Below are 68891 nucleotides of genomic sequence, written 5' to 3' on the forward strand. Positions count from 1 at the left end.
GACTTGTATGAACCACGAAGTTAATCCATGAGGGCTTTCCTAGATACTATGTCAACATGTTGGGTATTAGTATTCAAGGAAAGAGCCTTAATATAGACCCAGGAGTGTTTAAGTTGAGAACAAACCCCAGGGGTGGTGGGTTTGCCATAGACTCCGGTGCTCAATACACTTCTGGTTCAATCTGCATATCAAATTTTGAAACAAGAAATGGTGAAGTATATTCTCCAGCGTTACTGAAAGAGTCCTGTGTTTGACCTCTGCTATGTATCTAGAGATTTGAGATATAAAACACTGCCAGCATTGACATACCACTTTGAAGGAGCTGACCTGCTGCTCTATCCTAAATCTGTTTGGGAAACTATTGGCCGTACTATCTGCATTTCTGTGTTTCCTACTAGTCAGACAGGAATAAAAATCCTTGGAGCATTTCAGCAGGCAAATCATCGAGTCTTGTTTGATGTTAAACAATCTACAGTTTCATTTGCACCAGAGACATGACAATAAGTTTGCAACAGTTCAAGTTACTAAAGAAAACACTCGGAAGTTTATGTGATATCTAAGGTTTCTATGTGTTAAGAAATTTTAACAGTTAAAAAATCATGATAATCAAATTTCGTAAGCTCTTCAAAGAGATCAAATGAACCCTTTGGAATCAGTGTCTAATGGCTTTTTTGCTAGTAGTGTGAGGGTTGGATTTCAAGTGATATCTTTACTTTCCCAGGCACTAGCTAACAAAACCTCTATGAACTTCAGGGTAGCATTTGGTTGTGGCATTGACAACCAGAATATCAGTTTTGGTCAGGGACCTAGGAATCCAATAGCTGGCATATTTGGGTTACGTATGGGGCAGCGGTCAATCCTAAAGCAACTAGCTAAAGAGACCAATGGACGCTTCTCTTACCGTCTGCCATCATCAACAACACCAAGGGAAACTCATACAACATTAAGATTCGGTAAGGATGAGAAAATAAGTGGAAGTACACAGAAAACAGAGATTTTGACAGCAGTAAACATGCAGGCATATAGTGTCAATGTTTTAGGTATAAGCATTATTGCAGAAAAGCGCCTTCACATATATCCAGAACTTTTCAAGCTGAAATTTGGCCCTTTTGGTGGATTTTTCATAGACACAGGTACTCCTTACACTATGCTTGTTAAAGGCAATTTTGAGAGAAGAGATGGTGAAGTATGTTATGCAGCATTGTGGACAGCCTCCAACAAAGCAAGGTACTTTTGACATCTGTTATGGATCGTTAGGAGGGGGAAATAAGACTTTGCCATCAATGACATTCCCCTTTAAAGGAGCAAACCTTGTGCTGGATTATAAGGCGCGCTGTGTTTGAACGTTTCAATTCTAATTTCTGCATGGCTATATTCCCTACTAGTGATTTAGGAATCTATATCCTAGGGGCATTTCAGCAGACAAATCATCGGTTCTTGTTTCGATCTCTTTTTGGTAGAAAACGTTCAGTGTCATTTGCACCAGAGATATGCCAACAAGTTTCAAAAGCTAATGTAACCATTACTTCTCTTATGGCACATGCACAACTTGCGGATACATACATTTTCATACAGAAATCAAAATGAAAATCGGAATTTTACCCAGGAAAAGTTCCTGTTTAGGGATTAAAAATTTAAAAGAATGAAAACAAAAATTTTGACTCGAAAAATGCGGTATTGGGTATAGTAACATTATTGCAGATCCAATACACCTACATATCTTAAGTTCAGAAAATATTACCTCCATGGATAAATACAGCTTTCAAAGCAAACAAACAATTGCAGATTTCACTATCAAACTGCAATGATTCATGGCAAAACTTGCTTCTTGCATGTCCTTATTGATTGAGACTTGAGAGGTTTATCTTTCTTTGGAGCAAAAAAGAAAGAATAAGAGAATGTCGGATGGAGATTAGGGTTTAACAATTACTGTGGTTCACTATTTATATTTTATTATGCTCTAGTATTTTGTGTCCTTTTTTCTCTTTGTACAACTTTTATGGCCAAAAATATAAATATAAAAGTTCAAGACTTCAAATCCATATAAAGCGCTTGACTTTCCAAAATGCAAAGCAAATTAGAGCTTTTATGGCTTCAACTCGCAACCATTTAGTCTTTCCTGGTCTCCCATCTCCTTCTTCTTCATGCGTTGTCTCTTCCTTCTTCTCCATCGCTTTGTGCCCAATACACCCTTCAAGCTCAGCCCCTCATCTTCCTTCTCAGCCTATGCTTCTTCTTCTTCAATCAAATTTCCCAACTTCAACCAATCCCAACCTAAAGGTCAAAACTTTTTGTCACTCTTGCAACGATTTTCGAAAAATCTCATCTGGGTCAACTCCATTCATGCCCAGATCATCACCAATGCGCTATTCACAGACCAAAGTTTGGTCTCAAAGCTTGTTAGAGTGTACTGCGACTTGGGTAGTTTGGTTTATGCACGCCACGTGTTTGATGAATGTCCTCACCCAAAAACCTTTCTTTACAATTCTATGATTTATGGGTATTTGAGAAATGAGAGGTACAATGAGGCCCTTGAGTTGTTTAGATTTATGGGTTCTTGTAATGTGGAGGTGGATAGTTATACATGTAACTATGCGCTCAAGGCGTGCATGGGGCTTTCGGATTATGATACGGGTGTGGAGGTTATGAAGAAAGCTGTGGATAAAGGGGTTGAAAGCAATGGGTTCTTGGGGAGTTCAATGATAAATTTTTTGATGAAATTCGGTAATGTTGATGAGGCGCAGAGGTGTTTTGATAAGATGCCGGAAAGAGATGTTGTTTGTTGGAATTCGATGATTGGTGGCTATGTGCAAGCTGGTCAGTTCGGCAAGGCATTTGATTTGTTTCATGAAATGTGTGATTGCGGCATTAGGCCTAGTTCAGTGACTATGCTGAGCATGATTCAAGTATGCATTAAAACTGCGGATTTCAAGCTTGCGAAATGTGTTCATGGTAGCATAGTTGGACTGGGAATGAGCAATGAGGTTTCGGTGCTTACCTCGTTGGTTGATATGTATAGTAATATTGGTGACGTGCTTAGTGCATGTTGGGTTTTTGAGACTATGCCCAAAAGAAATTTGGTTTCGTGGAATGTCATGATCTCAGGATGTGTTCAAAATGGTATGGTGCATGAATCGTTTGCCTTCTTTGGTAGATTAGTTGCAAATGGTGTTAGGTTTGATTCAGGGACCATGGTGAGCCTAATTCAGGGTTGTTCCCAAACACCTGATTTGAAAGGTGGAAAAATCCTACACTGTTGTTCATTAAGGAGGGGTTTTGACTTAAATCCCATTTTGTCCACTGCCACTGTTGATCTTTACTCTAAATGTGGTGCAGTAAAGCAGGCAACTTTTGTCTTTGACAGAATGGAAGAGAGGAATGTTATTACATGGACCGCTATGCTTGTGGGACTAACACAAAATGGGCATGCAGAAGAAGCCTTGAAGCTATTCTGTCAGATGCAAAAAGAGGGAGTTGCTGCCAATTCAGTGACACTGGTTAGTTTAGTCCATTCTTGTGCCCATTTGGGCTCTCTGAAGAAAGGAAAGAGTGTTCATGCTCACATAATCCGGCAGGGCCATTCATTTGACATAGTTAACATGACATCCTTAATTGATATGTATGCCAAGTGTGGAACAATAAAGTATGCTGAGAGGATATTTAGCAATGGCTCCATCTGTAGAGATGTTATCGTATGGAACTCTATGATAACAAGCTATGGTATTCATGGTCATGGACAGCAAGCTCTTGGTATGTATAGAAAAATGAAGGAGGAGGGATTTGAGCCAAACGAAACCTCCTTTCTTTCTCTTCTAACTGCTTGTAGTCACTCAGGACTTCTTGAAGAGGGCATCAAGTTTTTCCACAGCATGGAGAGAAACCATAACATTAGGCTGACAGAAAAACACTATGCAAGTTTTGTGGATCTTCTAAGCAGAGCAGGCAGATTTGAAGAAGCTGAGGCATTGATTGAACAAATGCCTTTTAAACCAGGAAGCTCTGTTTTTGAAGCATTGCTCAGTGGATGTCAAGCTCACAAGAACATTGAACTGGGTCTAAAGACGGCAGATAGATTACTTTGTATTGATTCCATGAATCCTAGTGTTTATGTCGTTGTTTCAAATATTTATGCTCAAGCAAGGAGATGGGATGATGTGAACTACATTCGAAACCTCATGAGGACAAGAGGATTAAGGAAAACACCCGGGTGTAGCTTGATTGAAGTGGGAAACCAGGTCCACACATTCTTCGCTGGAGACAATTCACATCCTAATTGGGCAGAGATTTATCAGCATTTAGAGAACATAAGAGTAGAAGTGGAGGCTTCTGGTTATATCCCCAATACAAGCAGTGTTCTTCGCAATGTGGATGAGCCAATGAAGATAAGGCTGCTATGGGGGCACAGCGAGAGATTAGCCATTGCATTTGGGCTCTTAAGTACACCAGCTGGGAGCTTGATTAGAATCACAAAGAATCTAAGAGTGTGTGTTGATTGTCACAATGTGACTAAACTTATATCAAAGATGATGAGGAGGGAGCTTATTGTGAGAGATGCCAATCGTTTTCATCACTTTGTGAATGGGAAGTGCTCTTGTAATGATTACTGGTGATGAGCTTTTTTCTCCTTGTCACAAATTGCCAAACTAAAATCTCATCTGCTATTAAACTGAAATGTGCCCAAGAATTACTTGCTTGACTGACTTTGAGATACAGAGTACGAATAATAACATTTGCCAGTGGAGAAAAACGAGGTTATGTTGTATTCTATTTAATCAGATGATGTTGTATTGTTTGCTGTTTTTTTTTTTTGATTGGATTGATCATTGATGTTTGTTTTTTGAAGAAGGAAAAAGATAAACAAGCATTGAATATTTGAATGTTATGACAGAGCTCAAATTGTTATACCAGCACAGTACAACCATTAACCTACAGGCCCTCTGCTCCTTCCGTCAGCAGATGACTGAAAGTAGAAAGAGAACCTTAGACACTAAGTATTTATTAAAAGAAGATGCCATGCAAGTGGATTTTACTTTACTTTTGCTACTTTAATTTACTTTTGCTACTTTACTAAACTGCTATATCTTTCTTCTTCCTTGCTACAATTTTTCTCCGACTATTCATATCTCAACCTCGGAACATTGGACTAGGCCACGAAGGTGAATTCGCGGTTTGCTTTTAGTTATTGTTTTTTGATGGTTGTGAGCTAATTTAATGTTTTGGATTCGTGGTGTCAATTGGGTCTTTGTGATTATTATCTTTCATCTTGGTATTAATTTTATCTGCCTTAAATGTGGTTTCGGATGTTGTTAATGGAGAGCAGCCCCCTTCTTATTCTTTCTGAGCTTATGTAGTTCTTTGTGTAGTTTGAGATTGAATCATGGGTCTGACATCTGAGAGAGGTGGGTTTAATATTGATTAATGAGTTTACTTCAAACTACATAAGCTTTATTTAGTTGCTGAAAATGAATGTTGTTGAGTTGATCAATTGTATATTGTGCTTAGGTCCTTAGTCTATCCGGTTGAAAGTGAATAACGAAGATAGTTGAGCACCGTACGTCAGAATTTTCTTCCCTAGTAAGCTAAGTAAACAAGACTTTCATGTATGTAAGCTTATGTAGTAAAGACGGAATAATAAGCTTATAGATTGTGTTGATTAATTTGAAGGAATAATTAACAGGTAAAGGGATGTTCATAAGCTAGTACTTTGTAGCTGTTCCATTGATCATTGATGTTAGTTAGCTTCATGAGAAAATGTGATAAATCGTTCATTACTTGTTTGAGAAGATTCGAAATCCAGATTGATTTGATCATCAAGATCAACGAAAGTAGGAGAGTAGTTAGCTAGCTGCTTCATATTGTTTTGCAAAGATGCAAATTGGAATTTGATAGTTGAATTGCAGAAATGAGAGGGGGGTTTTTATTGATATATATTTACCTTCTTTTGTTCTTGCTCTGCTATGCGGTTGCAGGTCTAATCAGAGCTTCGTCATAAGGAAAGACATCAAATTACAAAATAATAATAATAATAACAACAAATATATAACATTACTGTCAGATGTTGCATTGACTTTTTTTTAAAATAAATTATCTCTATTATATATATCATGATACAACCTTGAAAGAATTAAAACATCAGAAGTGGGACTCTGGGATTTACTGCTTTAAAAAGGAGTTGAATTTGGTAATATGTCATGCTATGGGGTAAATTTTTGTTCTTTCAGTTTTATTTTGCTTACCTTTTCCTGGCATTTTCTTGTAAAGTTAAACTGAAAATATCCCCTGTCATCAGATTGAAAGCTTTCTCTACATCTTACAGAACAGCTTTTTCAATTATTGTATTCGTTATATGTATGCAGACATGTATAAGAACCGATTGCAAGAGGAGGCTCAGAAAAGAAGTTTAAATTTTCCCTCGTATTCATCCACCCGGGAAAGACCGGATCATGCCCCACGATTCAAAGCAACCGTCAACTTCGATGGAAAAACTTATGAAAGTCCTGACTTTTACCGTACTCTTCGGGAGGCAGAGAATGCTGCTGCAGAAGTAGCATTGAACAAAGGTAAAAAAGGAGGGCATAAGGCCGCAGTACTGGTGAGTAGCAAAAACCGTAGTGCATACATGTTTAAGAACCGATTGCAAGAGAAGGCTCAGAAAAGTCGTTTAAAATTTCCCTCGTATTCACACACCCGGAAAGGACCGGATCATGACCCACTATTCAAAGCAACCGTCAACTTCGATGGAAAAACTTTTGAAAGTCCTACCTTTTCCCCTACTCTTAGAGAGGCAGAGAATGCTGCAGCAGAAGTAGCATTGAACACAGTTGAAAAAAGAGGGCATAAACTAGCATTGGCCGCAGTACTGGTAAGTAGCAAAAACCGTAGTGCTTTCCTTTTCTAACTTTGGAGGTCATGTTTCTACATGTAATCACAATTAGGAGTAAACAATTAATGACCATATACACATGTCTATTGACATTTATATGTATTGACCAGAAAAAACCATTGAGTGTAGATTCCCGGCTTCCAACAACACAATATTAATCTTTTAAGGGTAAACTTTTTTGAGACTTCACTCTTCCTTGCAATTCGGATGAGAGTGAAGAAGAATCTAGTTTGACAGGTGAAAATACAAGAAACCCTTCAAATCGACTATTATATATTCTCTCCCATCTTGTTATGCTGGACTCCGCATGCTATTTCAAAAGAATGTAGTTCAACACCAAACCAAGGGAAATTTGAGGACTCTCCCTTTTTAATTATCGTTTTTCTTTCCATCCTAATCTAATGCAAACTTCCATAGATAAAAGATCATCAATATAACTAGTCTTTTGCTTCTTTGCTGGTCGGTAACTAGTACTGTGCTTCTAATGCAGGCTGTCCTATTCATATTTCTACATGCATGGCTGTATCCCGAGTCCACGAGAGAACCCTGAAACGGGAGCAAACCGCCCTTCCACCTTTCTCGAGTGCTGCAGGAGTAAACGTCTTTGGAGCTTCTCAACAGGAAAATCATCGATTTTGTTGTTCAGTGTTATAGAATCTACCGTGTCGTTTGCATCAGAGATAAATAAGTTTGTTAAACTTGTTCAATGTTATACAATCTACCGTGTCCGTTTGCACCAGAGATAAATAAGTTTGTTAAACTTGTTCAATGTTATACAATCTACGTACCGCGTCGTTTGCACTAGAGATAAATAAGTTTGTTAAACGAAATGATCATTTACCCAATTTCAACAACAAAATTGCCCACTTGCTCCGCTAACAGTTTTTTAACCTCATTTACTCAAAACACTCTAAGAGATTATTTCCCTACTACCCAATTAATTTTTTTTTTTATTCTTTTTATTTATTTTTGGTACTTTTTTGCCCTCTCCTTCTTTCTCACTTAGAGAGAGAAGTCATCCTCCACCTTGCTATGCTCCGGTGACCAGTGGCCAGCAGCAGTCTCCGTAATCCGGCGTCCAGTGACCTGAATCCGACAACCAGTCGCTGGAATCCAAAATCCGACAACCAGTCATCGGAATCCGAAATCCGACTGTCGGACTGGTGACCGGATTCCGGCGTCTGATTTTATTACCCCCCAATAATCATATTATTGCTCCCCAATACACTTGTTATTGGGGATCAATAATTAGTGAAAAATGAAGTTATTTTGAATTTTGAAAGCTTTCGAAGGTTTATTCAAATCAGTAATCATATTATTGCCCCCCAATAAACATATTATTGCCCCTCAATGAACATATTATTGCCTCCAGTAACAAGTTTATTAGGGATCAATAATTAATAAACAATGAAGATGTTTATAATTTTGAAGGTTTTGTAGGTTTATTTAAATAAATAATCTTATTATTGCCTCCCAATAAATATATTACTGCCCTCTAATAATCATATCATTGCCTCCTCATAATCATATTATTGCCCCCAATAATCATATTATTACCCTCTAATAATCATATTATTGCCCTCAAGAGAATTGCATAAACACCCAAAACCAAAAGGAACACACTACAGACACAATTTATATGTTCAATTGCACAATTTATATGTTCAAAGTATGCCAAAAAAAAAATCACAAAAAAAATCATCTATATTTTTCTCCGGCCACCCACGCTTCCCTTGTGGACACCCACGCTCCTCCAGCCCGATTCTGGCACGATTCCGGCCGGACCGCCTTCATCTTCTCCACGTCATGCACCCCATGCCTTCTTCTTCTTCTTCCTCCTACTCCTTTTCTTTCTTCACTATCCAATCCGTCACAAAATTAAAAGGACATGGCTGGGCTCCGATCTCTGAGAGGAAGAAAGAGAAATGGAATTTATCAAAGGATGAGAGACGAGCAGCGTCAGAGAAACGGATTGCAGCGGTCTGATTCGCCGATGACCTGAGTTGTAGATCTGAGTCAAAGGAGTGAGCAAATCGGTTGTGGGCTTCTTCGAGGCACTTGCAGTCGCAGAGAGCGTGGATGACGCTGCTGAGGTTGAGCGGGTTAGGGCGGTAGCCACAGAGGCGGAGGTGGTCGAGGGATTGGTCGACATTGCGGTGGCAGGCGCAGAAGAAGAAGATTGCAAGGACCTGATCGGCTGTGGGAGAAGAAAAAGAAGGATCTGAGCGATCAGGTTTGTCGACGGAGTCGGAGAAGAGTAGTTAGACGAGGCGTCATCGTAGTCGGTGGTGAGAGAGAGAAGAGAGAGATCGAGGTGAGAGTGAGAGGAGGGAGGGCCGGCGAGATCCAGGTGAGAGAGTGAGTCTGAGAGAGAGAGATGAATGAAATTTATTAATTAAAATGAGGGTAATACTGTCAATAAATGTTAAATCGGGTAAATGAAGTTAAAAAACTGTTAGTGGAGTAAGTGGACATTTTTTAGTCTAAAATTGTGTAAGTGGTCATTACCCCGTCACTTGGGAATAATCTAAGAATGATGCTAGTTAAATCGTTCTTCATTTTAACAAAAGAAAGGATGATATGAGATTTACCATCAATGTACAAGATATACAATCGTATTGTGAATATGATATGACAAATCTTAATATAGGGAACTGCTGCGAGTTCACTGTCATAGCCTCTAGCAACTCTTTCAATTTATGGTGGATGAGTTTTGGTTAGTGTTTGTAGGAAGAAGAAGGTTGATTTTTGTGATATGACCATAATTTAATATTGAAAAGAAACACATTTGGGATTGAATTTCACCGCATAAGAAATTGATATATAGTGGTCTGATATGCACAGAAAAATTTATAGAAAATTACAAAGAAGTGTCACTTTGAGACTTATATGACTCATAAGGCCACCTAAATTGTTTTGTACACATAAGGCCACTTTAGGGCCCAAAACCATCAGCCTTTTTTTATGTTATACCTATTTTACCCTCATCTGTCTATTTTTTTAAATTTGTGTTTCAGTTACTCTCGTTCTCTCTTTCTGTACAGAGTTTCATCGTCTTCTCTCTAGCAAACCGTGAAGCGCTCTCTCTCTAGCTCGCTCAGTCAGGAAGACGAAGCTCTCTCTCTCTCTAGATCGCTCAGGAACTCTTTCTCTCTCTAGCAAACCGTGAATCTCTCTCTCTCTAGCTCGCTCAGGAACTCTTTCTCTCTCTCTATAGCTCGCTGAGGAAGACGAAGCTCTCTCTTTCTCTCTCTAGCTCGCAAACGAAGATGAAGCTCTCCGTCTAGTTCGCAACAGTCTCTAATCAATCATTGAGGTTTAATTTCATATCTCTGCACTGTGTTTAGCTTGATTTTTACTTCGATTTTCATCACTGTAATTTCATTTTTGTTTCGATTCGATCTCAGCCTTCACTCTGTGCAATCTGTTTAGCTTGATTCGTATTTCAAATTTCATCAACGTGATTTCAGTTTTGTTTTGCTAAACCTAAATCATGCGTAGCTTATAGTTGTTGTGATTTCATCACTGTACCATTCATGTGTTTTTGTTGAAAGTTGATTGTACAATGAAACTGTTGTGCAAGTTGATTGTTTATAAATGCAGGTTTTAGCTGATTTGTACAGTCAAAGTTACTAATGTAGTTTGTAAATGCTACTGATACAGTTCATAAAAGCAACTAACAGAATGAAAGAATTCTACATTTGCTGTTTTGTTATATATTCTTTGTTATTTCCTCTTGCCTTTTAATTCATATCAAAACTAGAAGCTGATTGATAGACTGATAGGTTCGCGGTGCAGCGGCACGCTGCTGTCTTCATTTTTCATTATAATTCCAATCTTTGTCATGTCTTTGTTTTTCCTTTTTGATTACATATAGTAGCTATGTATAACTGTTATAGTGTCTTTATCTTACTGTGGTAGTAGCTTTCGTTTCCTCTGCTAGTATTCTTTCAATCTGATTCCAGTAGCTTTTCCGTTTGCTATTGCCAATAGAAGTTAATTATTCTTCCTCTAATGTGTAATTGCAGTAACTTAGCCATGGATGCAGAACCTTATGCGAGGTGCACGTATATGTTTGAGACGATCATGTTCATTCTTGATATGAAGCATACGTTTAATGATATTGTGAGGGAGGTCTCTATCGGTTTTAATCATTTGAATCTTGGTTCATTCAACTTGAGGTACTCTTTCCCTGGATATAAAAGCTGTGTGTTATCAAGTGATATGGATGTAAAACTGATGTTTAGGTGTATGTTTGATTTCAAATTGAATTCTGTTGATATTTTGGTGAGGGATTCTAATGGGAGCACCATTTTGGTGCCTTATTGTGGTGGGAGTAGTAGTTCTACTTCTGCAACAACATCTTTGGATGATGTTTCATGTGCTTCTTCATGTTTGTCAGTGGGTTCAAGCAATATGATTGATGCTAGTGAATACTTGGGGTGTTATAGGCCAGAGGCTCCAAAGAGTTATCTTACTCATGAGTGGCAGGGCTTTATAAGGCATAAGGATCAAAAGTTCGAAGGGGGGGTGATAGAATTTAGAGAAAAGTTGACCAAGTTTGCTATTGAAACTGGTTTTCTTTTTAAGTACACACGGAATACCTCAAGTCGTGTTATTGCAGAGTGTGCTAAGAGATATTCTGATGGTTGTCAATGGTCTATTCGCGCTTTGAAGAACAAGGTGAATGGCTTTTTCTACATAAAGAAGTTGGATAATGTTCACACATGCAAAGGAGTTCTTAGGCAGCAAAAGAGTAAGCTTTTGGGGTCTCATGTTGTGAAATCGGAGATTGCTAATGAGTTGAAGTCCAATCCTCAACTCAAGCCTAAAGAGATTGTGTCTCGTTTCAAGCATTCTTTTGGTTTAGATGTGTCTTATAGGACTGCTTGGTATGGGAAGGAGTTGGCTAGAAAAGCTGTCCATGGTCATGATGGTGACTCATATTCTCAGCTGCTTTGGTATCGTGATGCTATTTTATCTAGTAATCCGGGCTCTTATTGCATATTGGAAACTGATCCTTTAAGTAATCGTTTTGAACGTTTCTTCATTTGTTTTTCTGGTTGCATTGAGGGCTTTAAGTCATGCATTCCGCTTCTGTTTGTGGATGCTGCTCATTTGAAGAGCAAGTATAAGGGATACATGCTCTGTGCTACTGGAAAGAATGGAAACCAAGGTATGTTTTATTTTGTGCTCTCTGCTCTGTGCTCAGTATCTTGGACGGTAGCTTTATATACCTGTGATAGTATCCATCTATGCCTGTCATAGTATCTTTCTGTACCTATATCAGTAGCTTTTAAAGGGTCAGTAGCTTTTGTTTCAGTTTCCATTTTCAAATACTGATTATTTGTTTTATCTTTTTTTTTTTTTTTTCAGAGTTCTTCCCCTTTGCATTTGCAGTTGTAGATTCTGAAAATCATGCGAATTGGGATTGGTTTTTTGATCATCTATATAACATCTTGTCTCCGCAAGGTAGAAATGTGACTTTTGTTACTGATCGACACAGCGGACTGTTGAATGTTGTTGTCAGGGTATTTCCAGATTCTCCTCATTCATAATGCTACTATCACCTTAAGGAGAATGTTAGAGGTTTGTACCGAAAGCAATCTGGAAATTATTTTGTTGACAAGATTGTGGAGGAATTTATGAAGGTTGCTTATTCACCTACCTTAGCAAGCTATAACTTCAACTTGCACAACTTGAAGAAAGAAGGTGGTCCGCCTATTGAAGAGTTTCTGCGATCTTTGCCGTTGGAAAAGTGGTGCAATGCATTTTTCAAAGGAAACAGGTATGGTGAAATGGCAAATAGTATTGCCGAGTCATTTAACAATTGGACTAGAGATTTGCGTGAGCTTCCTATATTTGAGATGTTTGAAGGCTTAAGGGTTAAGGTTATGGAGAATATGTCTGAGAGGAAGGTTGCATCCAAGAGGTGGACCACTATTTTGTGTCCTCCAATGGAGGCTTTGTTGAAGAAATCAATGGATATTGGGCGGCATTGGGCTGTTAGTATGTCTAGTGAGACTGTTTTTGAAGTTCATTCAGATAAATCAGTGGCGGTTGATCTTGGGAACAGCACTTGCTCTTGCCGTCAATGGCAAATTAATTCATTCCCATGTTCACATGCTCTTGCTGCAATCCAAAAGGTTGGAGTGGAACCTGTGTATAGTTACATTGAGCCGTTCTACACCTGTCAAAGCTACAGGGATTCCTACGCACATGGTATTCATCCTATACCAAATATGGAGAAGTTTTATGAAGATGCAGCTAGTTCAACTTCTGTTGTTAAGCTTCCATTGGTTAGGAGGCCATCCGGCCGGCCAAAATCTGTTCGAATGAAGTCTGCAGCAGAAGGAGGCACAAGGAGGCGTATCAAATGTGGCCGGTGTGGTGAGTTGGGGCGCCACAACAAGCTAACGTGTACTGCACCAATTTGAAAGCTGGCAGTAGTACTTGAACAGATGGAGTATCTTTTTACAACATTAACAGTAGTTTTTTATAACAATCTGAGTATCTTTTTATACCATTCGGTGTAGCTGTTACTATACTGTTATTCTTTTACAGAGCACAGCTTTTACTTGTGTTGGCAACTGTAAATGAACATAGTATCTTTATTCAACATTAACAGTATCTTTTGATCACCTTTGCAGTATCTGTTCATATGATTGGGAGTGGCTTTTGAGATTGATGTTTAACTTATGAGTGTCAATCCATGGAAACTTACAAAACTTTGTCATTACATTTGTACAATTTTGACATGAAACTTCAAACAAACCTGGAAATGGACATGGAAACTTTGTCATTACATTTGTAAAATTTTGACATGAAACTTCAAACAAACCTGGAAATGGACATTAAAGAAGAAAACTAATGCTGAACGTAGCAAAATAGACATCAATTTCCATCCAATATTAAAGCTGAAAATTAAACATAAGGCTACTGTTAACAGTTCGTAAAGCCACTGTCAGTACTTCAAAATACTACTGTCAGCCCGACATCATTTTCCATCAAATACCAAGGCTGGAAATTAAACAACATAAAGGTACTGTGCACACATGAAAAATCTACATTCATAGCCTCAAAAACCTACTGTCAGCACTACACAAAGCTACTATTTCCGATTATCCTCTAATGCCTCTTGCCACTCCTTGTTCTTTTAGTGGTATACATGAACTCCTTGTCTTCAGTAGCCTTCCTTTTTTTGTTCTTGATTCGATCCACCATTGAATTTCTCTTTACAGCTTGCTTCTTCCCTTTCTTCATCTTTTTAATGGGTTCTTTTTCAGGTTCTTCTTCATCAGCAGCTTCTTCTTCAGCAGCAGCTTTTTTCACCCTTTCCCTTCTCCTTGATTGTTTCTTTGCTTCCTGTTTCTGAGAAGACCTGCCTTCTTTATCTTTTCTTATTGATGTGTGCTTCGTTCTGGTTGTTCTCACTTCAGGTTCTTCATCATCGTCTCCACCATCTTCACCATTAACTCCTTCTCCACCCTCTTCCTCACCATCTTCACCATCAGCCCCTTCTTCACCTTCCTCACCATCTTCACCATCAGCTCCTTCTCCACCCTCTTCCTCACCATCTTCACCATCAGCTCCTTCTCCACCCTCTTCCTCACCATCCTCACCATCACTGTTACTGTTTTCTATATCATCTTTCCGTAAATCCTCTTGAGAATCCAACATATCTTTCTCCAGTAGCTTTCTTTCCATTTCCAGTAATTCATTTTCCAGATTGTGTATAATTTCTCTCTGCTGCTCAATGACGTCCTCCAAGTTCTTTTTTTCCTTCTCAATGGTTGTAAAAACTTTCCACTTCTTCAACAATTTGTTCTGCAAGATATGTATCTTCCTTGTTGCTATATTGTCTTCCTCAAAGGCTTTGTCCAACATCTCCCAATATCTATCATTCTGCCTTGCTAGCTTTTCATTCTCTTCCGTCAACTTCTTCAACAAGTCTTGAGTTTTCTGGTTTTCTTCTTGTGAGAGACTCATCTGAGTTGTTGCTTCTTCCAACGAGCCTATTAAGTCCTTCATTCGCTTCTGACTTTCTGCTTCTTCTTTTCGCCGTTCTTGGTTGGTTTTCTGGTGCTGTATCAAAAAATAAAAATAAAAAATCACATTAAAAAGCTACTGAGGTGGTTATAAAAACCTACTAACATAGCTATACAAAGATACAAACCTGCTCAGAATTGATTAAATGAAACTGAAAGTTTGTTAGCTACTGAGTTGAATACAAAAAGCTACTCAAATGATTAAAGAAATCTACTAACATAATCATACGAATCTACTAACTCGTCCATGAAACTGAAAGATTCTGAAATTTTTAAAAATCTACTGATGAGCTTAAAAGAAGCTACTCAAACAGTTACAGAAAACTACTAAAATTTTCAAAGAAAATTACTTGGTTATAGATCACATAGGCAGAGAAGGCTACTAACCTAGGCAGAGAAAGCTAGTAACCTAGGCACAGAAAGCTACTGAAAATCAACACAGAAAGATACTTACCCACTCTCCAAAAGTTGGAGTTACAAAGTCTTCCTCCCTCAGCTCTTCGTTTGATTCTTCTGATGCTACTCCTCTGTTTCTTCCTCTGATGTCATGCATTGCCACTTCCAAGTCTTCCTCTGTCAGCTTTCGGTCAAACATTTCCTATTTTTCATCAAACAAAGTACACATAATGTTAAAGACTAGAACAATATATTTCTAAACTGATTTCTTATTGCAAATTTATTCTTTGTTTTTCTTTCTTTACCTCTATCTGCTCATTGGTTAGTTTCTCCATTTCTTTGTGCAGCTCAATGAGTGACCATCTTATGAAATTTGGCGACCCTAATTCATTTCTCTTGATTGCTCCTCCCATCTTTGTCTTCTCAGCTAACCAATACTGTTACACAACATTGAGAAAAACATTAATTTTGAGGGCTAAATCTACTGATATGTTAATGAAACTAACAGTACGTAGTGGTTACTTACCATGATTAGCGGCAAACAACCTGACAAATTGACATCTTTGTCTTCCTGCTTCTTACTTAGACCATTGTGCAGATGGTCTAATACCAAGGTTGCCCATGAATATCGTCGCCAAGAATTCCATTCGGTTCCAATTTCTACCAACTTCCATGACAATGTAGAACCTGAGGTGCAGAACAAGAAGGATACGAACAGATTCATGACGATTAGCGATGCCACCTCACTTGGGACTTGATTCTTTGGGTCTTTCAAAGATTCGGCAAGTGCACTATCGATCATCGCTTTTGTCACTTTCTTTGCACCTCCAAAATACTTGTCGATCATCCGATTCTTTGTTGGCTTTTGGTGGTGCTTGTTTAGCTCGAATGTGACTCCTTCCAATCGCATTCCAAGGCAGATAGCTACATCTTCACGAGTTATTTTGTGTATCCTTTCCCCAAGCAGAAACCCTTTCTGACTGACGTCGTATGTCTTGACCATTCTATGAATGTCCTCATCTACTTTTCTGCATTCATTGTCTTTTAAAAGTCCGTGATAGAAGACAAATATGATCTCCCAGAATGGTGTCCTATTCAACCTCAACATTACATCTGGACTGATCATCCCTTTGTAGGTTTTCATCTTCTCATTGAATGACTGTAGACTTGCTCTATACTGTGGTGTTCGGTCTCTATGTTCAGCCATTTTTCCTTCTGCAAGTAGATACAAATAAAGCTACTGAGGCTACAAAAGATTCTCTTTCAGTCTACATTCAATCTACATACAAACAAAGATACGAAATCTCAACAAAAGAAAATAGTTACTGACAAAGCTACTGACATTATCTTGAAAAGATACTAACATAGGCATACAAAACTACTATTACTGTGATGAAAGCCACAATCTCAACAAAGCTACTGACATTATCTTGAAAAGATACTAACATAGGCATACAAAACTACTATTACTGTGATGAAAGCCACAATCTCAACAAAGCTACTGACATTATCTTGAAAAGATACTAACATAGGCATACAAAACTACTATTACTGTTATAGCTATCTACTGACTTGAAACCAATCGAAATAGAAACAAGAATCAAGGCAGCAACATCTCGTACACAAGCAACTTATAGGTGCAATGAACCGTATAGCAACCAACAAAGCTACTAAGGCTACAGAGAGAAAAAAGCTAAGAAATGTTACTACCAGAGAGAAAGCAACTGCGACAGAGAGAAAGCACCGACGGAAAAGCTACTGAGAGAGAGGCGCCGCCGACGGAGAGGAAGAGCTACTGAGAGAGAGAGAGCGCGCCGCCGACGGAAAGGCTACTGAGAGAGCGCGCCGCCGACGGAAAGGCTACTGAGAGAGAGGCGCCGCCAACGGAGAGGAAGAGCTACTGAGAGAGAGAGCGCGCCGCCGACGGAAAGGCTACTGAGAGAGAGCGCCGCTCCGTCGAGATCGAGATCGGGATCGAGAGAGAGAGCGCGCCGCCGACGGAAAGGCTACTGAGAGAGAGCGCCGCCGACGGAAAGGCTACTGAGAGAGAGCGCCGCTCCGTCGAGATCGAGATCGGGATCGAGAGAGAGAGAGAGAGAGATAGAGAGGGAGAGAGGCGGTTTCTGAGATTGGGATCGGTATCAAATGACTTACTGAAATTGGGTCGTTTAGATAGCAGTGGCAGACCTGTAATTTCTGTTATTTTTAATGTTTAATATTTAACCCCATTTTTAACCTAATGGCCTTATGAGAACAAAAAATACTTAGTGGCCTTAAAGCTAAAAAAACATCTTAATATGCACTTACATGTAATTTTCTCAAAAATTTAAAACATTTTTTACTTCTTTTAAGATTACACACGTGGTGAGACGTAATTAGACGATCAAAAAAACTTAATGATCCGACTGCTTTACTGAATATCACTTCCAATATGTACATAAACACATAATGCGGCTTCCCTCATCATCTCCTCAAATCCGATAAATATGAAAACTGAGCTAAAATACAAAGTGTGTGAAACCCCAAGATTAATCAATGAACTCATATGTTTAGATGTAAAAAAAGAAAAGAAAAAAAATACAACAAAATTTACCCAAAAGACAAGAAAGAATCAACCAACCAAAACTACCAAAGATACAAAAAAGTCAGGTTAACCAAAACGACAGCCCATAAAAGACTGCTTCCCTTAGCTCTCCGATGTATAAATTGGCAGAGTTCCAAATTTGCTATACAAGTATGTAGTAGAGTACTCATTGGTCTATTCTCTAACTGTGAAAGTAGAAACACAAGTATATATAGAAGGGCCTGAAAAAGAGAATCAATACCAAAAAAGCCCCACACTTTACTAGTACACTGCTCTGTCTCTCTTATCGTTCTTGCAGCTTTTTCTTTCTTTCTCCGGCTCTGGAAAATTGGTATCTCAGCCTCTGGAAATTGAGCTACCCCCAGGAAGGTGAATGCCTCTCTCACTCTTTTGGTTAATACCCAGATCGTTTTTTTTGCATTTAATTGCTTAAAGTTGAAGTCTTTGATGATTGTGAGACAATTTGGTGTTTTCAATTGGTGGTGTCAATTGGGTTTTTGTGATCGTTTTCTTTGAGTTTGGCAGTGATTGTATCTGTATTGATGTGGGTTTGGATGTTGGTAATGGAAAGTAGCTTTCTTTTGAGCATTTGTGAGCTGCTGTAGTTCATTGTGTGATTTGAGATTCTGGGTTTTGGTTGGTATTGATTGAAGAGTTGGTTGAAACTTGAAAATTTCCAGTGGTTGCTGAGAATGATCGGTGTTAGAGTTAATCAGTTGCATATTCTGCTTTTATTTGGTTATGATCGAGATGATTCTTATGCGTTTGTTTTGCATTGAGGACTATAACTCTATTGGGTTGTTAGGAAAGTAAGGAACATAGTAAACATTGTGCCTTAGAATTTGGTCATATTAAGCTAAGAAAACAAGAAACTGCAGTGGACACATGAATTATTCATAAGCTTATGCATTGTGTTGGGTTAGTTTGTTGTAGCTAATAGGGAATAGGTGGTTCATTAGCGGGTAGTTTCTAGCTGTTTCCCTTATCAATGATATGGGGGTGTAATTTCATTCGTTTCACGATGACAGAAATGTTTTTTTTTTTTTTCTGCTGAAAAAATGTGTTAAGTCTTTGGTTATGTAACTTGTTTGAGAAGATTTGAGAATCCTCACTGATTTGACAATTAAAATCAATGAAAATGGAAAGTTGTTAGCTTGTTTCTTCATTTTGTATTTCAAAGATGCAAATTGCAGCTTGATAGTAGAATTACACAATTGGCTTCTTAATATTTTGGCACCTTTACAGAAATTTGAAATATGTTGGAAATGAGAGTTCTCGAAGTCCCACCAAACAACAGGCTATTTAACTTGAGTTTGCATGAAAGGTGGCTGTTTGATATATGTGTACTTTTTGCATGTTCATGCTCTACTATGAGGTTGCAGGTGCAATGAGAGCTTGGTAATAACAAAGCATATTAAAATACTTTAAATTTTATGATGTTGTTAGATCTTGCATCCAGTTCTTTCTCTTTGTACTTGCACAAAACATCACAAAGTGTGCTATCGTATACACTTCTTCAAAAGGAATTTAATCCGCAGTTTTTTTTTTTTGAAGTTTCGTGTAGCTTACTTTTTCCCAGCATTGGGTGTAAGGTTATCCTTGTAACTTTGTTAAGAGCGCTCTCTAGTTCTTTGAAACAGAACACATTTTCTAATGTATGTTATCTGGATACAGGCATGTATAAGAACCAATTGCAAGAGTTGGCTCAGAGAAGTTGTTTCAATTTGCCCTCTTATGCGTGCATCCGGGAAGGTCCAGATCATGCCCCTCGATTCAAAGCAACTGTCAACTTCAATGGAGATACTTTTGAAAGTCCTACATTTTGCACTACCCTTAGACAGGCAGAACATGCTGCAGCAGAGGTAGCATTGAACACACTTGCAAGAAGAGGACCTTCCAGAGCATTGGCTGCAAGAGTATTGGTGAGTAGCAAAAGTCACTGTGACTTCCTTATTTAACTTTGGGGGTCCATGTTTCCAGATGTATTCACTATATGGGAGTAAACAATGAATGACCATATCCATATATCGAATAGTTTACCTATGACCAAGCAATCCCAATAACTGTAGATATCCCCCCACTCCTAACAAACTTAAACTTTTAAAGGGAAAACTGTTTCAAGACTTCATTCTGCTTTGCAAAATAATGGTACTTTGGGATGAAAGTGAAGTAGAATCTGGTTTGATAAAAAATTCCGTCTTGTTGTGGTGAACTTCTGTTATTTGGGGTACATGAGGTTCCAAAAGAATTTAGTTCAATGCCAGGTGAGGTCACCTGTTCAAGCTAACTAATATGTCAGGTCCCATCTTATTTTGGTGGATTCTACCATTTTAATTGGCCTTTGGTTTTCTTTCCTAATTTAATGGAAACTGCAGTAGATCATAGCTGATCAATAACTGTACTTCTTGCTGCACAGGATGAAACTGGAGTTTACAAAAACTTGCTTCAGGAGACTGCTCACAGAGCTGGTTTGAACCTTCCTGTTTATACTACTGTTCGATCTGGACCAGGCCACGTTCCTGTTTTCTCATGTACTGTTGAGCTAGGAGGAATGAATTTTATTGGGGATCCAGCTAGGACAAAGAAACAAGCTCAGAAGAATGCTGCCATAGCTGCTTGGACATCCCTGAAAAGACGTATGCACTATCTCATTATTATTACTTTTACGTCTTCCTCTAAGTAGGTTTGTTAGAACTTCAGATTAAACAAGCATATATGGTTTTTGCCTTGAAAAATTTGCATGCATTATTTCCTGCATTTGGCTGCCTACAATTCAATTAAGAAACTTGCCTAAGAAACAAAATACAGTGAAACACCTATATATATAATATTTAAAATTACTCTTATGTTACTTATGCAGTGGCTCAACGTGATTCATCTTCTCCCTCAATGGAGTCCCAAGGCATTGAAGAACAGGAACAAGTCATTATTTCTCGTATTCTTGGACATTTGCGCCCATCTGATCCTAAGAACCCTCGAAATGATCGCAGACATGGACAACATGGATACACTCCCATCTGCAGCAATTCTACCCTGCCAACGCCAAGCCTATATCCGATGCAATTCCATGACTGGGCTTATTCTAATTATTCCCCTGAACTAGCCATGTATCAATTGTGGCAGCAAGAGCCATTACTACAGCAACAAAACCGATTGTTGGCGCTTCCTGTTTTACCAGCTGTTCCATCCATTCCTCAAATATATCCATTTATGCAATCCATGCTTCACCCAGATCACCATCTCTACTTTCCATCAAGAGGGGAAGAGTCAACCTCTGTTGGACCGAAATTTACAATCTCTACCTCTGGCCCATCATTCTGCTTCTCAAACCATTTGGTTCCTAATCCGATCAGGGGCAAGTCCACAGTGACTATTCAAGAGATACAGGAAGAAAAATCAGAAGAATCAGCTGAGTACTCTCCATCTGTAGTGCCAGTTCCGTTTGGTCTTGGAAACAGTACAACTGAACTAAGAGTCCAGGAACAAGTGCGGGATGACAAACAAAAGCTTGTCGAGTTGGGAAGCAGAATTGAAAACCTTCAGCTGGAAGGGAACCAAACTGGGCAATCTGAATGGGGTAACCCAGGTAACCCAGGGACCATGGATTCTAGTTTCAAGCCGGTGGATTTTGGGTTACAAAATCCTCCAAGAATGAGTCCTCCTAGAAGTCTTAGACCACCATCTGCTGCAGATCCTGTACTGATCAGAACTGTAAGACCGACTTCCTCACTAGGATCTAGACCGTCTAGACCACAGAATTTGCCAACCAGGTTTCCTGCTCCACCAAGAATGAGAGCTGGAATCCCTTCATATTCAGCCACACCCACGCTTCAAAGAATGGAATTTGGCAGACCAAGACCTAGCTTCATGGCACCAGCTGTTCGAATTAGGTCAGTTGTACCAGTTTGTTCAGCTCCACCAGCAAGAAGCATGCAAAGTTCCAGCCAGGAGACTGTGATACCCAACATGGAGAAGAAAGATACCAGTGACATGTCAAAATCAAGTTAAGAGCTTCATTTTCTTCATATATGAACCAAGTATAGGTAATACAGAAAGTCCTTTTGAATTTGGATAGTTTCTGGTGTGAGCAATAGGGTGGTTCAGGAGAAGCAATTGGTGCTTCTACAAAACTAAATACTTCAATAAATGAGTAGCTTTTTTGGGAGTACCTGTATAAAACTATAAATTTGACATTGGTTTGGTTAGCTTAATCAGGGTTGAGACATTCATTCTGATCTCTTATACATATGATACCAATTTAAAGAGGTCTGATCAGAGGCCCGGCTAGACAAATTGCTTTGCACAATCTGTCCAGAAGTCAATGTTGATAACTTTCTTACTTCATATTTCATACAATGTCATGAGGTTGGCCCCATTATGCAGCAGAAAATTTTTGGTTAAACAAACCTTCATCAATTATAGTTTACAGATTTCAGGTCATAAGTTCATCCGAAAGGTTATAGATACTTCTAAATTCTACTACGGTTTTTTTTTCTTTTTTCTCTTTTGAACCAAAAATTCTAGGGGAAATGATCATTTACCCAATTTTAGCTTAAAAATTGTCTACTTGCTCCATTAAGAGTTTTTTTAACCCCATTTACCCAAAACACTCTAAGGGATTATTTCCCTATTACCCAATTAATTCTTTTTATTTATTTTTGGGACTTTTTTGCCCTCTCCTTCTTTCTCACTTAGAGGGAGAAGTCATCCTCCACCTTGCAAGACTTCGGTGACCAGTGGCCGGCCGCCTACTCCAGTGATGGGAATCCGGCGACCGGTGACCGGAATCCAGCGACCGATGACCGGAATCCGGGGAACGGTCACCGGAATCCGGCTACCGGACTGGTGTTGGGATTCCAGTGTCTGAATTTATTGCCCCCTAATAATACCCAATAACCATATTATTGCCCCCCAGTAATCATATTATTGCCCCCCAATACTCATATTATTGCCTCCCAAAAATCATATTATTGGCTCCAATAATCATATTATTTATGTCCAGTGAATTGTATAAACTCCCAAAACCAAAATGAATACACTACAGGCACAATTGATCATATTATTGCCCCCCAGTAATCATATTATTGCATTCCAATAATCATATTATTGCCCCAATAATAATATTATTACCCTCCAATAATCATATTATTGCCCTCAAGTGAACCAAAATGAATACATTACAGATACAAATTTTTTTTAAAAAAATGTCAGTGTACCAAAAAAAAAAAAAACTCTGGGCACCAGATCGGATCGACCGGAGCTGCTTCACCTATACTTTTCTAGAGCCAAGCAAATTTCCAGCACGACGTTCATTCCCTTGGCCGCCACACCGGTCTTCCAATCAAACTCAATGGTCAACGTCGTCGGGGGCTTGTGATCGGGCTCCCAGAAATACGCCATGTAGTCTCCGGCCTCCACCGCCTGAAAAGCAAACTGACCTGATTCCACAAGCTCTTAGTAGTGATCTAGAGGAGGGAGCGCCGATTGGGTCTAGAGGAGGGAGGGCGGAGCGCCAGAGAGAGCAGACGCTGCGGAATCGGAGAATATCGACGCATGTTTCGAGGAATTTTCCGATCTCAATCACCGAAGGTTCTTACCTTTCTCACCATGCCGGCGCCGGGCACCAAGATCTCAGTTCGCGACTCGCCGCGCAGACCTCTGGTGTTGTTGCCGCACTTTCCAATCTAGGTTCGCGACTCCCCAGGCAGTCAGCTGGTGCCGGAGAATTGGCTTGCGATAGAGAGATAGAGACAGAGAGAAGCCGGAGGTGGTGGCCCGAAGCCGTCGGAGCAGCCATGGCACAGAGAGAGAGAGAGAGAGAGAGAGAGAGAGAGAGAAGCCGGAGGTGGGGTGCGGCACAGAGAGAGATAGAGAGTGAGAGAGAGAGTCTGAGAGGATATAGTTTAATAGGGGGCAAAACTGTCACTATAGGTTAGATTGGGTAATTAGGGTTAAAAAAACTCTTGGTGGAGTAAGTGGGTAGTGTTCATGCTGAAATTGGATAAGTGGTCGCGGCCCCAAAATTCTAATTTGTTTTGGAACTCAGAATTTTATTTTTGGTACATAGAGAACTCAAAATTTTGAGTTCACGTAAGAGATGCCAAAGAAAAAAAAAAGTGGTTGGATTAGAGACGAAATGAGAATTTTTAAAGCGAGAAAGATCATCGGGAAAGGTTCGACCTATATGTTTACAAACATGAATCTCATTTTATTACGGGGAGGCCTTTGCGGCATAATAATTGATCGGCATATGTGTGTTCAATTTTTTAAGCATGCTCTTTCACAAACGATTTTTTAGTGTAAAAATGTTGTGTTCGCAGCCAAGAAAGCAGTGTGGAGTATATTTTGCAGGCAAATCATTTGTTAGAAAAGTTGTGTCTCATTTTATAGTTTTCATCTAACTGGTGGTTATTGGTCAATATCCTTTAAATTTAACGAAAAATAAATAGAGATTCCCACATGAACCCTAATTAAATCACGGATGAGTGGATGACCAGTATGTTGGACCAATAAAAGCAAAAAAAATAAAGTCTAGTGTCCGGTGAAAACCCCACCAAAACCCTAATATTATCACCTGTTATGTTACCCACGGCAGCATTGGTTCACCCGTCTTCTATGCTCGCCACGTAACAAGCCACAGTAATTATTGGACAAAAAACCCAAACTAAATTTGGCATAATCCCCAACGTACCCTAATTAGTGACACGTGTCGTTCAGTACCCCTATATAAATTTCGCATCTTTTCTGAAGGGTTCCTTTAAACCCTAGACCCTCCTCCCTTCTCCCTCCCTCTCTCCAACGCAGCCAAAACCTCCATCGCAGCCAAATTAAGAGGTAAGCTTCACATGGGTTCTTCTGGGTTTGTCTCCTTTTGATGCTCTGTTGCTAAAGTTTGGACCTTTAGTGTTGTAAGTCTGATCATTTTAGTTGGGGCTTTTATGTGTTTTTGAGGGGTTTATGGGTATGAAGGTAAGAGCTTTCAGTGATTGGTTTGAGGGACTTATTTGGGTGTTGTATTGTGTAGGGTTTGTGTTGAGGAGCTGCGAAAATGCTTCTGTTGTTTGAAAACCCTGGAGGGTTTATGCTCTTCAAAGTTTTGAAAGATGATGGCAAGTTCACAAAAGCTGAGGTAATGACAGTCTCAGGACTCTTATATATGTATTCTGTGTTTGATTTTGTATTTTGGTTTTGCAAAGTAATGGAATATATGTGTGAGCTACTTCTAAAGTTTAAAGAAAGAAAAAGAAAAGGTGCTAGCAGTTTGGTAGTTTGATTAGTCTGTGTTGAAGTTGCTGGAATTCAAGTGGGGAGTTATATATAGATATAGATTGTAGATGTCTGTCATTACAAATATATGAAATAACTGATCTTTCTCAGCTTTTGAGCTTTGGGTGTAATTTTCTTTCCTCGTAAATTGTATTGCAGGCGCAGGACATAGCGAAGGAATTTGCAACTGGAGAGTCAGCAAGAAAGGTAATTTCTCGTTGTGTCTCTGTTTTTTATTATTTTGTGTGTGTATGAGAATGTGTTTTATATGTCATCCAAAACCTTATTTTGGGAGTTGCTGATTGCATCATGTACTATTTGTGTTTTCTTTGCTTGATTTAAGTATTTTAAGTCATAAATCTAATTTGCATATGGTACGGATATGTAGGTTGTAAAACTGAAAGCTTTCTCCAAGTTTGAGAATATGTCAGAAGCTTTGGAGGCAGCAACGATGTTGATTGAGAGTAAAACCACAAAAGATCTGCGCAAGTTCTTGAAAAAGCACTGCGAGGGTGAAATTCTTGGTGTTGCAGATTCAAAGCTAGGAAATATCATTAAGGAGAAACTGGTAAGGAAGCTAGATGTTTGCGATTGGTGTAAAGCAATGATTAAATAGAGCAGTCTGTTGTAATCTAATGTTTCATGGTTATTTCACATTATGTTGATGCATTTGATATTTTGCAGAAAATCGAATGTGTTCATGACAATGCTGTTATGGAGTTGATGAGAGGTGTTAGAAGTCAGTTGACTGAACTCATAACGGGTTTACAAGTTCAAGATATGGCACCAATGAGCCTGGGTTTATCTCATAGTTTATCTCGATACAAGCTCAAGTTCAGTGCCGATAAGGTGTGGTATCGTGTAGTCTTACCATCCAACTCTTGAATAATTTATTATTAGAAGATCATTTTCCTCTTAATAAAAGGAAGGATTGTGAGGAATAGAGTAAATTCATTGTTGCATAGGGTTGTGCATTTGTATGCCCCAAGATTGATAATTCATGTTTGTCACAGTATATAATGGTGTTAGGTGGTGGTTTCTTGTCATCTGGTTTGGTTATTTACGTTCTTTGAGTGTTTTGCATATTGCTTGGTGGATTTTGGATGATTTTGCCATTGAAATCTAAACTACTTTTTTTTTTTAAATTATTATTTTATGTTCTATGTTTGTCATTCTTTTCTCTTTCTAGCTAAAATAAAAGGAAGACACAGAGTACATGTGTAGTTCTGTTTTGTGTATTCTTTTGTTGTTTTAGTTTTACATGGTGTGTTGTGAACACAACCGACTGCATGCACGTGAAAACTAATAATTTAATGATATTTATTTCATGGTTTGCTTATTTAGTGTAATTTACACTTTGTGGCTCATTATTATGTAAAGGATTGAGTTTTGTGAGTGTGTGTACATGATATATATCACTCTGTTTCAGGTTGATACAATGGTTATCCAAGCCATTGGTTTACTTGATGATCTTGATAAAGAGCTAAATACATATGCAATGAGAGTTCGAGAATGGTACGGTTGGCATTTCCCAGAACTCGCTAAGATCGTACAGGACAATATTGCTTATGCCAAGGTAGTAAAGCTGATGGGCTTTCGTGTTGATGCTGCCAAGCTTGATTTCTCAGAGGTAATAATCGGTTATCTATTTTGCTTCTGTAATCATTATACTGTCTCCTTTGGGTGTCCAGTCCAGTGATTATATTTTTGAAATTGAATATTCTTATTGCTCTAGATGAATTCTCTTTACGGACAAATATGGTCTTATTTGCATGTCATCATTATATTTTTTTGAACCCAAATCTTCTTGTCATATGTTTATTTGTCATCATTGTAGTTGCCATGTCAATTATGAGGTGAAGGTTTTGAATCATTTTTTTGGTCAATATATTTCAGATATTATCAGACGAGGTTGAGACTGAATTGAAGGAAGCAGCTGTTATATCTATGGGAACTGAAATCAGTGACCTTGATTTGATTAACATCAAAGAACTCTGTGAACAAGTCCTTTCTCTAGCCGAGTATAGAGCCCAGCTATTTGATTATCTAAAAACAAGGATGAACACCATTGCACCAAATTTGACTGCTTTGGTTGGGGAGCTTGTTGGTGCTCGCCTCATTGCTCATGGTGGTAGCTTGGTGAACCTTGCAAAGCAGCCTGGGAGCACAATTCAGATTCTTGGAGCTGAAAAGGCTCTCTTTAGGGCACTCAAGACTAAGCATGCAACTCCAAAATATGGGCTTATCTACCATGCATCCTTGGTTGGTCAGGCAGCACCAAAGCTTAAGGGTAAAATCTCTCGGACACTTGCTAGCAAAGCTGTGCTTTCAATAAGAATTGATGCTCTTAGGGAGGGAGATAGCCTAGATAACTCAGTGGGAGTGGAAAGTCGAGGCAAAGTGGAAGCACGGATAAGGAGTCTTGAAGGCAAAGCGTTGAGCCAGTCTGCTGGATCGGCTAAAGGAAAACCATTGATAGAAGCCTATGACAAGGATCGCAAGAAGGGGGCTGGAGGATTGATAACTGCTGCCAAGGTCTGACATTTATTCTTTAGTTCTACTTGAATTTAGTCAGTTAATTATGTTGATTATCACATCTGTTTCTGTTCCTTGTAGGCATATAATCCTGCAGCAGATTCAGTTCTTGGGCAAACGACTCCTGCGGGAAAGACTGCTGAAACAATGGAAGAGGCTCCAGGAGATAAGAAAGAGAAGAAGAAAAGGAAGAAGGATGATGACGAGGACATGCCTCAGACAAATGACAATGTGGAACCAGAAAGTGAAGAGCCTGTGAAGAAGGAAAAGAAGAAAAAGAAGAAATCTTCAGCTGAGGATGTTGAGGTACAGAATGGCGAGGGAGAGAAGAAGAAAAGGAAAAGAAAACACGCTGAAGAAGAGGAAGAATCTGAAGCTCCAAGCAAGAAGAAAGAGAAGAAGAAAAAGAAGAAGACTGAGGATTGAGGAACTTTGGCAACTCGACAATTTTGGTCAACTTAGGCACTCAGTCGGCTTTTCGATATATAGAATCTGGTTTCTGTTGTTTTATCCCTTTACTAGTGTGGACATTTTAAGCTACTTCTGCAGTTATGTAACCTCTCTAATTTATTTTCTTATGGACAACTGTTGCATGAAGTTGGTCAATGGAGTCCTATTCAAGTGTCATCCATTTTATTTGTTCTTCCGACTCCAGTTGGACCGTTTCCGAATTTTAATTTGCCGGCGGCTGTAAATCATAACTTTTCTTACCGTATTGATGGGTACCTTTTCGTTTCTTATACTGATTTGGTTTGCTATACAGAACAAACCCTCTTTTTCAAACCCTTTTTGCCCTCTCCTGATTCCATTTCAGCACTTGGACGCTTTGCATTTTGTAAGGGCAGCACGGCACTATATATGAGGTCATTGTGCTGTGGATGGTGTTTTATATTTGACAAATTGACATGTGCCTTTTGGTAATGTTAAAATTAAATTGTCTTCTGCGAGTACAAGAACCAAATCCTGACAAATCTGTTAGTACGACATATGTGACCAGAACACTAAATACAGATGCTCTCTGATTTTCACATTTATACGGAATCATTGATGATCACAATGCACCAATACTTTGTATCTCTACGTTGCAATTTTGGAGGTATTTAGCTGTTCTTATTACCCTCTTGCATATCTTTATGCTTCATTAACTTTCGCTATTGCATATATAGTGGAAATTTGATAATGCAAAGAAGTCTCGGATTCTCATCCCATTTAAAAGAAAAAAAAAAGTTTGCGTAAAATGAAAACTTCAATATTCCTAGATCAAATTTTTTACTTTAAACTCACTTTAAGTTAGCTCTTGGGTTGCATCAACTATTGAAAATGAAATATTGAAAATGAACTCTTCAGAGAATTTATAATGTAAATCACAAGTAACAAGTGGGATGAGTAAACAAGAGGTGAAGAAGTGAGCCAAAGCATTGTCTTGTAAAAGCATCTTTTATAGTAGATTTATATGAGAGCAACTCTAGCGGCTCTGTCAAATGCCTGCTGGAGCTCTTAATGACAAGTTTTTACTGATGACATTGTCTCCAGCTTAGACGTTAAATTTATCGTAGATGGTAGATTTCATTTTATCCGCCAAATTGACAGCCGTTAAAGTCATCCGCTTTCTTTTATTCATTGTTTTACTCTCTTTCTCCCTCTTTTCCTCTCGTCTCTCTTTCTTCCTATTCAGACCTAACCCAAACCTCCATGAGGTCTTTAAAATCAATAATATGTATGGCCTCAAATTAAGGAAAAAGATAAATAAACTTACCTAAAGAAAGAAGGGGAAATAATTTCTATGTTTCATAAATTTATTAATATATTAGATTAGACCAAGAAAATAGTAATATTAAATATATTCCTCATTTTAGAGAGAGGGATAGAGATTAGAGAGAGTTGTCGGGTTTGACTTGTAAAAATTGGGAGATCTGCTCATTCGTCCCTCTTGTCCGAGAGAGAGAGCCAAAGAGGACATCAAAGCACCACACCAAACCAAAACAAAACACTAACAAATCTTACCAATCCAACCAACACAGATTCAATCACAGTAAGTTTAACTCTACCCTTCTCTCTTTATTTATATAAATCCACTCTCTTTTTCATATCTCTCTGTCTCTCTGTCTCTCTGTCTCCCTGTCACTTTCTTTGGAAATTCATTCTTTCACTCAACTCCCCCAATACCCAGATCAGATTTTTGACTTGTGAGTGAATCTTGAACAGAACCCAGTTCTTATCTAACTAAATTTTCAACCTTTGTGCTATGCTTTGTGTTAGTTTGGTGATTTTGATTATTGGGTTGTTTTTTTAATCACATGCATTTATGTACTTGTTTTGGTGAACAGGTTGATCCATGGGAGTTGTTGGACTCAGTTTGTGATGATTTTTTAGTTGAATCACTGGTTCTTGGGGTTTGTGAGTTGTAGATTTGAAAAGGGTATTTACTATTTAGCCAAATCGGTAGTGATTAGTTTGGGAGGAGAAAAGGAAGAGTCTTTGTATGTAAAATGTTGAGAGATGAGGCTTAGATTCAGGAATGGGGTGTGTAATTAGCAGAGAAACGTCCTCGGGAGTAGAGTCTGAGTCTAAGGGTGTGAAGAAGGATTTGAGTGTGGAATCCAATAGGAAGGTAGATGATGTTGCGGTGGCCAAGGTAGATAGTGAGGCTGAAGTCGGGGGTGAGGTTGCTGTTGGTGGGGGTGAGGCTCAGAAGGTGGAGAATGGTCATGAAAGTCAGCGGCCTCCAAAGGGGGAGAGAAGGCGGTCCAAGCCAAACCCGAGGAGTAGTCTGCCACATAAAGCCCGTGGTGAGCAGGTAGCTGCTGGGTGGCCTCCTTGGCTCACGGCTGTGTGTGGGGAGGCGCTCAATGGGTGGATTCCACGAAAGGCAGACACCTTTGAGAAAATTGATAAGGTGTGTTCTCTTTTTCCACTTTCTATTTCTGGAGAAAGATTATTGTGATTCTGAATGGTTGAATTCGTAGTTTAATAACAATGGTTTATGGAATTAGTGATGTTGTTATTGTTGTGCATTGAAGGGAAACTTTATAGGTCAGGTCATTTTAGATGCATTGTTCAATAACTCCTTATTTGGAAAGTCTGTCATAAATGTGTTGCCATAACAACATAGCGATTACTTTTTGTTCATATGCAAGTAAACTTGATGGGTCACATCATTTTTAATGGATCTGTGTATAGCTTGCAATTACTTCCTATACTTTTGATTGTGCATGATTCTATTAATTCTTTCCTAAACTTTGATTTCTTTTTCTCTGACGTCAGATTGGGTCAGGAACATACAGTAATGTGTACAAAGCTAAAGATATGTTGACGGGGAAAATTGTTGCTCTAAAGAAAGTTAGATTTGACAATTTGGAACCTGAGAGTGTGAAGTTTATGGCTAGAGAAATCCTAATTTTGCGGAGATTAGATCATACTAATGTTGTGAAGTTGGAGGGTCTGGTCACTTCAAGGATGTCATGTAGTTTGTACCTGGTGCTTGAATATATGGAACATGACCTAGCTGGACTTGCTGCAAGCCCAGAAATTAAGTTTACAGAAGCACAGGTTAGCCAGTATTTTCCTAACCTTTGGCATCCAATTTAACACTTTTGAATACATATTTGGTTTTTTGCTCCTGTGATATTCTTGCAAATTGATGCACTTCACATTTCAGGTCAAATGTTATATGCACCAACTATTATCTGGACTTGAGCACTGTCACAACCGTGGTGTGCTTCATCGTGACATAAAGGGATCCAATCTACTGATTGACAACGGAGGAGTACTTAAGATTGCTGACTTTGGCTTGGCTTCTTTCTACGATCCAAAGCACAAGCATCCCATGACTAGTCGGGTGGTTACTCTATGGTATCGACCTCCTGAGCTTCTTCTAGGGGCTACTGATTATAGTGTGGGTGTGGACCTTTGGAGTGCCGGTTGCATTTTAGCAGAGTTACTAGCTGGGAAGCCTATCATGCCTGGTCGTACTGAGGTAACTTGTTAAATTTTGTTTTTCCATGCTTAGTCCACTCGCCCCCTGGTTTTTATTAGTAGTCCTTTGCTTTTACAGTCATTATAATGGGGACTCGTTTTGACATGCCAATCCTTGTCAACACTCAGCACCCTTTTTTTATTTTTTTATTATTGAATTGAGACTGATCTCTGTCAATATCTTGCTAGTTGAATTCATTCCCTCCTGTTCAGTTGGTAAAAAGAGATGTTGGAAAATGATTGTTCTTTTTGTCCCCAACTTCCATTCTTCTTGTTAGTGGTTTAAGTTTAAGATGCTGTTATCATACCATATTATTGAACATAAATAATATTGCTGCAATTCTGATACCATAATACTGCATTCTTGTGATAAATGTGTGACCTACGTATTTGTGAGTGTGTCTAATATGTTTGTTGCTTATAGGTAGAACAACTCCACAAGATATACAAACTATGCGGCTCACCTACAGATGAGTACTGGAAAAAAGCAAAGTTACCGAATGCAACTTTATTTAAGCCCCGAGAGCCTTACAAAAGAAGCATAAGAGAGACTTTCAAAGATTTCCCCCCATCAGCACTGCCTCTAATCGAAAGTTTACTTGCGATTGATCCCGCAGAGCGTCAGACAGCCTCAGCTGCATTGAGTAGTGAGGCAAGTTCTAATACTATGACCATTTTTTGTTCTAATTAAGTGCTTCTGCAATTTTTCTCAATGTTTTCTTGATGTCAAGGCTTCTTTGTATATATTCTATCTCTTTTAACGAACTCAATCAACCAGAATGCATCTTGATTTCATGACAAACTGGATTGGATTCGAGACTCAAAAAGAAAAAAAATTGTGATGTGTTATCATATTCAGCTTTTCATGTCAGGTTTTTGAAATATCTGACCTAGTATATGGTCTTATCAAGGAAAAAAACCATGTGCACAATGGATTGTGTGACAACTCAAGTGCCATTTAACTTGTATAAGGAATTTTTGTATTAGTATCTCTGCGTCCAATTTCCTTAATTTATGGTTGGCCCTTCTGGTTTAAATGAAACTAGCGGTCCAATCCTTTTGACTACTACCTAGTCTTACCTGGTAGAGTGGTCATAATTCAATATTTTTATGATAATTGATGCTGTTCTATCCATGACTTTTGTTGATTACAATTGTGGATATGGGTTACGTTAGCTAATATGGTTCCTTCGGATAAATATGCTTAGTCTCTGTTTTGCCTTTTTTTTTTATGTGCAGTTTTTCATGACAGAGCCTTATGCTTGTGAACCTTCTAGCCTCCCAAAGTATCCCCCAACCAAAGAAATTGATGCTAAACGTCGAGACGATGAAGCTCGTAGGTATGGATCTTGTATAATATGCATGCATCATTGAGATTGAGTATAATAAATTGTGTGATTTTATTCTATTATAAGTGATTCTACTATTTTAGCTGTTTCGTTCATGTTGCTCCGGATTAGATGGCAGATGCCATGGTGACATCTTAAAATTTCCTGGAAATCTCTCCCTCTCTGTAACACTGAACGACATGTATCATGCTGTCATGTTGCGATACTAGTTGAAAAGAGGGAAAAAAAATTAGCATTTCTTACTGCTATTCTGGTATTATTGTGGCAAAAGAAGAAAAATGAAACTCTTGGTATATCATGCATATTCATATCCTGAAGGCATATTTATGCAGATTATTTGAAGCTATATATTGCAACTTTTAGCCACCACATGTAAAATTAGTTCTATTAACTTGCTTATCTTCAATGATGTGTGATATGTGATACGTGCTGAGTAAATTTTTGTCCGCTGCAGGATAAGAGCTGCTGGTAGAGCCCAGGCTGATGGTGCAAAGAAAACACGTACACGTGAACGTGGTCCTAGGACTATGGCAGCTCCAGAAGCCAATGCGGAGATTCAATCTAATATCGATGTATGTCTAATACGTCACCCCTACTAATATTGTCTTCTTTTAACTTGATAGTCTGTTACACATGCATGCTTTTATGGTATACTTTACTAAAAGATAATCAAAATAAATGGCTTGCACCATATAAAGAATACTGTAAGCTACCTGTGACGCTTTACATTTAGCTTTAGCATTGTGGTTGGCCACTGCAACATGCTGATATTGCAGCCTCAGCATATCTATTTGCCACACATAAATGAGTTTTGTTTAGTGTACTCCAAATCACTACGTGGTTACAGATAACTTGTCCTTATGACCAAACTTTAGTATAGTTATTTGATCCAGGTTTTAACTTGTATATTAACCTGTTGTTTTAATCTGAAACAGAGAAGGAGACTAATTACACATAATGCAAAGAGTAAAAGCGAAAAGTTTCCTCCACCGCACCAAGATGGGGCAGTTGGTTACCCATTAGGGGCTTCGCATCATATTGATCCTGCACTTGTTCCTCCTGATGTCCCATTCAGTACAACCTCATTTGGTTATCCTAAAGAACCAATACAAACATGGTCAGGTCCTTTGGTTGACTCCACTGGTCCAAGAAGGAAGAAACATACCGATGCACGAGAACCTTCAAAGTCCTTTGTAGGAACTCATAAAGATAAACATCATGATGTGCGAGTTAGAGGAAAGAAAAGTGCAGCTTAAATTCAAGTTCACATCATGGAGACATGGAGAACGTAATTGTTAACTGTTGGGTGCTTCTTCCAATTCTATACAATGGAAGACTTATTGCTGCTAAGCAAAAGTAAACTTATCGGCCCGGCTTCTTCTCACACAATACCATTATTTCATTAGAGGTGTAGGGGGGAAATCTTCTTCTATCTTTTTTTGTGTTATAATCTTATTTACATTTTCCCCCATCTTTTACAAGATAGTGATTTTTTTTGTTCATGTTCAATTTGTTGCATGGTGAATTGGTGGGAGGATATGTATATGTTCATCCTGATTCTTTTTTCTCAAGTTTGTGGTATTGAAAACTTACTGCTTAGAAATAGTAAAGTGATTTAATAAATCATCAAGAGCCCTATTTGTCTGTCTTATGTTTATGTTTCACCAAATGCAAAGGCGTGCACTCTCAACTTCTTATATTCATACTATATGCACAAAATGTATGCAATTTAGGGCTTTGGAAACGGGGCAACTGATTCTTTGCCCAAAAATTTCAAAACCAAGGACATTTCATTGAGAACTTTGAGGTCAAATTTCGTTGTATTGCCTTATGTTCTCTATAGTCTATCTCGACAAAGAAGATATGAGTTCCTCGTGACTCTATTTTTAATGTGAACGGATCTCATGTGCACAATTACGAGCAAAAACAATCTTACAGTTTAAAAGGTAGTTTTGTTAAGTTACATTTAACAAATATTGAACATAGAGGGTAACATTTGTTTTCTGTTACATCATAAGACATAATTATGACAATATCGAGAAAATTGAAAAGTCGTTGATTACTAATTATAAAGAGATATTGCACATCTTAATTAGTTCACATGCTAGAGACAATGAGACATTATCTATCTACCATTAAAAACAACTTTCAAGATATTTCGTTTCTTATTTGCCGCTGTTTTAATTTTCACTCCATAATAACAGTTATTTAACTACCATGCATCCATGCGCGGTAATATTTCGAAAATGTCCAACCTCTTCTTCACTATTTGACCTCTTCTCCCATTCAAACATTTCACTCCTCTTCTTTCATGCATTTCATCATGCGTGGATAAGTGGATTAACTCTGTAGTAAAGAGCAAGAAAAACCAAAATCTTTAATATTAATTGCTCCTCCTTTTTTTTTTTTTTAATAATAAACAAAAAGAGAATAAACAAGGCAAGAGTAAAGGTGGCATGTTAAAACTTCTCAAAAACGTTCTTATTAAACCGCCACTAAACTCCAGAGCACTACTCTCTTCTCCTTTCTCTTCTCTCAAAAACCCTCAACAATTCTCACACTCTCTCTCTCTCTCTGAAACCCTAAAAGGTTGAAGCTTTGGAAAGGTTGAAGCTCTGGAAAGATTGAATCTTTGGGAAAGATTGAATCTTTGGGAAAGATTGAATCTTTGGGAAAGATTGAAGCTTTGCAATGGAGGCGAGCAACAATAGCAGCAGCAACCTAGCTGGCAGCGTTGCCCAAGCCATTGCCGTCTCTCTCGACTGGAGCTCCACGCCCGACGCTCGCAAAGCCGCCGTGGCTTTTCTTGAATCGGTAATCTCTCTTTTCTCTATATAAAGGCATTGTATTGTGTTGCTTGATCAGAAGTGCGTGTTTTTTGGCCTCTGAATTGTATCTGTTGGGTTTTTGTGATTGTGGGGTTTAATTTTGAGAATTGGAGTATGATTTCAATAGTTTATGTATGTGAATTTTCGGGTTTAGGGTGATCAACTATTTGGTTGGAGTTTAAGAGCAGTGATAGTGTTTATCAGGTGGATTTGTGAGAAATTTGATCGGTGTAATCGGTGTTTCTGTAACCTGGCACGGATTTTAGCACTACATTTGTTGCAAAATATAGGGTACATTGGAGATTTTGTGGAATCTGTTGTCTGTCTTCCCTTTTTCTTTTCTAAGATCTTGTTGAAACCAAATGATATTTCAGCGTTCTTGAAAGACTGTGTGATGAATGTGAAGTATATGAAATGATTGGATGAATTTTGCTTCCTTGAATTGAATAATCTCTCTGAAGTTGTATTGGCATGCAATGTAGTACTTGGTTTAAGCAGCTGATTGTACCTATTATTATAACCCAATTTTGATCCATTTCTTTTGTTTAAATTGTCCAGATTAAAACTGGAGATGTGCGTGTTTTGGCAAATACAGCGTTCCTTCTAGTGAAAAAGGATTGGTCTTCTGAAATTCGGTTGCATGCATTTAAAATGTTGCAGGTTTGTGCTCATGTGCTTTGCTCTTTTTACAGTTTTTTATTTTCTTAATAAGTATCTTAATGCTAGGTTCAAATGATTAGCAATTTAGAGTCTATTACTCGTGTGTCTGCGTGTTCTATTGATTTTTATTTTTTCCCAAGTGATATTTGAGATTTTATCACATCATCTTACTATTTCAGTGGTCCTGTTGGACTGCTTGAGATGAAATTTGGTTATGATCAAGTTGTCTTCCGTTGTGTTGCTGTCTTGGAACTAAGTTACTTTGACAGCCAACTGCTTCCGCCAATTAAATAAGCTGAACCTTTTTTCAATATTGCTCCCATCTGTTTGGGAGGCTAGCAGAGGAATAATGGAAATAATCCTGTATATGCCTAGTGTTCAAAAGAAAGCCAAGGTTACCAAAAAGGTTGAAGCTTTAGAATGAGAGTTATGGAAATCAATTCCCTGCCAAAGTCACTATTTTCTGTTGAAAAGGGTGATACTCAGATTGATGTTAATGTGTTAGATACAGAGTTTTTAAAATACTTTTTCAGTTTCCCTTGTCCCCTTTTCATGTTAGATAGTGCAATCACGCTTTTATACATATACTTAAACTTCTAAGGTAATTAAGTGGTCTGACCAGAATCCACTTTGTTTGTGCAGCATTTGGTCCGGTTGCGGTGGGAGGAACTAAACCCTACAGAACATAGAAACTTTGCTAATGTCACTGTTGATCTAATGTCTGAAATTGCAAATCCTAATGAAGAGTGGGCTTTGAAAAGTCAGACAGCAGCACTTGTTGCTGAGGTTTGCACAGCATTTGTCTCAACTCTGCTTAGTTAGCCAATGCTCATATTTCTGTTGTAATATTTATTTTTGTGTCTGTCCCAGATAGTTAGAAGTGAAGGAGTAGATCTCTGGCAGGAACTGCTTCCAACTCTGGTTTCCTTATCTGCAAAGGGTCCTATACAAGTAAGTTTCTTTCCAGTAGTTTCAAGTTGTTCTTGTAATCCATGCATAGTTATCACCTTCTTCTTATTCATCTTTATAGGCTGAGTTGGTCTCCATGATGCTGAGGTGGCTTCCTGAAGACATTACTGTTCACAATGAAGATTTGGAAGGTATTCCCCAATGTGTTATGAGCACTTTCGCTTCCTGTAAATAGGAAATTGAGTGTTTGTGTGCATGAGTCATGAGTGTGTTGCTTTTTCTCTGGATTTATACTGCTTTGTCTTACCCTGGTTCTGAATGGTAAATGCAGCTGATCGGAGAAGGCTATTGTTGCGTGGGCTGACCCTATCCTTACCTGAAATTTTACCTCTATTATACAACGTATGCATGACTCCTTAACCTTACTTGAAGTTGCATATGATGACATTATCATAATGATTTAATCATGTCACGCAGTTGCTAGAGAGGCATTTTGGAGCTGCCATGAGTGAAGCAGGGAAACAACAAGTGGACCTTGCAAAACAACATGCATCTGCGGTAACAGCTACTTTAAATGCTGTTAATGCATATTCTGAATGGGCTCCATTGCCTGATCTTGCTAAATATGGTATAATTCATGGGTATGGTATCCTTCTTTGAAGTTTTGCTGAATCTGATTTGAAACCAATGCATGTCTCTGTTTCTTATGCTCTCTCTCTCTCTCTCTCTCTCTCTCTCTCTCTCTCTCTGTACAGGTGTGGTTTCTTACTTTCTTCACCTGACTTCCGTCTTCATGCTTGTGAGTTTTTCAAACTTGTTTCCCCAAGGTAGGCAATGTATTCTTTCAATAGCTTGTTCAATGTTATATATTGTTATAAAATATGCTTTTGCCTCTTGTTAGTACATTTCATTGACAGTTGTGTTACTCTGAATGATGACTTGCAGAAAGAGACATGTTGATACATCGACTCCTGAATTTGATTCTGCAATGAGTACTGTCTTTCATATTTTAATGAATGCCTCCAAAGAATTTTTGTACAGCTCTGGCGTCAATGCTGGGGTGATTGATGAAAGCAATATTGAATTTGCGGAATATTTATGTGAAAGTATGGTGTCTTTGGGTTCAACAAACTTGCAATGTATCGTGGGTGATAGCACCACATTACCTCTTTATTTACAACAGGTAAGTGGAATTATTAGCATATGTGTATATTTTATGCGTGGGACACTGGGATTATATGTTTTGGTGGGCTTTTGAAATATATTGTGAACTCCACAGAATGAAGCATTATTGTATGACTTATTTTGCAGTCATATGATATTATGACAAGGTATTAAGAGAAAAAAATTCATTTCGCTAATGCATGTGCTGAAATTGGGTTAAGGCTATAAGGCATAAGGCTCTCTACAGGCTATACTGGAGCCTGCTTAACGATATCTCTGTTTGTTAATTATTTTTCACTCATGAGGCAGATATCTGTCTGAACTTACTCATCATGCGAAAATGTTGTAATATAAGTATAGATGGTTATCAGGATGTGAATCGGTATGCATGTTACCTGTCTTCATAACGCATATAGCCTCACCTTAACTCGGGGCACTTTTGCATATTCACCAACAATTTCCAAAATCTAGGTTTAATCAGTTTATACGTGATTTGTAGACATACATCTGAGACGTAACTTTTTTATTCGAGCAACTATTACTTGTTATTTGATTATTGAATTCAGCTCAACTGTTGTTTTCTTCTTCAGATGCTCGGGTTTTTTCAACATCATAAGAATATTACTTGTTAATAATCGATTATTGAAATGCAACTCAACTTCTTCTTCTTCTTTTTTTCTCAGATGCTCGGGTTTTTTCAACATCATAAGCTAGTTCTTCATTTTCAATCTCTCAATTTTTGGCTGGTATGGATACAATTTCCAGTTGTTTTTATAGTGTGTCAATAATAAGATATATGCCACACATTGCCGTCTTTGATCATCTTTCATGTTCAGGCACTTATGAGAGACTTAATGTCTAAGCCACCTAAGTCAAAGGTGGCTGCACACTCATCAGCTGATGGTTCTGACCAGGCTGATAAGGAAAAGCAGAAGATTTTGAGTTTTGTGAACGATGACATATGTAGTGCACTTCTGGATGTATCTTTCCAACGATTGCTCAAGAGAGAAAAGATTCTTCATGGAACATCAATCTCTTTGGGGTCATTGGAGTTATGGAGTGATGATGTTGACAGCAAAGGAACTTTCGGCCAGTATCGCTCAAAGCTGGTAAGTATTTATTAGATATGAACTCAGATATGTTTGCTTTTTCTATCTTAGCTCAGGTTTCTTTCAACTGAGAAAGCATCAAAGTTCATTCAACATGTTTGATTTCTAGTAGGCTTTATTGATGGATAGGTCCATTCTTTTAACTCATCTCTGTCATGTTTTCTGTTGTCTTGCACTATATCTAGATTGATTTCTTTGTTCAGGTTTGTTTATTGTTGGTCAGTTAAAGTGGGATGAGATTATTTTATTCATCTTTCTAGTTGTGGCTATAAGAGTAGTTCAGTTGGCCTTCCTTGACCTGCATTGTTTAAAATGTTTGTCCACTGATGTATGATCCTTTTGCAGTTGGAACTGATCAAGTTTGTTACCTCATACAAGCCTGTTATAGCTGGTGCTAAGGTTTCTGAAAGAATTGATACAATCATTAAAAGCCTCTTGCTTTCTCCAATGCCTGCTCAGGTTTCATGACAAGCATTTTCTCAATTCCATTTTCCATCTTCGGACCTGTCAGCTTTTCATTATCTCTTGTATTGATGGTCTTAAATAAAATTGCAGGACTTAGCTGTGATGGAAAGCATGCAGTCGGCTCTTGAAAATGTTGTAAGCACTATTTTTGATAGATCAAATGAAATTGGTGGGGGCCATTCTGAAGTTCAACTAGGACTATGCAGAATATTCGAAGGTTTGGAAACTTCTTTATATCTTGCTGGAGCTTTAGATTTCATATCTTGGGATTTCTTAACAAGCCTAGTTACTGGTCTTGTAGGTTTGCTTCAGCAACTTCTCTCTTTGAAGTGGACTGAGCCAGTCCTTGTGGAAGTACTTGGTCACTACTTGGATGCAATGGGTCCATTTTTGAACTATTTCCCAGATGCAGCAGGCAGCGTCATCAATAAACTATTTGAGCTCCTAAACTCACTCCCTTTTGCTGTTAAGGTAAATTTCAGTTGTTTTTTTTACAATTTGCTATTCAATGTATTTTAGTGAATCTTAGACAGCAAGTTATGTTTGGCAGGATCCCTCTACAAGTAGTGCACGATATGCAAGGTTGCAAATTTGTACATCGTTTATTCGTATAGCAAAAACTGCTGACAAAAGTATTCTTCCTCACATGAAGGTAACTTCCGTTTGTTGGATGCCTATGTTAGTATGGTACTTCCTGTGTACAAGTGTTGTCATACATTATATATTATGCTTTGTAGTATAGAAGACAAAATTTTAGTTTAAACACATGAGGTGACTGGTTTATTGGATGCGTATAAACCTGTACTTCCTGCGTACAAGAATGGTTATACATAAGACCTTATCATATACTAGTAGTATAAAAAGACAAAATTCTTAAGTTTAGACAATATGCTTAAGTGGCTTAGAATGTCGTAAACTATATTTCAAATAGTGTAACTCTGCCAGATCAACATAACAATTGCTAGAATTGACTTATTATGCACATCCTCGGCGTTATTATGTTGTGTTGAGGAGAATAACTGGGGATGCAAGTTGACAAATTACTTTTGACCAAGAATTGATACTTTTATATGCTACCCTTCTAAAGCTGAAGACATTATGCATTTTGACAAATTACTCGTCCAAACAATGATACTTTAAAGGTGTAAACATCCAAGGTTATGAGGAAAAACAAAAATTAGTCTGTAAATACATATCCGCACTGAAGCCCGTTTTATAGAACCCACAAGCTTAGTTCTTGGATTATCATTCAGTCGTTCACCTTGTTGGATGGTGTTTTATGCAGGGTATAGCTGATACCATGGCATATTTGCAAAAGGAAGGTCGTTTACTTCGTGGTGAACATAATCTTCTAGGCGAAGCATTTCTTGTCATGGCTTCTGCTGCTGGGTAATGATTCTCTTCTATGGCTTATATGGGTTCGTCCTGTATTTTTGTTGACAACTGAGTTGATAATTGAACACTTAAACATCTTTGGTGCAGATTTCAACAGCAGCAAGAAGTTTTGGCCTGGTTACTAGAACCCTTGAGCCAGCAATGGGTACAGATAGAGTGGCAAAATAATTATTTATCTGAACCACTAGGTCTTGTTCGTTTGTGCATGGAGACCCCAACTATGTGGTCAGTTTTCCACTGTATCACATTCTTTGAGAAGGCACTTAAGAGAAGTGGAACCCGGAAAACACATTTGAGTTCACAAAACAACTCAGCCGCAAGTTCTACTCCCTTGCATCCTATGGCTTCTCATCTATCATGGATGCTGCCACCTCTTCCCAAAGTATGCGTTTTGCTTCTGAAAATTAGTCATTTAAAATTCTTGATTCCTATTTCTTCTGAATATGATACAGTTATGCCAATTTTCTTATGTTAACATGTGTTCACATATATATAATTTATCTATGTTGTTGATCTGCAGCTTCTTCGTGCCATACATTCCCTTTGGTCTCCATCTGTATCTCAAACTCTACCTGGAGAAATGAAAGCTGCAATGACCATGAGCGATGTTGAGCAATACAGTCTTCTTGGTGAAGGAAACCCTAAATTGTCAAAGGGTACATTAACCTCTGGTCCTGGATCTCTTGTCACCATGAGTAAGGAAGGATATACAGAGCCAAATGAATCGGATATACGAAATTGGATGAAAGGGATCAGAGACAGTGGGTACGTCATCCTGCATTTGAGTTGGTTGTGAACTTTTTTCTTTAATATGCATCCTGGTAATGTTTCTAATAGAAAATGGAGGGGAGGGAAATGCTTTCAAATGAGGAATGCTCCTTTCTGTAGTGCATGGACATTAACCCCAAATAGCATTACGTGATAATAACAAACTGTTTCCTAACCGAAGATAGGATTATCTTTTTCATATTAACTCAGAGGAATTAAGCTGTACAGTGTCAAGCTTTCTTTTGTTTAAACAAAAGGTAAAATATTTTTGTAGCTGTTCAGAGTTAAACATTCATTGGTTGTCATGTAGACAGTGGGTATCCACTCCGGACAGCATGTTATTTTTGCTAGAAATTTTTTTTATGGAATAAAGTTCGCTCTCAGATTGAACAAGTTTTATATAACACTGTAGAATTTGTTATCTATTACTGTCAGGATAATTATATTGAAAATGTTCATTGATTAGTCTAGATTCCAGAAGGTAGTATAGAATACATCCTTTGAAAAAGTTTGTCTATGTTGATTAATCATCCATGTGGAGTTTTTCTTGTTTAGTGCTAACATGTTTGTAACTTTAGGTACAATGTATTGGGCCTGGCAACCACTGTTGGGGACACATTCTACAAATGTTTGGACAGTCATTCTGTTGCTCTAGCTTTGGTTGAGAATATACAGTCAATGGAATTCAGGCATATAAGACCGCTTGTTCATTCAGTTTTGATTCCTTTGGTTAAAAATTGCCCTGTGGATTTGTGGGAGGTATGGCTGGAAAAGCTCTTGCACCCATTATTTCTACACTCCCATCAGGCTCTTTGTTGCTCCTGGTCCAGTCTTCTACAAGAAGGTAGAGCAAAGGTTCCGGATGTCCATGCCATTCTTGCTGGGACAGACTTAAAAGTGGAAGTAATGGAAGAAAAGCTACTAAGAGATCTTACTCGAGAGATTTGTTCACTCCTCTCTGCCATTGCTTTGCCACAGCTAAATACTGGCCTTCCATCCTTGGAGCACTCTGGGCAAATCAGCCGAGTCGATCTATCTTCACTCAAGTCTTTAGATTCTTTTGCATCGAGCTCTATGGTTAGGTATGTTTGACATTGTCTCTTGATAGTGTTTTTTTGGTCGAGGTAGTACTTGAACATTCTGAGCTTTATTTTTTTTTCAATAACTTCTTGTTTTGAAATGGTGCTCCATTTGCAGTTTCATTTTGAAGCACCAAGGTCTTGCCCTTCCAGCACTGCAGATATGTTTAGAAGCTTTTACATGGACAGATGGTGATGCCATGACAAAAGTTTCTTCCTTTTGTGGTGCTTTGGTTGTTCTAGCTATATTCACAAATAGTGTGGAACTCCAACAGTTTGTTTGTAAGGATCTCTTTTCTGCAATTATTCAAGGTTTAGCCCTTGAATCAAATGCTTTCATCAGTGCTGATTTGGTTGGTCATTGCCGTGACATTTACATATATCTTTGTGATAGACATCCCGCTCCGAGGCAGGTTAGTTAAGATCTGTTGTACCTAATCAAATTCTTGGGTTACAAGTAGTTTATACTCTAATTGATATTTTTCTAAATTCAATGTGCTTGCCTCTTGTGTTTACCCAGATTCTGCTCTCACTTCCCTGCATCAAACAGCATGATTTGCTTGCTTTTGAAGAAGCTTTGACGAAGACAGCTAGTCCTAAAGAGCAAAAACAATATATGAAAAGCCTGCTATTATTAGCTACCGGAAACAAGTTAAAAGCACTTGTTGCTCAGAAAACTGTAAATGTTATAACAAATGTATCAGGTAAGCACCTCTGACTTGACTGACAATTATGTGATGCACTCTGTTTCCTTTGACTATGACTATACAAGCATGCTTTAATCTTAATTTCAGCAAAGCCTCGCAACACAGTCAACGTTGCAGAAACCAGAGTTGATGAGGGGGAAGTTATTGGACTGGCAGCCCTATCATGATGTAAATGTGTGATTTCTTGTACAAAAGTGAGATCAACTAAAAGAAGGAAATCTGTATTGAGGAATATGACAAGGTAAAAAGCCCTTTTGGGCCAGAGTTCTACAGTATTTTTACATCGGTTCTCTGACAATTTACATCTCATAGAAGATTTATCATTTAGAAAAAGTTCCTTGACAATATTGTATCCTGCTTGTATCGCCATGGAAACTGGTTTTGAAACTGATACATTTCTTTGTATAGCGCTTATCAAAAGAAAGAAAAAGATTGTCTAGCTAGCTGTTTCTTTCTTGTTGCCAGATTAAACTCGGAGCGGTTTGCTCTATGTGAATTATCGTCATGAATTGGGGGCAGATATACCAAGGGTCCAGATATTTTTGGGTCTTTTCTGTTTCAATTTAGTCTTCACGCCCTTCTTTCAGTTTGAAATTCTCTACAGTAGCGGTGTTAATGCCAGCAAAACTTGGATGTTCATATCATAAATCAATCTTGTAAAAGACTAAAAGTTAACGTGATTTTGCTTATAAAGTAAGAATAGCCAATCACATTTGGAGTTTTGGTCAAGGGTTTAATTTTCTTTGAAATTATCAAAATTTTTATAGTTTTATTTAAACGATACTAGCCTCTTGGCATGCACTCCGTGCTTGCCAATTTGCTTTTATATATACTAGTCTGCAATTACATGCTCTACATGTGCAAGAATTTTTTTTTTCACTAAAAAATTAATATTTGTAAATAGTGTTAGATATCTGCACATAGTGGGTAGGGGAAGTAAGGGTAATGCAGATAGTGGGAAGGGGTAGTTATCTGCAGAAGAAATTTTTTGTTTTTTGTTTTTTTTTTTCACTTTTCTGTTATTTAGTTAATTACATTTGTATCCCTAATTTATTAAATATTAATTTAATATAACTTATGGTGTGAGGGTATTTGAGTATTTTCACTTCCACTATGGCTAACAAACTCTCTTCTCTTAATAATAGTATAGATATAAAAAAAAGTTTTAAATTAAACAAAAAGAAAAAAATTTTGAAGGCAGCAAAATACCACTGACAGTTACGAATGTGGGTTTTTTTTTTCCCCTTATTTTTTGTTTGCAATTTCTTGAAAGAAAAAACTGATTTTGTTTATTTACTATTTTAGCCTTGTAATATCATTTTTATTTTTTAAACAATTCAATCAATAAAGGGCATAATAGGAGTTTTAAAAATTTAACCATCATTCCCAACAATTTGCTTTATATAATAGATTTAAAATATTTTTCAAACTAGTTTTTGAATATCAATATTAACTTATATATATATATATATATATATATCTATACTATTATTAAGATAAGAGAGTTTGTCAGCCAAAACAGAAAATTTTTACCAAAATATCCCTCAAATATTAAAAAACATTTGAACTGAAATATTTGAGAAAGACAAAATGGTCAATTCACAAATAAAAGAAAAACAAAAGAAATTTAACAAAAAAAAAATCAAAAACAAAATATATGTAACAGTTTTCTCCACATTCTATGGAATAATTTCCCATGTAATTATCCACACCCATTGGGTGTGTTTGGAGTCTAGTATATATTAACTATTGTCATTCTCCAAATAAGTTATTGTCCTTAGTGTTTCAGCATTTATTTTCCATTCGAGGAAGTGCCGTTAGCAACTAACATGTTTCAGTATATGAAAATCATTCAACATCTATTTTCCAAAATATTTCGAGCAAGCACTGTTAGTCGACGAGTAGGTCGTTAACATAAGTCATTCAACATTTATTTTTGTTTATTGAATTTTTCTATTTATTAATTTTTCATTTAAGGAAGCGCGTTTAATAGTGAAAACCTCGTTGGCATGAATCATCCGACATTTATCTTTGTTTAATTTTCATTTGAGAAAGTGCTTTTAATTACAAATTAAATTGTACCCCAGGTCAACTTGTTTTCATTTATTTTTCATTGGAGGAAGCACCTTTAGGTACAAATAACACTCGGTGGCATAAGTCATTCAACGTATTTTCCATTTTATGCAAATATAAAGATAACCGATATCGAGAAGTTGGTTATCTTGTGTACAAATCGAGCAAAGGAGACTCATTACAAACAAATCCAAAACATAATAAGCGTTGCAGAAAGAAATCTTCACTTGTGTGTGTATATATATATATATATATATATATATATATATATATATATATATATGTATTGGATCCCTGCATGACTAGCTGGTATTCTGACTGGGGCTGGTGGCAATCTCTTGGCACGGAATTAGCTTAACCTACTACTTCTTCTCTACTCTATCATGGAATTATACGTGAGCCATACTAGTGATTATCAGAAAATTTCGATATAGTAGTACAACTACTCTTATAATGTCATCATGTACTCCATGGCAAATAGGTGGCAGGCCCTCATTAGTTTGGCACCATCAACATCATCAACACCTCCTTGATCCCTTCAATAAAGAAACTAACAGTCCTAGTCATTGTTTTAGGCTTTTAGCCACTTTCTAGTTTCCACGTACAGCTTTGAATTGTAGCTGGAGAAGGAATGGTAAGTTTGAAAGTGTTGGTTCAAAAAGAAAAGAAAGTGAAGGTGTTAAAGCTATATAGGGATATATGCTCCGGTGTGGAAAACTAGCTAGTTTTTGTAATCTTAAAATGTAAGAGTTGGACTTACAGTTTTGCTTCTAGGCTAAACAATTCTAGAGACTTGTATAAGTTTCCAGTACATTCATACAGCAAGCTGTATATATAGAGTCTTTGGTCATGTTATTGGTGTGGTGGTTGTGGTTGTGGTGAGGCTGCTGGTTTTGGAGAAGGCGCTTCTGGAAAGCAACTAACGACGACAATGAGACCTGGAGGACCTGGAGGGCCTGGAGGGCCGCCTGGCCCTGGAGGTCCGCCTGGTTGGGGCCCTGCTCCGCCGCCTGGTCCGCCTGGCCCTATCGGTCCGCCTGGACCTGGACTACCCGGTTTCTTTGGTGGCTTCTGTGATGCTATAGGTGCTTGGTATGCAACTATATTCACTATAACTACTTTGCTTTTGTGCGTTTTTAATTATGAATTAATTGTTTTTCCTTGATGGAAGATTTAATTGAATCTAGTTCATCTCCTTCTATTCAATTTCCCTCACAAGAGATGGAATAGTTTTTTTTTTGTGGTCTGGAAGAGATGGGATAGTTACTATTGTAACTAGTTTCCTCTGGTCATTAAAATCACTGTTATACTCCTGTAGTGTACTGCTGGATCAGCTAGATTAGTAAGGTCTGCAATGCATGTGCCTATAATATGACAATGCATGTGGCGTAATTTGAAAGAAATACCTATAGTATGATTCATAAGTACGTGGGCAAAGAAAAATTCATCAGGGAATCATTTTGAAGTACCCTTGTCTTTCATTCCTGGCTATTTTGAACTTCGTTTGTATTGGTCATTTTCGCCAATGAGAACCTTGCTGCATGATTTTTATCACTAGTACTTTTTTAAGTACTAGTTTATGTATTAATGTATATATCTTTAATCTTTTCCTTTCAGGTCTGCTAATCTGTGTCTCTCTAGTTGATTGGTTGATTATTTGTATTTGCTAATTCTATACTTTTTAAGAATTTCTGCATTTTGAGCAGTTATATATTATGGTTAGGAACTTGGGATACAATCATATGAAGCAAACATGTCTGGACTGATCTGTTTTTTGTTGATCGGATTCTTTTGCAGTTTGAGTTTCTTCTGTTGCTGCTGGTTGCTGGGGGACTGCTTTGGTGGCCCAGGAGGGCCTCCTGGCCCCCCCTTAGGCCCACCTGGACCGCCACGTCCATAGATTGCCGGGCAGTTTGGTGACTAATATATTTGGACGACTTGCTCCTGTTATTATCAATTCTTACCTATGTATTTACTATGTTAAAAGAACTGTGCTAGCTCGTCAACTATTATATAAGATATTTCAAGTTCACTGCTAGCTCGTAAACTGTTAAAAGAACGTACTGTTGATTATTTCCATTGTTTACTTTAATATACTTATCTGCTAAGCATTTTTGAGCTTCACAAGCTATAGAAAGTAGCACTTAGACTTCCGAAAAGAAATGATTCTAAGTACCATAGGGATAAGACTGAACAGAAATACTGAATAGTATTTGTGCATATAGACCAACTTTTTTCAAAAGAAAAATAACAGTGATGGAGTTAATTTTCCTTGATGATCGAAACAAGAAGTGAGAAAATATGAATAGTAAAATGTCTAGAACACAAGAGAGAATCAAACTTCGGTTGGTAAAAACACATCACAAACTCCACATCGCTATATATGCCAATTTAAAGTTCGTATTTTTTGAACTATGTTATATCCTACATTCTGTTGTAAGTTGGCTAAAGGTACTTTGTTCTCTACCTCAATCATCTCTACTGTTTTCGTGTGTAAGATTCAGGGTGATCTATGCTATGCTATCATGAGCATTGGTGGTGATTAGTTTTCAAATATTTATAAATAAATTTCATGTGTACTTGCTGAGGAAAGGCATCAAAACCCCGACCGAACCAACCTTAAAAAATCTTTAGCACATATATTTTAAATTGCTTCGCCCTTTGTTTGCAAAAAGTCCACCTTCAAACGGCTAAAGTCCACCTTTATTCTTTTGAATGACCGTATTCAAGTAATGTTATAAACAATTTTCAGTTATGATTCTGATGAGTGTGAGCGACAGCGTCCAAGTTAATGTTCAATTTAGGACCTGGTCTAATTGGGCCCTTTGGGCCTTCGATTGGAACAAGGGTCTTAGGGTTGTTTTATTTTTTATTTTAGTTTGGGGTCTTTATTTATTATTATTATTATTTTCTAAAGATGATGGGCCTAGTTTTTCCCTCTTTTTTTGAGTGAGAAGATCGACATAGAAAATAAAAGCTTCGTTGTTAAAAATTTCGTTTTCGAAGGTCTAGTTTTTCCCCTTTCTTGTTTTGAGCTTAGTAAAAAAAATGAGTGTACTAGGGGTATGCTGTTTGTATTATACTTGTGGGAGGGTATATTACAGTACGTAGTGTCCACTAAATGAATGGTTTTTTTCTGATAATCCTTTAGACTGTTTGCTAAACTATTAAAGGATGGCATTTTCGTCTAAAAAAAGTAATGTTATAAACAATATTAATTTGAAATAAATGTTTACAATGTTTTGAAAGAAAAAGACTGTTAAGATTGTAGCAGTTTGACTATTTACTTTAACGGCTAGGTTATCATCAATATATTTATTGCGATCGCTTTGACTATATATTTATTTTTTCCCCATCAATATATTCTTCCCATATTAACAAAATCACATATTTAATTTCCAGATTCCAAAATGGAGAGCTTTATGAAAAAGCTAAGTAATCCTATATTAGTGTATTCCCGATTCTCTTTAAAGAAAACCCATAAATGTGAAAAAACAAAATTAATATACGAAATCCATCATTAATTCTCTTTTTAAAGAAATGAACGGAATTGCTTGGAGCAATGAATATCAAACCCCTATATAAACAGTGCACCAATATTCTCTTGGGCAAGTTTTAGACTCAAGCCATTGAAGTAGGTCAATACTCTCCAATACGCACGAACCATGATGCGCCCTCATGTGCTCCTCGCGTTGCTTGCTCTTCTTGTTCCTCTTGTTGTTGCCGATCGTATTGTTGTTTGGAAGCCTATAAACAGCACTAGCGACCCAATGGTGGTAGACACTGCAAAGTTCGCGGTCTCTGAACACAACGAGGAAGCTAAAACAAACCTCGTATTTGAAAGTGTGGTCGAGGGCAGATATCAAGTTAATGCAGGCATCTATTATGAACTGGTTGTCAAAGCCAAGAATGACTCTTCACCGGCCTCTACTGCAAATTATGTTACCGTTGTCTGGGACCACCATCTAGGCGTCAGGCATTTGATAGACTTTTATAAAAAAGATTGAGTTTGGGTGATTGATTTCATAATTTATGTTTGATCTTTTTTGCTTTGGATTCAAAACAATGGAATACAGATATCATTTTGCATTGTTTTTTAGATGCCAATATTTTGCGTTCCAGATATGAAAGTTCCAATATAATTTTGCATTGTAATCTATTTCACTCTTATATATAAGCATTTTCGAGGTCCAAGACAAACTATATGAAAGTGGCCCTCGACTCCTCCAAAAGAATTTTAACTACCACATGAAAAGAAAATTCAGATTTGTGCAGATAGACCAACATTTTAAAAATAAAAAAATAAGAACAATAACCAAAGCAGGAAATGAGGAAATAGGCTAGGGATTGATGGCTAGAACACGAGGGAATCAAACTTTGGTTGGTCAAAATTGTTAGTTATGTTTGTATCAGGAAAAAAAAAAAAAAAGTGTTGGTTATTTCTCTACCGAATGCCAGTGTGACAAGCTCTTTAGGGTTGGAGACACTCTCGAGCTTTGCATAATGTATATAATAACATAAATACCTGTATTCAATTGGCCTTTTCTCTTTTGTTTTCCTTCGCTAATTATTGGCTGTAAAGCATGCATATCATGTAATATTAGAGATATAGACAAATCAAGTAACTCCCATTCGAATATTTTTGGCTGCAGTATATATAGCCTTTGGTCATGTTAATTTTAGTTTGATTGTTGTGGTTGTGGTGAGGCTGCTGATTTTGAAGATCGAAGGTGTTTGTGGAAAGCTACTGACAAACGATGGGACATGGTGGTCCTGGTGGTTCGCCTGGACCTAGACTATCTGGTTTCTTTGATGGCTCCTGTAATGTTATAGGTTCTTGGTACGCTACTATGTTAGTTTACTTAAGTAACAAGTAAGACGACGTATAGTTAGAGATAGATAATATGATCTAGTCAAACTTTCGAATTCAAATAATATGATCAGGCAGAATTGTTAAGATGAAGACCACGTATCAAGCATTTGGAGAGTTTGAAATCAGTGGCAGCAGGGATTTAGTATAAGAGCCATAGTTTCCATTCAATCTAGATCAGCAATTTTACAATTGCCATAAGAAAAACCAATATCAATACCAGCTTGTTTTCGTCTTCCTTATCTTCATGTCTAGCAGCTCCTTTCCAAGATTCAAGTTTCGTCTTGAAGATTTGTTCATACCAGTTTTTAGTAGCAACACTTTCTCAAGATTCAATCTTCAAGCTTTTCATCAATGTCGTTTCCAAATCAAGCCTGCACTGCTGTTTCCGTTCGACAAATGAAACCAATTATCATATTTGACATTATCTTCAAGGTTAGTAAAATTAGTTCATGGTTCTTATCCTTGGCGATCTTAGTTTCTCATTGAAGATGAATAGATGATTGCTCTCTATCTTCAGTCAATAATCACAAATATGGTTTCTGCTGATGTACTTACTCTAGTGATTGGATGTCAAACTTCAAAGGAGGTATGGCCACTCTCAAGCAAAGATATGGTTCAATTTCAGAGTCTCATGTTATACAATAAAAGATTACAATGCAAAACATTCAAAAGGGCTCAGATTCAATAGAAAAATGCCTGTTACTCTTCAAAACTGTTAATGACCAATTAGCAGCTGTTGGTGTTCGAATGTCAGATCAAGGTGTTAAAATTTTGATTCTTGCTGGTCTTCGGTATTCCTAGTTAAACAAGACGAGACTTAGAGAATGAATTGTCTGATATTTTATTCATCTCACAGTGGAGGTATATAAAGAGGATTACAAGAATATAACAGGTAAGTACAATATATTCTATACTACGAAATAATTACAAAATATTCTATTCCTAATATCAAACCATGACTCACGCTAACACTCCCCCTCAAGTTGGCGCATACACATCAACCATGCCCAACTTGCTTAATGAGTCATAAAATGCCTTCCTAGAAACTCCTTTGGTAAGTATATCTGCAAGTTGCTCTTCCGTCGGAACAAAAGGAAAGCTAATAATTTTGGCATCTAGCTTCTCCTTTATAAAATGACGATCAACCTCCACATGCTTAGTACGATCATGTTGTACTGGATTCTGTGATATGTCAATGGCTGCCTTGTTGTCACAATACAACTGCATAGTACTTTGAGTTTGAAACCCAAATCACGTACCAGATTTCTCAGCCACAGCAATTCACACACTCCGTGAGCCATACCTCTATACTCGGCCTCAGCACTAAATCGTGCCACAACTTTCTGTTTCTTACTCTTCCATGTAACCAAATTACCTCCCACAAAGGTAAAGTAACCTGATGTTGACCTCCTATCTGTAATATTTCCAGCCCAATCTGCATCTCTAAAGCCACAAACCTCAAGGATGTTGTTGTGTCCAGAAAACAATACTCCCCTTCCCGGAGCTGACTTCAGGTACTTTAAAATTCTCATAACAGCATCCATGTGACTTTCACTCGGGTTATGCATGAACTGACTCACCACACTCACTGCATATGCAACATCTGGTCTAGTATGAGCCAAATAAATCAAGCGCCCAACTAACCTCTGATAGCGAGCTCGATCAGTAGGTACCTGATCTGGATACTCAGCTAAACAATGATTCTGCTCAATAGGAGTATCAATAGGTTTGCAATCCAACAAACCTGTCTCTGTTAGCAAGTCAAGAACGTACTTCCTCTGGCACAGGTAGATTCCTTCTCTCCCCCTGGCTACCTCAATTCCTAAGAAGTACTTAAGTTCACCCAAGTCCTTCATCTCGAACTCAGAGGCTAGCTGTCTCTGCAGTCTATCAATCTCAACAGTATCATTGCCAGTGATTACCATATCATCCACATAAATAATTAGAGCTGTTACCTTCCCTTGTTGATGCTTGAGAAACAAGGTATGATCTGAGTTGCTCTGTTTGTAACCAACCTTCCTCATGAACTGTGAAAATCTCCCAAACCAAGCACGAGGCGATTGTTTGAGACCATAGAGAGACTTTCTCAATTTGCATACAAAATCACCAGGAGAAGCAACTATATATCCAGGTGGAAGGCTCATGTATACTTCCTCGGCTAACTCTCCATGAAGAAATGCATTCTTGACATCAAACTGTCGGAGTGGCCAGTTTAAACTAGCAGCAAACGATAGTAGAACCCGAATAGTGTTCATCTTGGCAACAGGAGCAAATGTTTCATCATAGTCAATACCATATGTCTGAGTAAACCCCTTTGCTACAAGGCGTGCTTTGTATCGATTCACTGATCCATCTGCATTATGTTTCACAGTAAACACCCAACGACAGCCTACAGCCTTCTTGCCTTGTGGTGGAATCACAAGTTGCCAAGTATTGTTCTTCTGCAACGCCTCCATTTCTTCATCCATTGCCTTCCTCCACTTTGGATCCCCCAATGCATCCTGCACTCTGTTAGGTACTGATACAGCAGATATTTGATTCACAAATGATTCATATGACTTAGACAACCTCCTAGTGGACATATAATTGGCTACTGGGTATTTTTACTTGGCAGTAAGAGTAGGTTCATATCTTTTGGCTGATTGACCTCGAGTGGTCCTATTGGGTAACACATATTGCTCAACATTAGACTCACTATTGTCAGTACTAGTGGGTGGACATACCTCAAATGAGTGATCTTCAGCACCAGGAAGTTGTGGGTCAGGGGTAGAAGTGATGGCAGTAGGGGCAGCTGTGTCTTCAACTGCATGTTCAATGATTGAAACTGGTGTCTGGATGTCTGGAGCTTCTGCTTCTGGAAGTGATGAGTCAATGCTCTCAACTGGATCCGTCAAAATACCTCCTGCCTGTGCGACTTCTTCTCCACTTTCTGATTCCTCCCCCTCTCCATGATAGAGCTCTTCAAAAAATGAATTCTCCCCCTGAAGAGCTGTATCTGAGGAGGAAAAATAACTCATGTCTTCAAAGAAAGTAACATCCATAGTGACATAGTACTTTCTGGTTGGTGGATGATAGCACTTGTACCCTTTCTGATAACCTCCGTAACCCACAAACACACACTTGAGCGTTCGGGCATCCAACTTAGACCGCTGATTTTTAGGAATATGGACAAAAACAACACAACCAAAGACACGAGCTGGCAGATTATGAAATGAAGGGAAGGAAACATGAGAGGCAAGTACCTCAAATGGGATTTTTCCATGAAGGACACTAGATGGAAGACGATTGATAAGATGGGAGGAAGCATGAATAGCATCGCCCCAAAGATACTTAGGCATATGAGCACTAAAGAGAAGGGCACGAGCCATATCAAGTAAATGACGGTTTTTCCTTTCAGACACTCCATTTTGCTCTAGTGTTTGTGGACATGTGGTTTGGTGAACAATCCCATGGGCTTTGAAAAACGCTTGGAAAACATGATTAACATATTCTCCTCCATTGTCAGAACGAAGGATTTTAATGGTGCTATGGTATTGTGTTTGAACAAGAGTACGAAAAGTTTGAAAAGCTGGAAAGACTTCATCTTTGGTTTTAAGAAGAGCAACCCATGACAATCTCGTACAATCATCAATAAACAACACAAAATATCTCATACCAGACACAGTGGGTTCTCTAGAAGGTCCCCAAACATCAGAATGAATCAACTCAAAAGGAATAGCACTTTTATTAGAAATACTAGGAGAATAAGTAGCACGATGACTTTTGGCCAAGACACATGTTTCACAATGTAAAACAGACTCATCCACACCAATAAACAGAGTAGGCATGGTTTTTCTCATAAGACTAAAAGATGGATGCCCTAAACGGCGATGCCACAACCAAATTTCACTTAGCTTATCAGAATTCAAAGTCAAAGCGGCGCGAGACGGTGCTCCTGGTTTCTCCCCTGCGTATGTCTGATCCAGATGGAACAATCTGCCCCTCAGATACCCCCGACCGATTAACTCCCTGGTGAGAAGATCCTGAAAAATCACATACATAGGATAAAAGGTTACGGAGCATTTAGATTCAGTATTCAACTGTGGAACAGAGATCAAGTGATGAGATAAGTCAGGCACATATAACACATTATGAAGTTCTAAAGTGGGAGTAATACGCACGGACCCTGACCCTAACACAGGAAAAGCCTCACCATTGACATTGGTGACATAGGACACTGGTGGGGAAGACAACTCAGTAAAATATGATTTATCATAAGTCATATGGTCAGAGGCACCAGAATCAATAATCCATGTATCAGAACCGACAAAGTGAGAAACCTTTAAAGCCATACCAATTTTACCTCGACCAGCTATAGAGGCTGTAGGAGTAACTCCCCCTGCTGTATGATGATCTTAGCCAACCACGCCATAGAAGTCTGGTTCTTGGACCAATTGAACAGCTGCTGCTTTCGCCTTAGGACGATAGCCTTGCTTTTTAGGTTTAAGGTGTGGGTTCAACTTCCAACAAGTCTCCCGAACATGCCCAAGGTCGTTGCAATAAGAACATTGAGGACGAGTGCGGTTGGTGAAGCCTTGGGGGAAACCTTGCTGAAGAAGTGGGGCTGAACTCTGCTGATGGAGGAACGGTGCCGGTGACTTGGCCTGAATGGCTAGGCTAGATACTTCAACCTGTGCATGTTTGACACTCTCCTGCTGAGACTCATCCTTGCGGATGTATGTAAAAACCGTGGTCAAACTAGGCGGGTCTGTCATTCTGAGCAATTCTCCCTTGGCACTGCTATGCTTCTCATCAAGCCCTCTCAGGAATACATGAACCCTTTCTAGCTCTTTCTCCTTCTGGTACCACACAAGATCTTCCTGATTCTTGATCTTGCAAGGACGCTTCTGATCAATTTCAGCCCATACATTCTTCAGCTTGGTGAAATACACAGCTACTGGTTGCCCATTCTGTTGCCTATTAGCAGCTTTACACATCAATTCATGAACCTGTATAAAATCAGACTCGTTGGTATACAAATCCCCCAATGTCTTCCATATCGCCTCAGCAGTTTCACATTCTTCCACCATCTGTAGCACATCATCAGTCATGGCTCGAAATAGAATTGACATTACAAACCCATCATCATCTTCCCACTTAGCATAGGCCTTCACATCATCTTCCCTAGGAACCTTGATTGTTCCAGTCACATGCCCCATTTTGTGGATTCCACGGAGATAAACTGACATAATCTTCTTCCATGTTCGGAAATTGGTACCAGTAAGTTTGGTACCCCCGAAAGAACCACCTTCTGAGCTCTTGACAGAGACCTCAACCTTCTGCACCTCATTGGCCTTAGAACTTTGACTGTCATCACCACCCATTGCAATAGTACAATAGCAACAAACACACAAATTCCAAAGTATGCAGCGGAAATAAGAACAGAAAATAACTCCAAAAAATAATAACAGATTCTTCTTTTCCTTTTTTTTTTTTTTTTTGAAACCTGTTGGAGTTGACCGGGTTGAGTCGACTGGGTCGAGTTGACCGAGTTGAGTCGACTGGGTCGAGTTGACCGAGTTGAGTCGACTAGGTTGAGATTTGCTTACTGCTGTTCTAGGCCAGAGATTAGAGCAGATGACCGGAGGTGGGTTGTCTGGGCACGCCGGTGTGAGGGCTGACGAACAGAACGCGGAGAAGAAGAGGATCACGATCTGGAAAAAACGGATCTGGAGAATCGATCTTTGGGTGGGTGCCCAAAGTAACTTGCTGGGTCTGGTCTGGGCAAGGCGACGACTGCGACTGGGAAGCGGCTTGGAGATTCTGGGCTGAAGACGAAGGCGATCGCTATTGATGAGATCGCTGGTCTTGGCAGGTGAGCAACTGATGGTTGATGTGAAGAGATCGCCGATCTTTTACTATGAAGATGTGGTTGGACGGTCGCCCTTGGATGAACGACGAAGTCACCTAGACAGAAGGAGATGAGCACCGGCGGTCTCTTGGCTGAAGACGAAGCCGAGCGAACAGGAGGAACGAGCGAGCAAGATGAAGAGGACGTCGTTTCAGAGCCTGACCAAAAATTGGCTTTTAACCCAATTATTTTCCTCGGATTGAGAAAAAGCTAAAAGAAAGAGACAAAGTCCTTTTCGGATCTTTGCTCTGATACCAAGTTAAACAAGACGAGACTTAGAGAATGAATTGTCTGATATTTTATTCATCTCACAGTGGAGGTATATAAAGAGGATTACAAGAATATAACAGGTAAGTACAATATATTCTATACTACGAAATAATTACAAAATATTCTATTCCTAATATCAAACCATGACTCACGCTAACACCTATTGAATATGGTCGATCATACTAGACAAATTATCAGACGGAAAATTGATATTGGAATGGGGGAAGTAAGGTGCATGCTTGCATTATTTGCAGAATTTGAGTTGGAATTAAAGCACAACTAAGCCTTGGTCTTTGTCTCAATTCACTGCAACGATTGCATATGATACATCATCAATTTTGGGCTTTTGCCTACAGCTCATGGTCATGTTGCTCTTCAATGTGGATTTCCAACCTCTAGCTTGCCTCATTCTAGTTTATCATATCCTTATATGATTAATTCCTATATATGCTTTGCCAATTGATGTTGTGACTTGTGAGTGCTACTAGCAGTATCTATGCAGCCAATCCAACTAATCATGCATATTTTTGAAACAAAGAAAGAACAAATCAACCTCACAAAAAAAGAAAAAGAAAAAAAAGACGATCCAAATCAGAACAAGTTCTCCAATTTATTAATTGATTGATCCTAATGGATCTAGCACATATTTGGGGCGAAGGTTAGGCTAGACTGAGCATAGTCAATCATGAAACGAAAACCCATTTGCTGCTCAGCACCAACAATGTTGGGACCTTCAGGATCCAGCAAGATGAGAGTCATGCAAACCTCGCGCACCTCTTCCACGGTCACAAAAGATCTTTTGAGCTCGAAGACGGCTCCGCCGAGGAACTCCGCCTCAACTCTGGGGAAGACAATGTCACCACTGGACATATTGTTTGGCAGATCAAAACACAAGTCGTATCCAGACTTGGTTTTGTTAATAGGCTTCCAGCCGTAGATTTTGGCGAAATACCTGATTACACCGCCCTGGAGACTGTAGAAAGCCTCGTTGACCAACATCGTCAGGGGAAACCCAGCGTCAAGGATGACGTATGTCGCTTTTGGCCGAGAAGGGTTTACTGCCATGTACACAATTTCTCCATTGAGTCTTATGAACGTCAAGTTGATGTAATTATAGCTGGTGTCGATGGCTAACGGCGTTGTGTGACGACCTGGGACAGTATCGTTGATGAAGGCATCACCCCCCAAATCAAGGGTAGGAGGGTGGTCCGGATCCTGCACCCGCAACTTTTCTGGTAAGCACCAAGCAAAGCGGCTGTAGTTGAGCTGATTTATTATGCTGGAAGGATGGCCCTTTCCCAGGCCAAAGGTGCCGGCAATGAGATCATCCCCTTTACGGCCGGTGTCGAACACCACTGTGTTATTCACCCCAAGCCCAAAAGCAATCTGATTCCGACCGAAGTAGTCAACACCAAAGTAACCTTTGGTGCCAAGCGTGTCTGCTGCGTCATACATGCAAACGCCACCGGAACTAGGGTAGGCAATGGATGGAGAACAAATGTTGCTGTTTGAATGTAGTGGGTAGAAAGTGGTTGAGTTTATGGGATCAAACGGAAATGACAGTGGGAAGCAAACCTCACACTCGGCCGGCTGGAGCCATGTGAGGGGGCTGATCGTGTCCAAGGCAAGGGTAACTGGGAAGGGAGGACTGCCGACGTCAACTTTCACATAGAACAGGCTGGATGGGGTTCCATTTATGTATGTGTCGGAGGTTTTAGAAAAACGGATTTTGGAAACGGTGAGAAGATGGCTGACATTGGGGTTGAACATGCGGCTGGGCGATATTTTGAAGGAGAAACCATCTCCATCTCCTTGAGCAGCAGTTGCTGCAAGGAGAATGGTGATGATGACAATGGTATAGTGGGTAGGCATGGTATTTGGTTTTCTCTGGTGTATTGCTGTGCTTGTACGTGGAAGACCAAAAGGAGTTTATATAGGCGTTCAATAGCATTGGCACCTGTATTGGCACGTGTGGGAGATCAAGATCAAGTGTACGTACATGCATTTTGCTTTGACACATAACTCAGTGGGTAGTTGGCTGCTAGATGGTTCTAGCTAGCTAGTTTGTATCAAAACCTTAAACATTCATGTGTACAAGACAAAGTGACAAACACACCTTGGAGTTCAGAGATGGGATGGAAACGGCTTCATCAATATCTACCTTTGACATGACCTTCTCATCAATTGTAATGGCCACTTGATAATCTATGCAGATATATGAAATAATTTTTAATTGAGTGTATATTACATTTTATTAATTACGTTACCAGAAAGATCTAGAACATCTGCTTCTCACAACTTTTTTTCAATAATCTTCCTCTAAAACTTTTTTCTCCCACAGATTCAATTTTTCATGCCTTCTAAGCTTTTTTTTTTTTTTTTTGGGCTTGTTAAAGTTGTACTAGCTAACACTAGCCTAGCTGGTTGCTTGGAGAAGAAATTATCGATCAATGCTCATAAAGTAGGAACAATTTTCATACAATGAGGACTTTCCACCACTGACCACTACTCAATTAATTTACATCTTATTAATTGCCTCAATTTAAGGTGTCTAAGCTTACATTTTTTTTTTTCCTTTGCTCATTGAAGTTGTGGTACAAGTACTAGTCTTATATATGATGCTACTAATGGTTTCTACAGGCTAATAAACAGCTGTTTGCTTGGAAGAATGGACGACAAAAGTAATGGTTTCTGGTTCCTTCCGCTTACCATTTTTGTAGTAGCTAGCACTACTACAAAGTCACTGTGCCACCCAATTCAAATATGATCAATTGTCTTTTACAAACTATTAATCCCTGTGCAAGCAATATTTCAAAATGCTACGGTTTGTCCTAGGCAACGGGCCAAGGTTTTATGAGGGTGGCTTCCGATAGCCTCTCGGCTCACATGTGTAATTGAAATCTTAAAACCAGAAGCAAATGACCATTGTTGACCCTCGAAATGTGTTTATATATGCGCTGTTAACTCTATGATCCTTATGTTTTGTTGAGGAATACTTTTATCTTCGTATAGTTAATTTGTCACTAAAAAGATAATACCCAATTCACATGACATGTTTAGACTTGGGGGGGGGGGGGGGGGGGGGGGGAGATTGGGTGAGAAAATCTACTACCTATTACTAATAATAGGCTATTAGCTATGATAATAGTGAAATGTACTACCATGCATTTACGTCATATTTATCATTACCTTACCAAATAGAGAATATCTTCCCTCTTAATTACAATTTTTTCTCCCATAGATCTATCGGTGTTTACGGTTTCCAGGCTTAAATTATTTTTCATATTCTTTTTGCTTCTTGAAGTCGTAGTACTAGTACTTGCACTCTGGTTGTTCGTATCTGCTTCCTTCTGTTTCAAAAAGCTAGTAAACAGCTGTTATTTGCTTGGCAGAATGAACCACACAAGTAAAAGAAAAAAAAATCTTTTACAGCTAGTTAGCTTACTATTTTTGGCTACACTATTACTTTTACCTAACTCATTTTGACCACAACATGAGTTAGGTAAAAACTTCAATTTGAACCTCACATTTGTCATTGTGATGAACAAATTACTAGGAACTCTGTACCTCACTATGGTAGGAGTTTGGCCATTTTGAATAACTTTTGAATTTTGGATCACATTCATGAGGTATGTATATATGTATCTTTGAGAAAACGTACTAAATCATACCTAAAGGGTGATCCAGATTTTGTAAAAACAAACGTTGATGAGGTTGAGATCTGATCTCCAAGTATCGATCAGTCCAATATAGTGGTTAATGGAAGGCAATATGTTTTGTATATGTATCAATTAATTCAAGTAGCACATTAGCTGGCATATATAACAGTTGTTTTCCATCTTCAATTCTGAATACATACATGACCATGTAGCTAGGGTTCTATAGAGTATCAGGCCACACCATGACCAAACTCCCATTAATTTCTGTGATCTTTCTTAAGTGACCACCATGCACCAAGTATCAAATTATTAATTTTTCACCTGTACATAGAAATCCAGATAAAGAAAACAGACGTATATGGAAGGAATGTTATAAATAGGTTTGAGTTAGGGTGCAATGGTTTTAATTTCTTCCAAGCAAAACATGCAGCTTTCTAAACAGGAAGAAGCCAGAAACAGAAGGAATCTAGATTATTAGACCAGTGCTACCTTGCAATGATTTAGAGTGAGAGAGCATTGATTTTAATTTCTTCAAGCAAAACAGCTTTCAGATACAATAAAAATAAAATAAAATAAAACTAATGCTAGCTAGTACTGCAACTATGATAAGCAAAAAGATAAAACATTTATGCTTAGAAACTGTGAAATTTGAATCTGTGGGAGGAAAAGTTGTAAGAGATAAGTAAGTCAACCACATGCATACCTACCGGCTACCACATTGAAATATATTTCGTATATAGAGTTGATTAATCTTACCTTCATATCCCCCAAATTATCAACTAAAAAACAAATGAGTTTATGAGAATTGTTTTACTCTCCTCTGACATCTGATCAACACATTTTGCTAAAATGAAAAGAGACGTGCGAATTCCAATTTCATTTAAATGAGGAAGAGACTCGTCATACGTAGACCTGTAAATGGACCGGATTTTGATCCGGACCCGCTCCAAATCCGTAGCTATTAAACGGGTTTGGATCGAACATTTTGATCCGTTGATCCGTTAATGATCCGAATCCGTTTACCCGTTTAATAAACGGATCGGATTTGGATTTAGGTCGATCCGATCCGTTAATGATCCGACCCGTTTTAGTAATAAAAAAATATTATTTTTTATTAATATATTATTATTTTTTAAAAATATAAAATATTAAATATTAAAGATTTCTAATATTACTTTTTTTCAGAAATCTAAGAGGCAGTCTTCGTAATTTTATTTTTGATAATGTAATTTTATTTTTGGTGATACTCTTCATGTAGATCATGTTATTTTAATATTTTATTAATATCTTATAAGATATTATGATATAAATTTAATATTACTATTTAAAATTTAAAAATATTTGAAATTATAAACGGATCGGATTAGCGGATCGGGTATCCGTTAATCCGACGGATACGGATTTGGATCGAGGTATCAATGATCCGCCGGGTTAACGGAGCGGGTTTGGATCGAATTTTTTTTTTAGTAAACGGATTTGGATTTAGGTCGATCCGATCCGAACCCGGTCCATTTACAGGCCTAGTCATACGGGCATCATAATCAGTGGCCACACACACACATATATATATATATATATATTTATATTTATATATATATATATTAGGTACGTATAATTTGTAGGGGAAGTCTAAGGTGTGTTGATGTTTGTCATACATCAACTTTTTAATTAATATATATTAAATTAAATTAGTTGGTGAAACCTGTTGTACAGGTCAACAGGTTATCCAATTATAATTTGACATGTGTACTTAAAAAAAAAAAATTACCATACTAAGTACTCATTTATTCTTTTATACGTAAATCGTTCAAAAACTTGTAATGAATATCGTAAATATAGTAATTACTTTTATTACAACTATAATTATCATTAAATACGTCCAATGTGGTCTTTTGTTGTAAAATGCTTCATCGATGATATAATTTACAAAAGAAAGGACTCTAATTACAAAAAGAACAACTGGATTACAAGAATAAGGACTTGAAAAGTTTTAGGTCTAATATGATTATTTACCATATAAACAAATCATTTGTTGTAACATTGGTAAGTGGATCATTTTTTTTTGTAAATGGATCATATTTCATGTAATTATCATAAAAACAACCATAATTACCACTTTATACCTCAATTGTTGTAATCTATAGTAAAATGCATTGTCAAACGAGTAATTCTCTCATGGATGATGAGATTTACACAAGAAAAGAATTAATTACAAAATATAGAACTTTAATACACAATTAAGGACTCGTGCCTCATTTACAATATATACATAAAGTTTTACCACTTTGACAGCAATTCGTTGTCACATTAGTAAAATGGTTCTCAGACTTGTAATATAAAAAATTACCACAAATAAGAGTTTGATTACTACTTCTACAACAATTCGTTGTCAAACTTGTAATATTGAAGAATTACCACAAATACAACCTTGGTTATTACTTTGGACCTGAATTGCCGTAAAATCTAGAAAAAACATTGTCAAATAAGTAAATAACTCCTAAAGGACAGTAATTACAAAATAGACAACCTTATTACACCATAAAGGACTCACCGCAAATTTACTTAAATATATGAAGTTTTACTATTATAGCAACACATTCGTTGTTTTATTAGTAAAGTGGTTTTGAAAACTTGTAATAATGAAGTATTAAAAAGTGAACTAAGTTTTTTATTTATTTATTTATTTATTTATTTATTTATTTATTTTTCGAACTGAGGATTGGGTTCTCTATTTGCCTTTCTCTTCCAGCGTCCTTCTTAGTTCTTCCTTCTTCCTTCTTACTTCTTCCTTCTTCCTTCTTGGTCCATAGTTAATCTTTGGCTCTCAGATTATTTGCTTCTTCTTTTTTCTTCTTTTGTTGTCATCTTTCTTCTTTCTCTATCTTTTACTTCCTCATCTCTCCTCCAGTCACTCTCACCCTCAAAAACCAGATCGAAAAACATACCAAACACCAAACAACCAAATCTGCATCGTACCTTCGCCATCCATCTTCGCCATCCGTTTCGTCATCCTTCTCTCTTAGCCTCTCACATCCTGCTTCATTTCCTATGAAACCAATCTTGGCCCAAAATCCGTGATTCTGTCCTGATTTTAAATTTATCAGATCCATCCAGCTTGTTAATTTTTCTTCAGTGGAAACTACTAGTCATGTGCCTCTATACTTCAACACCAAGTATCAAAGATGCAACCTTTATAAGGCAAAATTCTAGAACTTACTATGTGAATGAATTTCTAAACCAAGAAAGTTTATGCTCCCTTTGATCCGCAGAATGGACTACTTTCCAGAAAAGCAAATGTATTACTAAACCTCTAATCCGTGAGAACCAAACGGAATTTTAGTACATTCAAATGCATAAAATCCAAGAAATGTGATACACAAGAATTAACTAAGGAGTTGGAGGTGGTGGTAGTAAATGAAAATGAAATTATTAAGATGCTGCTGCAACTGCAGGCAGCTGGGTACTATAAATGTGACAGCCAAGGCATGAACAACTGTTCATTCAAGTTTCGTTATTGTGGGAATGAATCCTCCTAGGCTGAGGCTGGATCTGTGCCACATGCAAAGGACTGAAGAAGTAAAGGAGTGGCCAATATAAGATATTGGTCAATACAAGAACAAGGTTTACAAGATATCTACCGCTCCTCGACAACATATCTCGCCTTAACAAGATATATACTCCTCCTCGACATCATATCTCGCCTTAACAATATATCTGCTCCTCGACAACATATCTCTTATTCAATAAGATATTTACTCTTCAACAAGATATTTCTTTCTCCACGAGATATATGCTCCTCTATAAAATAGTTGACTTATACATTGCATTACCATAGTTTAGAGCTCTACTACAAAATTTATCTCAAGTCGTTTATGTTTACACTTTGACCACCTTTGTCAGCTGAATAAGGATTCTTCAATCATATTTTTGCTAATTCCACGCTAGTACATCAAATATAAGCGAAGTGAAGTGCGATCCGTTTACTCCTTTGTTCTATTATTTCAGCCGTCAGATAACGAGTTCTGCTCATTTGTTTTTCACGCGGAATGAGCTTTCTAGCCGTCGATTTAATCCAAATGAGTTTTCAATACAATTCATTTTTTTTTTTTGGATGCATAAGTTAGATTGCTCTTCTTTGTGCAGCGCCTCTTCTCTGTTTTCTCCCTTAGCTCTCTCTCTCTCTCTCTCTCTCTCTCTCTCTCTCTCTCTCGGTGCTCTTGGGACGACGTCGTTTCTCCATCGCCGCCTCCACCTTTGCTACTCTCGGTGACCACATCAAGTTGGGTCTTTGCATCTGCAATCAAAGCCGGGTAGATTTGTGTACATCAATATTCATATGATATAAACATGAGGTCAATAAGTTCTATGTTTGCCAAGGATGGGACTATAATGTCCACTAGCAGAAGCCATTGCCTCCAGCACGGAAAGGGAAAAAAAAAAAAAAGTCAAGCTAAGGCCCCTGATATACATGAACTAAAAGCCACCACGATGTCTTATTCTTCAATCAAGTCAACAAGAACTGATCACCATTATCATCTAAATGATAATGGCGCAACCTACCAGCTAAACTTTCAAGTCTTATAATCGAAGAATTCCATCGACCCTTTATAACTAATCAGCAATTGCTAATTTCATGGATTGTGCTCCAGACTATTGGATAATTTTGACTTGGGATAGATCATCTATTATGAATTTTTATGTAAGGCTTGTTGCATAGAATATATAATCTTGGAGGGTGACAGCTTGTCTTCGCTATTCCCAAATATACTAAACGCAAAATCGAAGCAAACAAGGTTAATGAATCAAGATTAATTGAACAATGAAAAGAGGAATCGAAGCACTGGAATGGACTCAGATTTGTCTGTGTATTCAAATCAAAGGGTGTAGGTATGTGTTGATATCCAATTCTCGCTAGAGAGTCAATTGTAAAACAAAGTTATCAGGCTAGGAAGATATACTGCCTTGGATCCAAGTAGAAAACAATCCTGTGTTTGTTGGAACTAGTTGTGTGTATCCAATGTTCCAATCCACCTCTATGCGGATTGTAGTTTGTTGTAAAAAAAAAAACAGAGAGAGAGAGAACAGTACAAAGAAAACCAGAAACACACTCCAAACCTTACATAGAAGGTAGAATTCGTCTTGCATCAAACAACATGAAAGGAGAAGACAAACAAACAGAAAAGGATTCTACTTACCTGAGTATTGATTGAAACATCCAGTTGTAGTGGTTGTTCTTTCTCGCTTTGTACATGAACAAACTGTCGTTCTTCCTCTTTTCCTCGTCTTCTCCTCTAGTGGTCGTTCTTTCTCGCTTTGTACATGAACAAACTGTCGTTCTTCCACTTTTCCTCGTCTTCTCCTCTGTTTCAATTTAGGGTTTTTTTTTTTAATTTCATTGTAGATATGTAATTCAGAATTTTGAAGAAGAAAAAAAAAAGTTTATAAAGGCTACCTGGTAAGCAGGTCACCACTATTGAATATTTCTGACCATCAGATATATTCAACTTTTAATTAAATCGAACGGTCTAAAATATTCAAAAAACTTGATGTATGGCATACATCAACATATGCTAGAATTTTCCTAATTTGTAATAATTCCACCTTAGGATTTTGTACTGGACTGTTGACTATATGGGCATGGTTGTGAAATCTCATATTCACATATCATAGAGGTTCTTGAATTGTCAAAAGCAACAGGAGATGATAAATTCGATAAACATGAAATTATAAGAACATGTTGCCCTTGTTAAAATTATTTGGTGCTTTTAGGGGTATTTCAAGTGAAATGAAATTGTTTGTTTTTAGTGATGAATAATGGGAAAAGTAATTACATTCAATTCATTATCCACTTGTTTAAGCAATCCATCATTGATTAATTCATGGCCAGTTCTTCAAATTAACCACGAAATTCATTTAGGAGGAATGCTAATGCAGCTGCTGAATGGTCACTAACTCTAATTGTTTCCAAGTTCCAACTGTCACCACATGCAGCCCATTTGATGTAGGAAATTCGATCAATTAGCCTTGACCTCCTCCATCTATTATATATAAAAGGTTGCCCTAGCCTAGCTAGCCTATATCAAAATGTAAAACATAAATGTGTAAAAGACAAACACTCCTCGGAGTTTATTGAATTGTATTGATCAGATAGCATACGCGCTTCTTTCCTTAACTGTGATTTCTTGTTATAGCGGCAGCAATAGAGATGAACTGTATCATTTTCTTCTCTTCATCAGAAAATTCTTTTTACTTGATTTTCTAAAAGTATTTAAAAGTGATGAGAAAATTTGTGACATAAATTTCTCTTTCGTAAATGGGAGGTGTTCGATTTACGGAAGAATAGTTGTTATAACTATGAGCTGTTGATGCGATCAAAAAAATAATAATGACAATATTCTATTTTACGACAATATCATGGTAAAATGCGCTCAGGAATTGAAGCCACCAACTAAATCTGTATATAAGACAAGTTGTCTTCTACAAACAGAGACAACAAATTAGTGCCTAATCAAACAATCCTTTAAAATGAAAAATATACACTTGTTCATACACATAATAAAATAGATGTTTCACATCTGACTATGGTTTTACGGGACGCGCCATTCCCCACCAGGTTACAGCAGGAATGGTTTCAACTTGGTGTACAAGGTTCTTAACGAAAATTTCAACGCACCGGTTTCATGGGAAAGATGAAACTTATCTGGCAGTAAAAGGGTTATATATGTTACGTGAGCGGAAGGAAGGCCACTTTGTGGTTTGCCCTTACGATCGTGCTGGATCAAACTTCCTAGGCAAAGGACTGATTTTATGAGGGTGACATGTATGATGGCCGTTTGGATTTTTTTTTAATGCTCACTGTAACTATTATCAATTAGGGTTTAGGTGCAATTGCGGTCGAAGAAGGCTAAACGGCGTGTCTTAGCCGGTTTTTACAAGGCGGACAAAGTTAGCATTCTTCCGATGTACGTGTTTGTTCGGATTCGAGTCGATGGTAATTCTCCTCTAGGCGGAAACGCTCATTTCAATTCTTGATCAATCATTATATCAACAGTCAATATATTTAGGGTCTGCTGAGAACCAAAACTAACGTGTGGGAATTTTAACGACAACGATCAATCGATATAATGCGCATTTGCAAAACAAACTTAACAATTGAGGGTGCATATGGTCAATCATTATCGCGATCGAGTAGTAGCCCAATTATTAATCATTTTAGTTTGCACATTTGAATACAATTTTCCTTCCTTGCCCATTAATTCCTTCATCTATAGCCTATAGGCCAACTGTCCAATTCTGTTTCACATTTGCATACATAAACCTTCCTTACCCCATTGGCTTTCTACTCGATCTACTTCCATGTGATTGGTCGTATCATATATACAGCTCTCTACTAGTACTTTACCGGCCTAACTTAACTGCCTGATAATTTGATTTGCATTTCCAAGACACACACATGCACACAGAGACATCGAATAATGTAATAATTATCAGAGTACGGCTGGTAAAGCTTTAGATTTTTTTTTGGTGGAAAAAAGTTTAGGTAAGAGGGCTTCCCTACGCTACCAGGGCTAGGGTAAAAATTTAGATTTAAGCACCACTAAACTACGTCAATATTATGAATACGATGAAATCCTTTATTGAGAATAATTTCCAATTTTCAAATTTTACTGCCGGCCTTTGCGATATGCATGGAAGATTTAGATTCAAGCCATTAAACCAGGTCCTCTCTCTTCTAGCCTAGGGTTAGGGTTTCCAAATTTCGGTGAGTTTATCTCTCTTTGAGTTTCATAGATTCAATTGATGCAATGACAGCACGATGGCTTGCATTGGCTAAAGAAAAAGAACCGGTGGATTAATTTGTGCCAGTTGTCGAGGGACGAGGTTTTTCTGGTTGAGAAACCTTTCCCCTCTAGGGTTTAATTAGAACAAACTATATTTCATGGGCATGTTCCACCATGCTTATGGGGTTTACGGTTGTTTTTAGGCGGAGGAAGCTGTGAAGGAGA

At 38.0% G+C, this 68891-nt stretch overlaps 9 protein-coding genes and 1 long non-coding RNA gene across 15 annotated transcripts; 8 read left to right on the top strand and 2 right to left on the bottom strand.

Moving 5' to 3' along the window:
- The first annotated feature begins 2010 nt into the window (after positions 1-2010).
- LOC112193485 (pentatricopeptide repeat-containing protein At3g12770) lies at positions 2011-7662 on the top strand. Its single transcript, XM_024333655.2, has 3 exons — positions 2011-5156; positions 6357-6862; positions 7374-7662. The coding sequence occupies exon 1, from the start codon at positions 2145-2147 to the stop codon at positions 4608-4610; it is 2466 nt and encodes an 821-aa protein (XP_024189423.2). The 5' UTR covers positions 2011-2144; the 3' UTR covers positions 4611-5156; positions 6357-6862; positions 7374-7662.
- Positions 6359-9108, top strand: LOC121048958 (double-stranded RNA-binding protein 3-like). The gene is made up of 2 exons (XM_040516467.1): positions 6359-6862; positions 8938-9108. The coding sequence occupies exons 1-2, from the start codon at positions 6359-6361 to the stop codon at positions 9106-9108; spliced, it is 675 nt and encodes a 224-aa protein (XP_040372401.1).
- Positions 9109-10062: 954 nt separating this feature from the next.
- On the top strand, positions 10063-13320 carry LOC112195137. The gene is made up of 4 exons (XM_024335490.2): positions 10063-10199; positions 10912-12059; positions 12260-12414; positions 12460-13320. The coding sequence occupies exons 2-4, from the start codon at positions 10922-10924 to the stop codon at positions 13318-13320; spliced, it is 2154 nt and encodes a 717-aa protein (XP_024191258.2). The 5' UTR covers positions 10063-10199; positions 10912-10921.
- Positions 13321-14011: 691 nt separating this feature from the next.
- LOC121052186 (neurofilament medium polypeptide-like) lies at positions 14012-16576 on the bottom strand. The gene is made up of 4 exons (XM_040516468.1): positions 15854-16576; positions 15633-15764; positions 15386-15529; positions 14012-14968 (listed from the first exon to the last, which is right to left on the bottom strand). The coding sequence occupies exons 1-4, from the start codon at positions 16532-16534 to the stop codon at positions 14012-14014; spliced, it is 1914 nt and encodes a 637-aa protein (XP_040372402.1). The 5' UTR covers positions 16535-16576.
- Positions 16577-18067: 1491 nt separating this feature from the next.
- LOC112194997 (double-stranded RNA-binding protein 2) lies at positions 18068-22079 on the top strand. Its single transcript, XM_024335273.2, has 4 exons — positions 18068-18280; positions 19586-19833; positions 20328-20547; positions 20772-22079. Exons 2-4 carry the CDS (start codon positions 19588-19590, stop codon positions 21917-21919), a joined length of 1614 nt encoding a protein of 537 aa, XP_024191041.1. The 5' UTR covers positions 18068-18280; positions 19586-19587; the 3' UTR covers positions 21920-22079.
- Positions 22080-24619: 2540 nt separating this feature from the next.
- LOC112192927 (probable nucleolar protein 5-2) lies at positions 24620-28449 on the top strand. Of its 2 annotated transcripts, none has more exons than XM_024332869.2 (8): positions 24620-24745; positions 24936-25040; positions 25337-25384; positions 25566-25745; positions 25862-26026; positions 26607-26807; positions 27074-27712; positions 27794-28449. In XM_024332869.2, exons 2-8 carry the CDS (start codon positions 24960-24962, stop codon positions 28136-28138), a joined length of 1659 nt encoding a protein of 552 aa, XP_024188637.1. In that variant the 5' UTR covers positions 24620-24745; positions 24936-24959; the 3' UTR covers positions 28139-28449. The 2 variants fall into 2 exon arrangements, with proteins under 2 accessions (XP_024188637.1, XP_024188638.1); XM_024332870.2 differs by having other exon boundaries at positions 24696-24819.
- A 1135-nt stretch (positions 28450-29584) lies between these two features.
- Positions 29585-34687, top strand: LOC112195417 (probable serine/threonine-protein kinase At1g54610). 2 transcript variants are annotated; one of them, XM_024335850.2, is made up of 8 exons: positions 29585-29744; positions 30040-30608; positions 30977-31261; positions 31371-31688; positions 32112-32339; positions 32927-33027; positions 33491-33608; positions 33972-34687. In XM_024335850.2, exons 2-8 carry the CDS (start codon positions 30231-30233, stop codon positions 34290-34292), a joined length of 1749 nt encoding a protein of 582 aa, XP_024191618.1. In that variant the 5' UTR covers positions 29585-29744; positions 30040-30230; the 3' UTR covers positions 34293-34687. The 2 variants fall into 2 exon arrangements, with proteins under 2 accessions (XP_024191618.1, XP_024191617.1); XM_024335849.1 differs by lacking the exon at positions 29585-29744 and adding an exon at positions 29755-29898.
- An 810-nt stretch (positions 34688-35497) lies between these two features.
- LOC112195416 (protein HASTY 1) lies at positions 35498-44682 on the top strand. 4 transcript variants are annotated; one of them, XM_024335846.2, is made up of 23 exons: positions 35499-35658; positions 35707-35850; positions 36423-36524; positions 37167-37310; positions 37395-37475; positions 37555-37624; positions 37765-37835; positions 37911-38074; positions 38189-38260; positions 38379-38616; positions 39281-39343; positions 39434-39706; positions 40052-40165; positions 40262-40388; positions 40473-40642; positions 40722-40823; positions 41457-41560; positions 41654-41948; positions 42087-42331; positions 42913-43416; positions 43532-43826; positions 43934-44117; positions 44208-44682. In XM_024335846.2, exons 2-23 carry the CDS (start codon positions 35728-35730, stop codon positions 44285-44287), a joined length of 3621 nt encoding a protein of 1206 aa, XP_024191614.1. In that variant the 5' UTR covers positions 35499-35658; positions 35707-35727; the 3' UTR covers positions 44288-44682. The 4 variants fall into 4 exon arrangements, with proteins under 4 accessions (XP_040371870.1, XP_024191614.1, XP_024191615.1 ...); XM_024335847.2 differs by having other exon boundaries at positions 35562-35642; positions 35696-35850; XM_040515936.1 differs by having other exon boundaries at positions 35498-35850.
- A 2205-nt stretch (positions 44683-46887) lies between these two features.
- LOC112193346 lies at positions 46888-48285 on the top strand. Its single transcript, XR_002933881.2, has 2 exons — positions 46888-47285; positions 47991-48285. It is a non-coding gene; the product is annotated as an uncharacterized LOC112193346 (long non-coding RNA).
- Positions 48286-57862: 9577 nt separating this feature from the next.
- Positions 57863-59098, bottom strand: LOC112192593 (aspartic proteinase nepenthesin-1). The gene has a single exon (XM_024332391.1). The coding sequence runs from the start codon at positions 59096-59098 to the stop codon at positions 57863-57865; it is 1236 nt and encodes a 411-aa protein (XP_024188159.1).
- Positions 59099-68891: the final 9793 nt, after the last annotated feature.

This window comes from Rosa chinensis, chromosome 3, assembly GCF_002994745.2.
Source record: "Rosa chinensis cultivar Old Blush chromosome 3, RchiOBHm-V2, whole genome shotgun sequence".
In the NCBI taxonomy this organism is placed as follows: Eukaryota; Viridiplantae; Streptophyta; class Magnoliopsida; order Rosales; family Rosaceae; genus Rosa; species Rosa chinensis.

Coding starts and splice junctions, on each gene's coding strand:
- LOC112193485 (XM_024333655.2), top strand. CDS start 2,145: ATGCGTTGTCTCTTCCTTCTTCTCCATCGCTTTGTGCCCAATACACCC.
- LOC121048958 (XM_040516467.1), top strand. CDS start 6,359: ATGTATAAGAACCGATTGCAAGAGGAGGCTCAGAAAAGAAGTTTAAAT. Junction 6,863..8,937: donor TAGCATTGGCCGCAGTACTG/GTAAGTAGCAAA, acceptor GGCTTCTTCGAG/GCACTTGCAGTCGCAGAGAG.
- LOC112195137 (XM_024335490.2), top strand. CDS start 10,922: ATGGATGCAGAACCTTATGCGAGGTGCACGTATATGTTTGAGACGATC. Junction 12,060..12,259: donor TGGAAAGAATGGAAACCAAG/GTATGTTTTATT, acceptor TTTTTTTTTCAG/AGTTCTTCCCCTTTGCATTT. Junction 12,415..12,459: donor TGTTGAATGTTGTTGTCAGG/GTATTTCCAGAT, acceptor TATCACCTTAAG/GAGAATGTTAGAGGTTTGTA.
- LOC121052186 (XM_040516468.1), bottom strand. CDS start 16,534: ATGGCTGAACATAGAGACCGAACACCACAGTATAGAGCAAGTCTACAG. Junction 15,530..15,632: donor TAACCAATGAGCAGATAGAG/GTAAAGAAAGAA, acceptor GATGAAAAATAG/GAAATGTTTGACCGAAAGCT. Junction 14,969..15,385: donor CTCCAACTTTTGGAGAGTGG/GTAAGTATCTTT, acceptor TTTTTGATACAG/CACCAGAAAACCAACCAAGA.
- LOC112194997 (XM_024335273.2), top strand. CDS start 19,588: ATGTATAAGAACCAATTGCAAGAGTTGGCTCAGAGAAGTTGTTTCAAT. Junction 19,834..20,327: donor CATTGGCTGCAAGAGTATTG/GTGAGTAGCAAA, acceptor CTTGCTGCACAG/GATGAAACTGGAGTTTACAA. Junction 20,548..20,771: donor TTGGACATCCCTGAAAAGAC/GTATGCACTATC, acceptor TTACTTATGCAG/TGGCTCAACGTGATTCATCT.
- LOC112192927 (XM_024332869.2), top strand. CDS start 24,960: ATGCTTCTGTTGTTTGAAAACCCTGGAGGGTTTATGCTCTTCAAAGTT. Junction 26,808..27,073: donor CCAAGCTTGATTTCTCAGAG/GTAATAATCGGT, acceptor AATATATTTCAG/ATATTATCAGACGAGGTTGA. Junction 27,713..27,793: donor GATTGATAACTGCTGCCAAG/GTCTGACATTTA, acceptor TGTTCCTTGTAG/GCATATAATCCTGCAGCAGA.
- LOC112195417 (XM_024335850.2), top strand. CDS start 30,231: ATGGGGTGTGTAATTAGCAGAGAAACGTCCTCGGGAGTAGAGTCTGAG. Junction 30,609..30,976: donor CCTTTGAGAAAATTGATAAG/GTGTGTTCTCTT, acceptor CTCTGACGTCAG/ATTGGGTCAGGAACATACAG. Junction 33,028..33,490: donor CGAGACGATGAAGCTCGTAG/GTATGGATCTTG, acceptor TGTCCGCTGCAG/GATAAGAGCTGCTGGTAGAG.
- LOC112195416 (XM_040515936.1), top strand. CDS start 35,728: ATGGAGGCGAGCAACAATAGCAGCAGCAACCTAGCTGGCAGCGTTGCC. Junction 37,311..37,394: donor CAGCAGCACTTGTTGCTGAG/GTTTGCACAGCA, acceptor TGTCTGTCCCAG/ATAGTTAGAAGTGAAGGAGT. Junction 42,332..42,912: donor AAAGGGATCAGAGACAGTGG/GTACGTCATCCT, acceptor TTGTAACTTTAG/GTACAATGTATTGGGCCTGG.
- LOC112192593 (XM_024332391.1), bottom strand. CDS start 59,098: ATGCCTACCCACTATACCATTGTCATCATCACCATTCTCCTTGCAGCA.